The sequence below is a fragment of the Cydia fagiglandana genome, chromosome 12 (genome assembly GCF_963556715.1).
Source record: "Cydia fagiglandana chromosome 12, ilCydFagi1.1, whole genome shotgun sequence".
Classification (NCBI taxonomy): domain Eukaryota; kingdom Metazoa; phylum Arthropoda; class Insecta; order Lepidoptera; family Tortricidae; genus Cydia; species Cydia fagiglandana.
In genome coordinates, this window is record NC_085943.1 from 5,510,355 (window position 1) to 5,582,443 (window position 72,089).

At 38.5% G+C, this 72,089-nt stretch overlaps 1 protein-coding gene across 1 annotated transcript; it reads right to left on the minus strand.

The window, feature by feature from the left end:
• Positions 1 to 4,584: 4,584 nt before the first annotated feature.
• LOC134669478 (G-patch domain and KOW motifs-containing protein) lies at positions 4,585 to 12,387 on the minus strand. Its single transcript, XM_063527061.1, has 6 exons — positions 12,150 to 12,387; positions 11,458 to 11,746; positions 10,091 to 10,182; positions 8,818 to 8,995; positions 7,783 to 7,915; positions 4,585 to 5,041 (listed from the first exon to the last, which is right to left on the minus strand). Exons 1-6 carry the CDS (start codon positions 12,266 to 12,268, stop codon positions 4,611 to 4,613), a joined length of 1,242 nt encoding a protein of 413 aa, XP_063383131.1. The 5' UTR covers positions 12,269 to 12,387; the 3' UTR covers positions 4,585 to 4,610.
• Positions 12,388 to 72,089: the final 59,702 nt, after the last annotated feature.

Here is a 72,089-nt window from a genome sequence, read left to right on the forward strand (position 1 = left end):
CAGAGGTGTTCAACGATAAATTAGGTCAGAGCTATACGAAACTATGGCTCGCTTAACGAGCGAACCTAAGCGATATGTGGCGAAGTTGAGGCAAAGCGTAGCTTCTAGGTTAAACACGGTGTAACAAATAAACTATGATGTCTTCGTGCGTCGGTTTTGGGCCCACAATTAAAACCTATATCTTATTAAAGTTGATGTTTCTCCCTCATTTGAAACGCAGAGTTTCTATGGAATGTTAATAAAAATGGATTAGTATTAAGCTTCTGATAAGAATGGAATCTGAACTGGTTGAAGCTAATCCGTTTGATCAATATTTGTGAAAGGGAATTGTGTCACAGCGGTGAAATTATCAACTACAAAATTATTTTAAGAGTCACACGAACATATAAACACAAAAACTGACGCGATAAAATCGAAGTTAATGCTCTCATTTAATGACATTCTGAAATAACATTTGGGAGCGGCTTTTTAGTGATGGCTAGGTGACTCTTAATGGTATCCAAAATAACAATTATGCTTTAATTTTCATCTTGCGTCTTTAAATTCATTTATTGTCAATCGCTTTTAGAGCTATTATCTATTCGGGACTAGTCCTGGGTGGAGGCCCTAGTAAGTACCTTTAAAAGTGTCCGGGGTTTATCCGGGCCATTTGTGGGTCATTCCGTGTATTCTAACCTTTTTTTTTTAGAAATAATAATTTTACTTAGGTAAGTATGTAAAATTCCTAAGATTTTTTAATTTTTTGTCCCGCGTGGGCAACATGCTAGAGTTAGACCAAGACAAGTCTGCAACGATTTTGATAGCACACGCAATCCAAGTGTTATTTTAAACGTCAAATTTCAATGTCATGTTGACAATTGAGTGCTATCAAAATCATTGCAGACTTCTCGTGGTCTAACTCTAGGAGGTGGCATCGCAATATTTATTGCCATGGCAACCCTTTGCATCAGCATATCTATCGCCATGGCAGCATGAAAACTCTTTCTACCATCATGATTGCCACGGCAACGGTACAAATGATGCAATTAAAAAAAAACGAAATTATTAACAAAAAAAATTAAGACATGCGCTGTGGCCTCCCAAAGACGCAAGTACAAGTGTTTTTAATTATATGTATATTCAGGTCTAATATTTATCAATTAATGTTTTTTTTCTCGTCTATTTTTAAAGTTACTTATGTATTTACTATTTATGAACACTTACACCCAACATATGTATTTATTTAAAATCAAGCTCAATTTTACATATAATAAAAGCGCACATAAGGCCATGATAATTTTTTTAATTCAACTTCCAAAGTACATCTTAATTATTAAGTTTTATAGAAGGGTAGGGCATTGCAATATATACATAATATATTTCTAAGTTAGGATCAGTTATTTGCCGCTTTTAATATAATTATACAGTATCCTAGTATTGTTAATTAATAATTATATGATATGATAATGTAGAAAAAACAGTAAATCCATGTCCAAACTACTTATGTGTTATGGAAGAGAGATTTAAGATAAAAAAAATGGAGCTTGACTACAATTAATATAAATTGTGTCTTATTCAAAAATGTTGAAATTTGTGAATATGTCATTGTGACGAAAAATATCTATTTTTGGTGTAAGACAGTATGTAGGTACCTTATTAACCAAGCCGATCTGTGTTGTAAAATTTGAATGTTCAATGTGATAATATGACTGTAACCTTTACTTACTCCCGGTGTTTCTACCCAGATCTCTTCTAAAATAAAGTGACTTTGTAAAATAAATGGTTTCATTTTTGCAAACTTACGAAAGCGACTGCCATCTGACCCCCCAAGCGACTCCAGCGGTTAAATAAAAAAGCTTCAGAATAAGGATACTGATTTTATTTTGAAGACTAGTTAGCACACAGAATTTAACACATTCAGGGCCAAGAACCCGAATGTCGGGTACACTGTTCGTAGCGACTACGCGCTACATACGGCGAAACCGTGGCTACGCGCTACGAGCGTAACCCGTAGCACTTAGTGGCAATGAATGTGTTAAGTAGGTATGGCTCATGTTTTCATTATCTTTCTGCGGTTATTATGTTATGTTAACATTTTTTTACTCTAAATCCATTTGTATTATGTTATTTGTTTTACAATGAGGCAAAGTTGTTGTTTAACCGCTCGTGCCTTCGAGCAACACCGGCTTCCGACTCAGTGTGTAAGATATTTATGGGCCTCTAACGAAAACTTGTCCAACTAAAGATAAGTTACGGGTTAAGTTATTTCACTTTAAAAGTTACGGGGCATTAAAAATGTAAACTCCCTTATTAAGTCGGTCGGCTGACGGGAATTAGGTCAGTCTATTGACCTGACCCCGCGCTAAAGATGTTTTAGATAAGGTAAACATGTAAATATAACTTTACTTCATAACTTACTAGCGACGCGCCCCGCCTTCGCACGGGTTAACAAATTATACACCTTCTTCAAGAATCATTCTATTGATGGTTGAAAATCCGTTTAGTAGTTTTTGAGTTTATCGCGAACATACAAGCAATCACATAGACAGACAGATGCGGCGGAGTCTTTGTTTTATTTAGGTTGAGATTTTGTAGAGAAATATGGTAAGAATAGAGTGCTCACTCCATACATCAATTTTGGTACCAAAAAGACCGCATTGTCAGTATCGCTACTTGATAAATGCTATGCATTGCTACATGATCGACACAGGCGCCTATTATTAGGAAGGCGGAAAAGCGTGCAGAATGGAGAGCCTTGTTGTAAAAAATAACGACCCTATGTGGTGGACCCTCAGTCATGAGAAATTGAGGAAGAAGAAGGACTTGATACTAGAATTCTCTAGTATCACGACTCACGAAAATTGTACTATAAACCAATTTACAACTAATATTAAAAGCAGAATAAGTTGAAAATATAATCAACAACAATTTTCATGTTTTGAATTGTACTAAAACGCCTAAAACTGGTGTATGGAGTGAGCATTTTTTTCCTCTATGCTGTGGGAAAAATATTACACCAGATGGCGCGCGAGGGTAGAACCCTTAGAAACCTGAAGAAGAGAGATGGCTACGCAACTTGCAAAAGTACGTGGAATTACCGTGAGATGGCGTCTTGAGCGGTATTCCAAAGAGTAAAATAAGGGAGCGTGCAACTATAGATGGCAGCACAGGAGCCCTGATATTCATTGGCGCGCAGCATTAAGTTTCCGTTTTTTATTTAAGCCACTAGATGGCAGACCTACTATGCGAAACAGCCAGCGTAAAGTGTAGGCAAAAAGAATAGATAGTATAGAGGGGTCCTGTCATTGTCAATTTTGTAGTCACGGTACATTTACTACCATCTATCAACACACGATTAAAACTTAAAATAAAATTGAAAATGTATAAATTAATCAAAATACGTTTATGGATAAATGATTTTTAATTTTTATTGTTCCATACTGACCCATGTTCTTTCACTGATATGTGTTAAATTGTTAAATATCAAAAGGTGTCCTCAACGCCATCTAGCCGAGCATAGGCCAAAGGTATAAATTATAATGGCGTCATCTATTCGAGAATGACTTATTCTTGATATCCGAGGCACGTTTTTTTCTTAGACTTTATTTATCTTATACGGAGTTATATATATCTCTGGTGTAGGGGACAGGATCGGTTTGCCATACAATTTGTTTCTACTGACAAAGTTGGCTTGCCAGAGTATCCTCCTAAGGCCCAGCCAAACAATAAATCCAAAATTTGCCATTGAAATCTGAACCTATAGTGTAGGAAATAGAGTTGATTTTGCGTTGTTGGAAAATTTTACTAAACAAAGCAAAAGCGACTCTGTTCCAATTGAATAGGATTTAAATTACATCGAACTGAAGAGGAACTGTATATAGGACCTTGGGCCTTAGGGGGGTGTATACATGCAAGACTAGTTTTATTTCTCACTAATGGGGAATAGGTATTACGCCAAACTATATGAAGGGGGCGCCACTAGCACAAACAGTAATCAGACCGCCTTGATAGATCAATATCATATTTATTCGTAACAAATAATCTGTGAAAACTTGTAAAATATAAACCGGGCAAGTGCGAGTCGGACTCGCGCACGAAGGGTCCCGTACCATAAAGCAAAAAAAAAAAACGGAAAAAAATGCAAAAAGGAAACGGTCACCCATCCAAATACTGACCACGCCCGACGTTGCTTAACTTTGGTCAAAAATCACGTTTGCTGTATGGGAGCCCCACTTAAATCTTTATTTTATTCTGTTTTTAGTATTTGTTGTTATAGCGGCAACAGAAATACATCATCTGTGAAAATTTCAACTGTCTAGCTATCACGGTTCGTGAGATACAGCCTGGTGACAGACAGACGGACGGACGGACGGACAGTGAAGTCTTAGTAATAGGGTCCCGTTTTACCCTTTGTGTACGGAACCCTAAAAAATTATGGTGATATATAATAATTAGGTAAGTTACTCCGGCGGCAGTAATTATATTATTAATTAAACTGCTTTAATAACTGGAAGCAGTTGTGAGCCAAAACCGCCCATACGATAGATGGAAATACCACAAGGCAAGCGTATCTAGTTAACTAGAGGGTTATAGAAAAATACTGAATATGTAAAATCATGATTTATTTAACCTTACTTCCTATGTTTCCTATAATTTGGCGAACGATCTCTATCCCGCTTCTTCTTCTTACCCTTTCTTTTCTTATCTATGTCTCTCTTCTCCGTCTTCCGTCTCTCTCTATATTCATCAGAATCGCTTGAGTCAGAACTGTAACGTTTTTCCTTCTTTTTCGTTCTTTCAGCTGAGCTTATAGAAGAATTACTGCTACACCTTTTCTTATGTTTTTTTCTATGCCTATCATTACTTCGGCTTCGATGCCTTTCCGGTTTGTGTCTTCCATTTGAGTCTTCCTTGTCTCTTCGACTTGTATCTTTTCTAGACCTATCGCTATCTCTCTCCTTTTCTCTGTGACTGGACGAAGCCTCTCGGTCCTCCTTATCCCTTTTATCGCGGTTTGTCTTTTGATTTTCGTTTTTCTTGTATTCTTCATAGGAATCCGCATCTGAAAAGGACGAAATGGATTTTAAGCTAATGCTAACATACATACACATTATAATTAATATACATTATAATTAATGTAGGTCCCTTTAATCTTTTATCTCATATGGTGCGATTTAGAATGCACTAATAAACCCTTGGCAATGTGCATAACTGTCACCGCCTGACCTAATAGTTATTTGCCAAGTTTAGTAATTACTAAAGCAGAGACGCTTCCCATGTACATTTTCGTACATTGACCCGCCTGTTGACATCTCTATTATTGCTCATGATGCCGGTCAATGACACTGTGCGAGCTTGACTTGACAGCAATATAATAATGCGAGTGCAATAGCGGTCTCAATAGACGGGTTAATGTACGAAAATCTATATGGAAAGCTCTTCTTTATTCAAATGTTTAATGATAAGACGCCGGCTTTACGGGCAATAAGAATGAAGCCAATTCAATTCGAGCCAATCGTGCAGACTAACGCCACAACGCGATTGGTTAATGAGTTCGCATCACGAGCGTGATTGGTCGCAACTAGTTGCGTTAGACTTCAGGATTGGCTGGAATTCGTGAGTGACACCGCTGAACTAACACCATTCTTTGTGCCCGTAAGGCCCGTCTTAAATATATGTTAATGTATAATTATTGAAATGTACCTTACAGGCCCCTGTGTGGCCGGTTTATATATAAACAAAACTGTATTTCGTCTGTTAAGTCGTCTGTCACTGGATCTGTGAACAGAAACCAGAATCGGCTACAATTACCTTTGCTGTGAATGACAGAGAAAGCTACATGTTATTCCCTTGTCAAACTCAGCAGGATGATGATAAAAAACCGGGCAAGTGCGAGTCGGACTCGCGCACCAAAGGTTCCGTACCATAATGCAAAAAAACGGAAAAAATGCAAAAATAAAAACGGTCACCCATCCAAGTACTGACCACGCCCGACGTTGCTTAACTTTGGTCAAAAATCACGTTTGCTGTATGGGAGCCCCACTTAAATCTTTATGATTTTATTCTGTTTTTAGTATTTGTTGTTATAGCGGCAACAGAAATACATCATCTGTGAAAATTTCAACTGTCTAGCTATCACGGTTCGTGAGATACAGCCTGGTGACAGACAGACGGACGGACGGACGGACGGACAGCGAAGTCTTAGTAATAGGGTCCCGTTTTACCTTTTGGGTACGGAACCCTAAAAAGTGTTCAGCAAAAAATAATATGTTAGAGTCAGACCAAGGTAACTAAACAGGTTCACATAATACAGATGCAGATGATTGTATGTATATTGGATTCTTTTTCCTAAATTAGTTACGTCCTTAAATGACAATATTCAAGTAGTTAAGCATTTGACGACCAGTCTGGCCTAGTGGGTAGTGACCCTGCCTGCGAAGCCGATGGTCCTGGGTTCGAATCCCAGTAAGGGCATTTATTTGTGTGATGAACACTAATATTTGTTCCTGAGTCATGGGTGTTTTCTATGTATATAAGTATGTATTTATCTATATAAGTATGTAGGTATATCGTCGCCTAGCACCCATAGTACAAGCTTTGCTTAGTTTGGGGCTAGGTTGATCTGTGTAAGACTTGGAGACGCCATGTCTAAAATTTTCGGTACAAAATAGTCTGCCGTTTTTTGCGGGGGAGGGGCTAGGTACGTCATGTCAGGTAAACGTCAGTCTAACATATGGTTGACATGTGGTTGACCATTGGCCGCCTATTTTCGACAGAGGGGAACGCCTGTTAATGGCGGCTCCATTGTTAATTACTCCGAGGTGTAAGATGTCCCCAATATTTATTTATTTATTTATTTATATTTATTTACTTATAGCTGTAGACTGCTTGTCATACTCCGACTTGGACACAAGCTGCATAATGAGCTCTCTGAGACTGACTTTCCCCTTCTTTATAGTGACGTCTACTAGTATGTCACAGATTCAAGACACATTGCAGGCTAGCATACACCGGGCCCTAGATAGAGCGGCTTGGAGAGCACTGGTGAGGAGTGTCTAAAACCACGTCCTTCACCCATGGGGATACGATAAAGAGACTATGATGATGATGATGATGCATTCCTGTTATCCCTATTTAGGGACATAGGGCTCCCAGAAGAATCCTCCATGTGTCGCGATTTTGAGCGGCTACTTCCAGTTCTTTCCAGCCGAGTCCAGTTGAGCCAGTCTGCTTCTCAACTGATCGCCTCCTTGTGGAGACGATCAGTTGAGAAGGAGGTTGATAATAGGAGAGTGCATGGCGGAGAGAGGAGGAGAGGACTGATAAGTGGGAGGAGGAGATTGGAGGCCTCATACTTATGTACGAGGTCTCCCCGACCGTCTGCTGCTAGCCGACTGCTAGCGGAGACCCTGCTTGGCCAGATGGCTGTCCGGCCTACGTGTCCGATCCAACGCCATTTCCTTTCAAGGATTTCCCGTCCTATGGGTTTCTACTCAGTCATCTGCCTATAGAAAGAGGCTATCATCATCATCTCAGCCATAAGACGTCCACTGCTGAACATAGGCCTCCCCCTTGGACCTCCACTCGTACCGGTTGGAACTTGGACATGTGCACCATGAACTCGCTGAGACTGACTCTCTCCTTTATGGCAATATTGGCAATGTCTACTAGCAAGTCAGGGAATAAAGCGACATTGCAGGCTAGCACCAGGCCCAAGATAGAGCAGCTTGGAGCACTGGTGAGGAGCGTCCCAAGTCGTCACGTCCCTCAGGCATAAGGATACGATAAAGAGACTATACTCACTTATAACTTTAGACTGCTTGTCATACTCCGACTTGGAAACAGGCTGCATCATGAACTCGCTAAGACTGACAGTCTCCTTCTTGATGGTGATGTCTACCATCACACGACCGTTGTCTTCGTCCAGGCTTACCACCTGAAACATATAGATAGCAATAGTATTAACACATACATACATAAATCATGCCTATTCCCCGGAGGGGTAGGCAGAGACCACGGATTTCCACTTGCTACGATCCTGACATACCTCTTTCGCTTCCTTCACTTTCATAACATTCCTCATACACGCTCACCGGTTTAGAGTGCTCTTGACCTGGCCTCTCTTCAGGATTTCCCCAATATGATCAGAGAAAGTCCGCCGAGGTCTTCCCCTTCCACCTCCCACTTCTCCCTTATACACAAATCTTATTAGTATTAACACAAATTCGAAAAAGTCGTCGGAAGTCACCTTTGAAGGGGCCCACTGATTACTAGTTGGCCAGACAATATTAGCCTGTTAGTTGTTCGGACCTGTAACCTTTTGCGTTTAACTGATATCTTCCGGCGAACTGGTAAACTGTGGGCCTCTTTAGTGGCAGGAGCTTGTAAAATCACCTTTGTTTTAAGTGGTAATATCAAACTGGAGCTACAGTTAACTAAAACTCCATCCGTTCGACCCCAATTTTGGGGTTTGCCATAAGCCGCGCGTGGCGCTGTCGCGTTTTGTTAGAAAGTGAGTCTTCTGTACCTAGTACTATTATTTATTGTGCCATAGCTCTTATGTCAGCAAAGCTTATGAACTATTAGGTTCTATAGACTATGCTATTTTTCTACCATATAACAGGGGCCCGTTTCTCAAAAGCTTGTTACTTGTAATACAAGTGGAAGTCCCTTTCTAACAAAAGCTGTCAAAAAGTGACATCCGCTTGCATTACAAGTTACAAGCTTTTGAGAAACGGGCCCCACCCAGGTCGTAAGTTTGTTTACCATTGATGCAGTAAAAAAAATACAAGGTTTACAAACTATAATTAAATTTAAATGGTATAAATAATTTCATACCTTTCCGTATAAGCCGCTGTATTTCCCCGTAGTAATCTTAACAAAGGCGTTTTTCACTATAGACAGTTCTTCATCTTTCTTGTCTTTGGACACATTCTTTTTCTGATTCTCCTTGATGACTTTATCAGCTCCTAGACCCAGGCCTTTCGGTCTCAGTTCTGGCTGCTTGTGTTTTTGTCTGGAATATTACATTTTAAAAACAATTAATAAATTTCCTCTCATGCTAAAGACAAGCACAAATAAACTGGCCCATCATACCTAATTTCCCGAAATGATTATAGTGACATCTTTTTAGGGTTCCGTACCCAAAGGGTAAAAACGGGATCCTATTACTAAGGCTCCACTGTCCATCTGTCTGTCACTAGGCTGTAACTCATGAACCGTGATAACTAGACAGTTGAAATTTTCACAGATGATGTATTTCTGTTGCCGCTATAACGACAAATACTAAAAACAGAATAAAATAAAGATTTAAACGGGGCTTCCATACAACGAACGTGATTTTAGACCGAAGTTAAGCAACGTCGGGCGGGGTCAGTACTTGGATGGGTGACCGTTTTTTTTTTGCCTTTTTTTGCATTATGGTACGGAACCCTTCGTGCGCGAGTCCGAGTCGCACTTGCCCGGGTTTTTATTTAATTTTGACACAGTGCCAAGCCACATGCAACCAACCCTTAGAATGTTGTAAATTCACAGCAGTACTATAATTATTATAAGACCAGTCCCAGTCTTTGTAATTTACTTACATCAGTAAAACAACTACTTAAATCACAGTAGTTACTTAAATCATTAATCATAATGATAGCTATTTTTGAGTGTCTACTCAAACAGAATCTCATGATATACCATTACCATTACATGACTCTAGAATTCAACACTGTGAAAGTAAAACCACATCCGAGCTTTTTTAAAAAGTCCACAGAAAGCACTTTGGTGCAATGCTTTTTAGGGTTCCATACCCAAAGGGTAAAAACGGGACCCTATTACTAAGACTCTGCTGTCCGTCTGTCTGTCACCAGGCTGTATCTACCGTGATAGCTAGACAGTTGAAATTTTCACAGATGATGTATTTCTGTTGCCGATATAACAGCAAATACTAAAAACAAAGTAAAATAAATATTTAAGTGGGGCTCCCATACAACATACGTGATTTTTTTGCCGGTTTTTGCGTAATGGTATGGAACCCTTTGTGCGTGAGTCCGACTCGCACTTGGCCGGTTTTTTATCTCTTAGTTCATAAAACTAAAAATAGAAACAAAGTTAAAATACTTACTGTTGATCTTTGCTTGCAGTCCAACCCATGCCTCTTAGCATTGCCATACCAAATTCTTGAATAGGGACAGCATCATAATCTTCCAATGTTGACTGAAAAAATTATATATTGCTTTTATTAAATTTAATTTTAAACACAACAAAATAATTCTAGACACAGCCCATAAATTTCGCCCTTCATAAACTTTAAAATCTGCGTTTTGTAAAATTCTTGTATATATACCTATATATTTCGAGGATCTCAGAAATGGCTCGAACAACTTCAATGAAATTTGCTATATGGGGGTTTTCGGAGGCGAAAAATCGATCTAGCTAGATTTTATCTCTGGGAAAACGCGCAATTTTGAGTTTTTATACCTTTTCCGAGGAAATCTCAGTCTCCCAAATATTTATTTAAACTTTATTGCACAAAATATATAAAACAATGTACAAATGGCGGACTTAATGCCAAATGGCATTCTCTACCAGTCAACCATAGGGCCAAACAGAGATCGTCTTAATTCTATATTCTTCTGCACTGATGCACACGATCTGTTTCTTCTACAGAAAAGATGTGTCCGAATTTTAGTAAATATTCGAAGGAGAGAAACAACAAGGCCACACTTTATAAAACATAACCTCCTGACACTGCCTTCCCTCTACATTTTGGAAGCAATCATGTTCGTTAGGAAACATTATAATTTATTCGTGCAAAAGAATCAGATTTGTAATAATTATAATTCAAGGACAGGGTATCAGTTAGCGTTGCCAAAAGCGAACCTTGTTATTTTCAAAAAAAGTCCATATTACCGATGTGCCCAAATTTATAATAAAATACCCCCAAATATATTAAAACAAAATAACAATACTAGGTTCAAAAATATAATAATGAAAATTTTAATACAGAAATGTTATTACTCAGTTGACGAGTTTTATAAAGATAATATAAATGAATTTGATATCGCATATAATAATTGACCTTAGCCTGCATTGTTTTGTTATTTTGTTTTGTCTAAAATTTATAAAGAATTATTAATTAATTATATTGATTTATTGACATCTAAATGATGAATTTGGAGGAATTTTAATTTTTTTTTTCTAATGACTACAATTTTTACGATTTTCAATTGACTTTAAGAATTTTGTGTAATTATATAATAATCTAGCGTAATTTTAGTATGTACATACATCCTTGCTTTGCCCTTACAGGGCCCATGTGAAACTGCTTATAATATTGTGTAACACCTATATTACCATGGTCGCAATAAAGTATTATGAAAAAGTATTATGAAAAAATATTTATATTGTAGATAGGCCAATCTACAATATAAATATAGAATTAAGACAAACATGGTTATTTTTGAAATGTTGAATAAACCTTATATTTACCTCTTTTTGTCCATCTAAAACAGGTTGCGACGGCACAGCAACTGTCAAAGCTGGCCCTTCCACTTTCTTCTCCTGCTTCGCTTCATTGAGTAACTCTCGCACAGCCATCTGGTCTATTGTTTCATTCTCCGGCTGACTATCCTCTTTAACTCCATTATCTCCTGGTGCTGGCACCTCTTCTGCACCTTTCTCTACTTCTTCCGCTATCTGCTTCAGTCTTTCTGCTGTGATCAGTGTGTTTGGCTTCATTGTGATGACCAGGGGCGCCTTTTCTTCTAACACTTCACCTCTGGAATTGAGAAATATTAGTTAGTATCATATGTTGCACAAAATAGGCGGCAGTCCTCGAGTTGCAGAGGCCTGCCCATACTACAATACAATAGTGAGTATCATAGTATCATAAGTTGATATTTTTAAGCTGTTTTCATATTCTAGAGGTGAGTTTAAAATAAATATCACATGGGGTTGCGTTTTATAAGAACCACATCCTGTTAATATATTTTACTAATGTTAGTGACGTAATTTGAATTCATAATCATTTAAGTAAGCTTAAATACTGTTGAAAATGCAAATATCATATGAGTCTACATATCTTACAATGAGAAATATTTTTTTTGAAAGAAACTACTTTGAGGTAAAAGACTCGTTTAATCTAGGAATTATGCGTTAGAAGTGTATTTGCAAGTTCTTACCCAACAACTTTGATCGATTTCTCCTCTAAACATTCTATATACTCCTTTCTTTCGACAACCACAGGTTTCTCGACTTTTTTGGTTTTTGTGAAACCAAAAGATATTTTTTTACCCTCCATTGCGTTTTATACAATTAAAAACAGGATGAAGTTCAAAGCACACTATATACAATTCATTTCATTGTTATTTTATTCAAGTTTTGTTTCAAACTAAGAGGTTAGCATCAGTCTCACCATCTTGCTTGATAATAATGACATTGACATTAATGACATTGTCAATTTGGCACACTTGGCAGTTCGTATGACCCAATGCAGCCAATATTGCCAAATAATGTATGTTCTGATACACTCACCACAATAAAACGAAATTATGAGGGTGCCGTTTTCTCGGTTACGGAACCCTAAACATTAGACAATAATTAAAAGAACTGTTTTCTTAAATATAAAAATATTGGTTTGCAGTTCTACAGTTTATTTTGTTATAGTTTCTACAATGGAAGTAACAAAGAAAGCGCAGGAGTCCTATTACCGTGAGCACCGTTTGCAAATTGCGGGCCCCTTTCTCTGTCACTCTAACTACGGCTTAGTTGGAGTAAGACAGAAAGATGCCTACAGTTTGCAAACTGAATTTAACAGATGGGTTCATTGGGACATCTGTTCAATCTGTGAAAATGAGACCGAGAAAGAAATATTATGCTGACCGGACCACGGTTGCGGTCCCGTACGCCCGTCTGTTATAACTATTAAAGTTTGAATGAGTATGCTAGATGAGATTGACAATCAAATTGGCAATTCAATTTATGAACAAATTGACAATCAATCTTTTAACTGTCATATTAACTGTAATTTTAGTTTTATTATGTAATATTGTAGTCATAATGTGTTCTTTTATAATTTAGACGTAATAGACCATGGCCCCGACGGAAGACCAGCGCTAGCCTTTAGGCTAGCACCTGCTGAGTCGGGACCATTTCGTGACCGTGGTAGTATTACCTGTTGTTTTATCCATTAAGTTTTGTCACGAATAAAAACATTCTATTCTATTCTATTCTATTCAATTTTACTGTTTGTTTGGCTGGACTGCCTTTAAGAAAAGGTTGATTTAATTCTATTCTGACAGAAGAATTACGCAAACATTCCTAAATCAGGCCGTCACTAATTTCCTTTGGCAAGGATTTTGTTAAGTTACTAAATTGCACTTTAGATAGATAGAGCGAGTATTATATTCAGGGGCGTAGCTAGAGGATATGGCGCCCGGGGCAGACACCAAATTTGCGCCCCCCCCCCCCCCCCCAAACGAAATGAACTACAAGTTGCCTCCAGAAACTCGCGAACTAAATTGACAGGTCAATGTGCACAAATGATACCACAGTTTGGCCAGTGTTGTTCATATCGATATTTTCAAAAAAGTTTGAATTAGAGAATGTCGGTATTTCCAAAATTGTGCAATTTTATAGTACCTAATAGAGACAAGGATATTGAATAAACATATTGTAATTAAATAAATATTTTATTATATTTATTTTGTTTTATTTGTTAGGAAAACTTACAGCTAGAGTAACAATTAAGTTGTAGGTGATAACATAGAAAAGGCCGGCCCAGACGGGGAAATATTTCGTATAATGTGATTAATTTCTCATTTAATTCGAGTGGTGTGGACGCAAAAATTAAATCGCCTCGGTATCCCTATGGCTTCGATTGTGAAGACCAGTTCCTAAACTGGACGTTTAAGTTGACAATTAGGTCAAGATTTATAGATGGTCAAGCAAATCTTGTCAGTAGACAAAGGCGCGAAATTCAAATTTACTTTGAGACGACATCCCTTCGCGCCTTCATTTTTCAAATTTGCCGCCTTTTTCTACTGATCTGCTTGACCAAGTATAAATAATTATGGATCAATCTCATCTACCGGCCACATGTATAAAATTAAATCACCAATTTTAGATTTATGGCGACAACCGAGCTCTTGAAATAAATAACGGCAAATTGTTGCACAATAACATGACACTGAAATTTGTCAGTTTCTCATCCGCACCTCCTGATTTGATTGGTAACGACACAATCTTACAATCGAATTAACCACTTTTCTCGTCACATTCATATTAATCGAAATCGTTTGTGACCCCTTTATAATTATGACATGGGTAGGTAGTAAGTGCAATATTTTACTTATCGATATCATTTTATCGACTTATACCCGTGACTATTTTTTCTTTGCTATTCCTGGTATCATTTTATTTGTCAAACTCATGTCAATTTAGTTCGCGAGTTTATGGAGGCGACCTTAGCGAAACGAAAGGGTTATTTTTTTGCTTATTAAAGTTTACTTTTAATTTAGACAGATACAGTGTACCTATGTTTATTAGTACGTCGGTGGCTAACAAGCTTACGACCCACCTGATGGTAAGCGGTCACCGCATCCTATGGACTTTACACTCCAGGGGTGTTACATGCGCGTTGCCGACCATTTTAAAACTTATAAACTTCTTTTTTGGAGATCTCCTTAGACTTAAAGGTTCAATATCGCTTGTGAGTTTGGGATCGTAGACTATTCATAGGTACAGCGCGCCTTTGGACTGATTTGAAGGGTCCAAGGTGGCATCCAGGTGCTCCTGTCCAGAGGTGACATCAGTACCAGTGGCGGATTTCCCATAAGGCACAGTAGGCCCGGGCCTAGGGCGGAGAAATATTAGGGGCGGCAAATTGTGACCATAAATTCGCTGATGATAACAAAAAATAACTCAAAATTAGGCCAGGCAACGAATTCTCAAAAAAAGGTACCTATAGAGGGAAATGCTTGAAACACAATTTTTGACTTTGTACCTAACTTTATTTGGACTATCTAGGAGGTGAACATATCAAAAGTCCCCGGCCGTAGACCTTGAGCAGGGGGAAGAGAGAGGTTTGAAGGTCACATTTTTCAGTTTTTCGCTTATATCTCGGAAACTATGCGTTCTAACGAACGACATGATCATTATACAAAATGAATGTTGGTTAAATTTGCTACAAGCTATTTTTATGATATCTGGAGGGCCCTCCACACTTGTGCGTGAATCGCGGCGCGAAGCCGCGAACACGAGTGTGGCGTCGATTTCGCATATTGTTGACCTTCGCGCCTTGTTCCCCATTTATGGGGTTCCGTACCCCAAAAGGAAAAAAAGGAACCCTTATATATACTCGTGCGTCTGGCTGTCCGTCTGTCACAGCCTAATATTTTCTCCGAAACTGCTGGACCAATTAAGCTCAAATTTGGCACACATACGTAAGTTTGTGACCCAAAGATGAATGTGTAACGTAAATAAATGAATTTTAAAATGGATGTCATTTTTGGGGGGTAAATGAGAAAATTTAAAAATAAAGTTTTTGAAGCTATATTGTGTTACATATCAAATCAAAGAGCTCATTGTAAGAATCTCAAATATATTTTTTTATAATTTTAGGATAAATAGTTTAGCAGTTATTCAAGAAAATAGGCAAAAAAAATGTTTTTCTTGTTTCTTTTTTAGATTTTTTGAATGTTTTGTAGGTACATAAAAAGTCAATGTTATTGGTAAAACTGTCATTTAAAATGAAAAAGTATTTGCTTATTTTTTTCCTATGCTCATGTCACAAGGACGTATAGTTTCTGAGATATAATAAGCGAAAATGTGACCTTCAAACCAAACCCCCGCTCAAGGGGACTTTTCATATGTTCACCTTCTAACGAGTCCAAAAAATTTACTAATTTTATTGTAAGTAAAAAATGTGTCCAAAGCATTTCCCTCTATAATATATATTTTCGTTGCCTGATCTAAATGTAGTCAATATGATGGGTGCTGATGCTGAGAAAGGGGCGGCTACCAGGCTTGGGGCCTAGGGCGGCAAAGACTGCAAATCCGCCACTGATCAGTACTCAATATATGGGATCAGTCTACCCCAGAGTAAAGTATCGCCTCCCTTTATTGAGCACACCGAATTTTTTGGATACGAGCGCAGCCTCCCCAGCAAGGTGGCTACGAAATTATTGGACGTCACTGATGGAGATGTCAACACCGATCGAGGCTCCCAATACTCCCTGACATGGGAAGGGTTGTGCCTTGAAAAATGAGGTTTTCTTAGCGGTAAACGCGCAAAGTTGAGTCTTGGTGGGATTGAATTGAACTAAATTGTCCCTATACCACACCGAAACTCTGGATAGAATGCTCTCGATACCTGACACAGGTTTTTCACGACATTCTAGTATCACAGACCGAGTGATGTTGGCACGGCATGTGTTATACAGGTTGGTCCAAACCTTGACGTTCAAAATTTTTTTTTACATTGCTCATGCTGTGGGCTATTAGAAGGTATGTATGTTAGCCGACTTTTCGTAGTTTTCGAGTTATGATTTTTATTACTTTTAACTTTTGTTAAGAAATTCCGGGGTGAAGCAATTCATTTATTTAAAAAACTATTGAACTTTTTTAAATGTTTCTTTTTGTAACATAATCCTTGACAAACGGCGCTTTTCAAGGACTTTTGGTTATTTTAGAAACTGCACATAATTTGTCAGAGACGCCGGTCAAAGGAACTGAGGTGAAAAGCTTCCAAATTAGTAATTCATTAAAAAATCCTCTTTTGTTATTTCTACCATTATTTAACGGGGTCACTTCCCCATCGCTATTTCATGTTATCAGTGCAAATACCACGAACAATTATTAGAAGGCATAAAAGCAAAGCAAAGCTTCACCCCGGAATTTCTTAACAAAAGTTAAAAGTCTCGAAAACTACGAAAAATCGGCTAACATACTCGTATATGGGGTATATTCTGATAACCCACGACGAGGATTCTAAAAAAAATTTTTGGGCGTCAAGGTTTGGACCAGCCTGTATACAGGGTGGCTAAAAAATAGCTGCGTTTCCGTTGCCAGGGAGGTTTTGGGATTATACTGAGCAAGTTTTACTATGAGTCCAACGGTACCCCTAACCAAAGTCGCGTAAAAAAAAATTTGGCTGTTTCCTACATTTTGGCTGGTCCATTTTCTATGGGAGGGTAACTTTTTTTCGCTATTTCGGGGTTGGTCCCGTAGTAAAAGTTGCTCAGTATAATCCCAAAACCTCCCTGGCAACGGGAATGTAGTTATTTTTTAGCTATCCCTGTATAGTACTGTCGTCCGCAATTATCGATGAATGTCGTCGATAGGCAACATGTCACAGATATGCAGCAGCAGTAGCTATTGGAGCAGCCGGCCTAGCCAAGGTTACAATCGCTATCGGTTCGACAGCGAAAAGCATTATGTCTCTCTATCACTCTTCCTTATTATCAGTGTGACAGTTACAGTTGCGTTTCGATCGCTACAGAGCGTAAGCGATTGGCTACGCGGCCAGGTTCCGTCTACTACGGCTCATATGCGCCTGCCGGACAAAGGGCTAGCGATCCATTTGCATAGGTAGTCTCTTGGACAGTCCATAACATGGTAACTTCGACAGGAGACCCCTAACGGAAAATATGCGCTAACATGGGACACAACTCTGAAGCACTCGGCCCGCTCGCCTTATAAAACGAAAGCATAGCAACTCCCGCCGAATATCCCTCTGCTTGATAGAAGTTTCTGGCATAGAGTATTCGTACTGCGGGATGGTGGGTAGTAGGGCGCTACCGCCGTCTTTCAAAGTCGTGTTCGAGGCAAAAAGAGTACCTAAAAGATCGGCTTTCTCTTTTGCGCTGTGGGCCAGAATACCATCCGCATTTCACACTTCACAGTGGTGGTAAATACGACTGACAAAAGTTTCCCTGCTGCCTTTTGGCAAGGCGGAGAGGTAGTCTTTTGCCCATTTTGGCGCCCCCCCCTTGGACGGCGCCCGGGGCACGTGCCCCCTCCAACCCCCCCCTAGTTACGCCACTGATTATATTCTTTGGATAGAGCTGTCATATATATCGTGCTATGAATGCTATGTTCTCGATCTCGGTTCGTAGACCTAACGGCAGGCATGGCTCTCTCCGCGATTTCGTCGCTTTGCTACAGGTAGCTAAAAGTACATCCTTACCACACCAATTTTGGTGGCTAGCCATAAATCGCGCGTGGCGCTGTCGCCACCTAGCGGCCATATCTGTCCTGATCGTAACAGACGCGTTTTGTTAGAGAGTGAGTCTTAGTACTATTATTTATTCTAATGGCTACGGATATCGACTTTGCCACATTTCACTTTAAATTCTTACTGTACTTATTGCAGACGTAGATCGATGTTCTTCTAGATATAGAGATAAGCATTGCTCGGAATTAAAACTTTTAAGGTATGCTAGGGAAAGATTGGACTATATTTTGACGAAATTGATAAGTTTTCAGGCTGTTTGGCTTTAGGTCGTACCTATGTAAGTAATTTCAAATACAAACATTATACATACCTAATAAAATTGTTACTGAAGTAAAGCAAAAATATACTGGACCGCATCAAGTACCTAGTGTATAGTTCGTTTTTTTAGCATTAGAAATAAGGTAAACAATCATGATGTGTCTTTTAATTGAAAAACACATTTTAAAAATAAGTTACGGCAAATATGTATTAACGGCCTCCTAGCCTAGTCGGTAGTGACCTTGCCTACGAAGCAGGAGGTCCCGGGTTCGAATCCTGGTAAGGGCATTTATTTGTGTGTTTATCACGAATATTTGTTCCTGAGTTATGGATGTTTTCTATGCATTTAAGTATTTATATATATGTGTATATTATATATATCGTCGTCTAGTGCCCGCAACACAAGCCTTATTGAGCTTACTGTGGGACTAGGTCGATCTGTGTAAAATTGTCCTATAATATTTATTTATTATTATTTATTTATTTATTATATGTAGCAATTAATACATTGGGGTCTTGATCCCCGCTCCGGATCATTCCTGGTCCAGAGGTTATCTATTGCGATTCAACGCGGAAACGCAGCGAGCGTGGTGGGGACTTTTGCGCCTGGAATGACTCGGGGTGGGTTATTTGATTAATTTGGTTTTTTGTGTGTGTTTTTTTTAAATGATTGTTGGTGTTTTTGTATTTTATGCCTATTTGTATGGAATGTGTATTTATAGTTTTGTTGTGTATTAGTTTTAAGATAAGTGATGGAGGTTAGATTAAGTACCTAATATTGTTTTAGTTATTGTATTTTTTGGACTAGTTGTAGATATATGTACCTATTTATATATTAGTGGATAAGTGACATGTAATATTAATTTAATTGACATTAAAGATTCCAGTATTAATACAATCATATATATTCTTCTGCTTTCATAAGTAATAGTTTTTGATTTTTAAAAAGCGTTTTTCAATTAAAAGACATGTCAAGATCGCTTACCTTCTTGCAAGTTCTTTCTAATGCAAAAAAAATACGAACTATAAATGTAGTAAATGAAGTGATTTTTAATTTCATGAATTGGAATAAACTCTTCAATATAGCAACTTTCAAAAATCGACATTATCTATTAAGTAGGTACCTACCTACTAGTAACTAAAATAGATAGGACCAACTTGGACAAACTTAGGCGGTCACAATGGGAATGTATATATTCTCATTAAATTTGTCCCCGGCGGCTACAAGAAAAATTTAACGTTTAGTTTATTAGAATTCAGGTTTTGACCCGATCCAATCTTGCCCTAACATACCTCAAGTCTGTCTCTGGCCGCACGCCGTCGCCACGAACTAAAGGAAATGAAATATTTCCCCGACAATATATCGACATGTATTGGTCCAAGCCATCTTATTGTCTGGAGCCTGGGATTTATTTGCCATTGAATGGACTATAATTTTTTTTATTGCCCGCGTACCTTTTCTATAAGTAATGATTTTCCGACTATTTATTTTGGTCACAATACCGATTCGATTTTTGGGGATTTGTCCGGTCTTTGTGGTTTGTTCTATTGTGTCGCTTTTGAATTGATTCTTTGTGTCATTCGTTTTGTACGGCCGGCTGTTATTACAGCAGCGCACCTACGTATTAAATTAATATCTAACATATGTCTTCCCAGTTTTGACACAGAAGTAGGTAATAGTATTATGTCTTTGGTATTATGTTATGATATCTAAGATGAATTACGTACGGCATAATAGAATTAGAAAATTTACGTCAGTTAACGTTTCGTTAACCTCTCGTCTGTCTAATGATAAGGATCCTGACCAAAATTTTAAGCTCGCGGTTGTTTTAAGGATGACTCACGTTAGACCGGGTCAGAGCTTCCGGCGCTTACTTCTTCTATGACTGATGACAGGTGATCACGTGATGCTTTCCATAGAAAACGATGCGCCGGAAGTTCCGGGTTGGATATGGTCCGGCCTAACGTGAGTCATCCTTATGCGGCAAACGCGTTTAACGCGATGCGTTTGCCGTACACGGTACACCATTTTACATGATCAAACATCACACATGGTTTTGCGCGGTAAACGCAGCGGTATTAAGCGCAATGTAATTTTTCTTACATTCCGTTGGCCGCATGCTTTTAACGCTGCGTTTATCGCATAAAACAATCGCACACTTTAGTCATTTTTTTCTTTTTTCCGAGTTGTCTTTCAGATTTTCTGGAGATCTCTCCACATTGGTAAGCACATATGACGGATACATCTGTAAGTACGAGTCGTACGTATGTCCCTAGCTTATTTAAGCGCTTCTCTTTTATTTAAACTTACATCTATTGGACATAAAAACTGTTAACAAATAGTTTCCGGGATGTTTGAGCTAATAAACGATTAGAGCAATACCAATTTGTTTTCTTCAGACAGGGTTGTTTATTCCCATTGCTTACAGGGCATGTACAGTCAAGGAATTTAAATTCCGACCCATTTCGTACTTTGTCACAGTGACAATCAATATGAAAGCCGCTAGAGACCTCATACGGTTGTCACTGTGACAAAGTACGAAATGGGTCGGAATTTAAATTCCTTAAATGTACTTTAAATAAACTGAATAAAGTAGGGACACAACTGGCATACAAGCTTACATGTCAACATGTTAAGTACTTAGTAAGTTAGTAACAGCTAAACTGTGGAATGAACTGTCGCTCGCGGTATTTCCGGAGCGATACTTACTTCATTCAAATTCAAGAAAAGAGCGTACTTCCATCTTAAAAGTCAGCAACGCACTTGGTCTTCTTCTTCCTCGTTTCCTCATGACTGAGAGTCGCGACCACATCACCGCCGAGTTTCTTACCTCTTGGTCCCATATTGGGACACCCTCTTCATTTCGGGCAGAGGTGTAGGGTTAGAGCCGGTGTAGCTTTATTTGACGTTCATAAGCGCATTGTAATATTCTCTAGCCGCCCAGACGTCAAACCTTGCCAAGGAAATTTGAATTTTGATTTATTGAAACAAAGATTCAAATTAGAATGGCACATCAGACATCTTTTTATAGGTCTCTGGGCGGCTAGAGGATATGCCTACTTGAAAAATAAACTTTCTCTTCTTCTGTTCTTTATCTGTTCATGTTCCTTTATTATGTTCATGTGCCCATAGCAATTCCAGATCCGCTCGAGTTTGGTAAGTTCTTGTAATAACGCGTAGGAGAAAGGGTATCTTTATTGCCAGCCCGCGATAAATACGGACGGCATGCATCTCGCAAGGCCGGCCCGATGTGTGGAAATATATTTCCTTTTAGAATGTTAGCCGATATCCTGAAAACACAAGTACTTACGTAAAATGACATGTATCTTACCAAATAGTGAATAGAATCAGGCGTTACTTTGCGGAAATCCATATTAATTCAAACTAAAATATTACTTTGCTAATCCGCGAAAAGATAACGTGCTAGTCAATCAGCACCACCATTCTACCACCACCACCACTACCACCATTCCACCATTCCACCAACATTCTAGACCATTCTAGACAGGTCATTCCGTTGCCGGGCGTCAGACCGTCAACAACTCCTGAGGATGCCTCGTAGAGAGGCGAAACACGTGTGGAGTATTATTCTTTTGGTGGTGGTTTGTTATATTTATTTGCGTATTTATTTTTGCGGTGGGAGGGTGGGAATATTAATTGCATGTAAAAATACGCAAGTAAGTATAACGGGTTAGCACTGATTGACTAGCACGTTATCTTTTCGCGGATTAGCAAAGTAATATTTTAGTTTGAATGTATCTTACGTATACCATTCTTACCTATAGGTACGTACAGCCCGTACAGGCAGGAAAAATGATTAGGATTTATTTTCTTACTCAAACATATTTAAGAACAAACCTACAATACTACTCGTTTGCTTATCATGCCTCATTTTCTATATCATAAAACTCTCACAATCAGCGTGAGCGATCATCAAAGTAACATAACAAAATCAAGACATTAACAAATTGTCAATCATAATCGGCCTATATCATTATTTAAGAAAAATGCTTAGGCATAGCTTGTTTTTTTTTAAGCATTAGAAAATAACTAAGCGATCTTGACGTGTCTTTTAGTTAAAACGCTTTTTAAAAATCAGTAACTACATATTAGGTAGGTACCTACTTATGAAAGCGAAATAATGTAAGACACGTCAAGATTGTTTACCTTCTTGTTAATGCTAAAAAACGAACTATAGTACCACGCCAAAGTTTCATTTTAGATATTTGTTTGGCAAATACACGGTCACTGCCTCAACCAATCTCACAATATTAAAAATAAAAACCTGCAACACACGATGACAAGCGATTCCATTAGTATATTGACTTGAGAGACATCACAAGTGAACATTTTTATTGTAAATTTCTTAAAAAGATTTTTGTGCTCTTACAGCAAAATAAACAACAGTTTCTGTATTGACTAAATTAGATAAGGCATTATTCAGAAAATAGCTTATCTATTATCTAACTAAATTTAGAAACCAATTGTGACGTTACACAGCAAAAGGTACCTTATGGCGACTGGCGCTTACGTCGCATAGTACCGCTATAATATTGGAGCGGCGTTAATAATAGCGAAAGCGCCAACCGCCATAAGGTACCTTTACCCGTGAGATGTCACAATTAATTAGAAATTTCTAAGTTACATATTGATGTAATACTTAAGCGTAAATTTTAATTATGGACAGACTTACTTCTTTGTTTTAGATATAATAGATATACCTAAATATAGAACCTGCATAAGCGTCTATATTTTGTCCATACAAAAGGTAATATATCCTGTATCGATAGGCTTATGTAAATTATATTTTAGTATACACCTTAAAGTAGGTATATGATACTATAGTAAATACTATATAATATGATATTAGCTCTTCAAACTATGTCCATGCTGCGTATTTAAAACTAATGTTGTACAGTAAGGTAAACGTGCTAGTGCTCGACACAAGTTAATGCCCAATAGATGACACCTTGCTGTCACCTCTATTGAACATGACCTATGTTTCAAGATGACATGTACTGGAACCGCGTCGAGCAGGCCCCAATTTCACCACGGCTACAATTAACATCAACATCATCAACATCAACATTTATTCAGCAAATAGGCCACAAGGGCACTTTTACACGTCAACATTGAATTTACATAAAAGCAAAAATAATAACATCAACAATTTTACAAAATATTACTAACAATTCAATCTAACGTATTACAATTACTAAGAGATGTATATGGTCTCTTAATGTCGAATTACATACAAAATACAGATACAAAACACACAAAAAAAAATCTATAATATTTAGAGGTGTAAAAGTCTCTAGGTGTCAGAACTATAAGATTATAGTTTATCAAGTTATCCTTAGAGATGTATAAGGTCTCCAAGAGTAAATATCCTGTATAATTATACATTCATTAAGAGAAAAGAAACATACGAGAGCAGAATGAGGCGTCTCACTGAAATTAATTAATAAATAAAGTTACTAAGTATAATAGCTCGTGTTAGCTTAAACAGACCAGTCTCCACAAACAGCACCCGTTCACGAGTATGACGCGTATCTCAGCCATCGCCTCCCTCAACCTTCATTCGGGAAAGTGGCGACCCGATCAACGACGCCACCGTAAGCAAAGACTTTTAAGCGAGCATGACATGTTGAAGCTACCGGCCTTTATTAATATTAAAATAGAAATAACATGTAGCTGTAAGACACGGCATTTTGTGCTCATATGTTACATAAAAAGACAGTATAGCTTCACATAATTACTAGCCTAAGTTGACTTAGAGATGTAAAGGTCTCTAAGTGTCAGAAACATTAAAAATATAGGTATTTACAATCAAAAATAAAAATCAAATAAATAAATATGTACTTAGAGATGTATAAGGTCTCCAAGTGTCCAAAACTAAAATTAGATTAAACAATATAATCAAGCGAGAACATCATTGTCTCATGTGTCAATTCTACTGGACACTAGCATATTTAATTCACAATGTAAAAAAAACAATATTTATTTAATTCTTATTATACTAATGAAATCAAGCTACTGGCTTAAAGGCATATCTATCGTTTATGAAATCATTTACAGTGTAGTACGCCTTACTTAACAAGGAGCGCTTAATGTGAGACTTAAATTTGTAAAGTGGTAAATTCACTACATCAGTGGGGACTTTGTTATAAAAACGTGTACAGTTCCCGACGAAAGACGTACTAACCTTACGGAGGCGGTGGGCGGGCACAGCAAGCTTATGCTTGTTTCTAGTGTTATAGTTATGGATATCACTGTTAACCTTGAATTCGTGGATGTTTTTCCGAACATACATAATATTCTCCAGTATGTATTGAGATGCAACGGTAAGAATGTTAACTTCTTTGAATTTCTCTCTTAGGGATACTCGAGCGCCCAGTCCATAGATGGAACGTACAGCTCGTTTTTGTAGCACAAATATTGTCTGAATATCTGCCGCTTTTCCCCACAACAGAATTCCATAAGACATAACACTATGGAAGTAACTAAAGTATACCAGCCTGGCCGTCTCTACGTTTGTTAGCTGTTTGATTCTCCTCACTGCATAGGCTGCCGAACTAAGTTTTCCGGTTAGAGTGCCTATATGTGCATGCCATTGCAGTTTGGAGTCTAGAGTGACTCCCAGGAAAACAGTTCGATCCTCAAATTCCAGCGTATCACCTTTTATTTTAATCTTGCTGTTATTTACCTGCTTGACGTTAGGTAGCGTAAACTTGATGCATTTGGTTTTCTTGGCGTTCAAAAGCAAATTGTTTGCCGTAAACCAGTTTACTATGGTAGATAGCGCGTCATTAATGGTGTCGAAGCTATTTTCCTTTCTGTCCACTTTAAATATAAGGGAAGTGTCATCTGCAAATAACACTATATCATGTCTATCTTGCACAACTTTTGGTAAGTCATTAATGTATACCAAAAACAGGAAGGGACCAAGAATTGAATCTTGAGGCACTCCGAGGGCTACCGGGGACCCCGCCGATTGAGCTCCATTAATAACTACTCGCTGAGTTCTATCCGAAAGGTACGATGAGACCAGGTCAAGGGCACTAGCTTTTATCCCATAGCGGCTTAATTTTCTCTTTAAATTTTCGTGATCAACGCAATCAAATGCCTTTGACAGATCACAGAAAATTCCAACAGCATCTTGAGCTTTTTCCCAAGCATCAAAGATGTGTTTTAGAAGTACCGCACCGGCGTCAGTAGTTGATCGACCTTTGGTGAAACCAAATTGATTGCTATCAAGCAGTTTGTTTCTGTTGAAATGTGCCAATAGTTGATTCAGAATAAGTTTCTCGAACACTTTGCTTAATGCCGGTAGTATTGAAATCGGTCTAAAGTTCGTGGGATCTGTTCTCGTTCCTGATTTAAACAGAGGGATAATTTTGCTATGTTTCATAATATCTGGAAAAATTCCAGCATCAATGCATCTGTTGAAAATCTCAGCTAAGTATGGTGTAATTGACTCAATAATGGAATCTAATACTTTGACAGACAGGCCCCAAAGATCTTCTGTTTTCTTTAAATTTAAAGACCTAAAAGTCTTAAGAACTATATTCGGAGAGACATACGAAAATTTGAAGATTTCTGTACATTCTGCCACATTTGTCTTCAAAATTTCTTCAGCGACGTCTGGAGATGAATTAAGGGATCTTGTTGTTTCTACCGGGATATTAGAGAAAAACCGCTCAAAATGATCTGCCACTTCACGGTCGGAACTTACTAAAGTGTCAGCAATTCGTAGGTTGTAGTGAGGATCCTTCAGTTTACGTTTTCCAGTTTCATTGCTGATAACTTGCCATACAGTTTTGACTTTATCGCTGGAATTTAGGATCTTTTTCGACAAATAATCGGCTTTAGCGGCGACACACAACATCTTAAAAGATTTAGAATAATTCTTGACGTACTCCAGAAATTCCGGTCTTTTATCAGTTGCCTTTAAATCATATAAGTCGTAGAGCCGGCGTCTTTTCTCGTGAATATCCGGTGTAGCCCAGTCATTAAACTTAGTCTTGGCCTTGCTTTGCATCTTTTTCTGAATGAAACAGGCATCAAATTCCTTTTTAATACAATTAAACAACTCGGAACTCAAACAGTCAGGGTTTTCCTGGGTACATGAAAGACAACATAATTGTTTAGTAATATTACGATTGAATAAACCTAGGCGACTTTCGGAAATCGGCCTGCACAAAGTGTCTTGAGGAATTTCTTCAGTTTTCCCGTTGAAAGAAGCTTTTAGTCCACAGTGGTCAGAACTTAGGTTGTTAATAACAGATTTACTAATCGCGTCATTATTACTAAAGATGTTATCTATACATGTAGCACTGGTTGCTGTGACGCGAGTAGGCTCACAAAATAAATTGACTAAATTGAAGGATTTAAAAGTATTTAGTAACCTTCCACATAATGGCGAATTTTCTAGCAAATTAATATTGAAATCACCACATACAATTATATTTTTATGACTTCCAAAAACACTACTAAGTACTTCATCTATGACTGCTTCGAATAAGTTATAGTCTGCGGATGGGGGCCTGTACACGCATATAATTATAAATTGTTCCAATTCAACCAACACAAGAAAGTTCTATAAGGCGTTCCACAGACATGTCAACAATGTCTTTACGCTCTTTACTTTTTAAATTATGTTTTACCATTATCAATGACCCGCCGCGATTGCAAGATCTCCTAAAAAATGAACTTACTATACTATGATTATTGAAATTAAACATAAATTCATGACCTTTAAGCCAGTGCTCAGTTCAGAATCAGAATCAGAATCAGAATATTTATTGGTAAAAGCAGTTTTACATAGTTATACAGAGAATGTCAATATTCGAGCACTGTATTAACAAATCAATTTCGTGTTCCTTACAGGTAAATCCTTGGATATTTTGATGAACTAAGTTCAATAAATTGGTTTTACCAAACATACTAGCATCACAGTGATCAATAGGAACGGAGCCGGCTGGTGCACACGTTGTCGTAGCGATTAGTTTAAATTCAAATCACCAGGCGGCTCCATCTCAATCCCTACGCTACCAAGGCGTAAAATACTACGCGACTTAAGGCTATTAGACGCCGTGCTAGCCACGACGGGGTCTTCAATATTATATGCTAATAGGTTAGCACACTCTACTAGACATCTTCTCGGTAGGTAGGTCCTCTTATGGGGCATAACAAAATCTTCTATAAATTTATTCGTATCAAAATACGAAATCGTACTACTGTACAATGAAAGGTTATACAATAAAGAATTGTAATGAAATACCCTCTTATTGACCTTGCTCGACATTCTATAAGGGAGCGCACAGATAATTATTTTAGCAACCTCTCCCCGGTCAATCGCCGACAGCGTAGCGGATAATTTTAAGATATCTCGCTTAGTACAGTCTAAACTATTCCCTAATAAAACTACAAGTGTCGAGTCGCGGTCAAACTCGCCCGCAGAAATACATTCGATCAAACGATCGACAGAGGCTCCCGGGTGACAGTGGTTGACGACGCCCTGCGACAAGCGCTGCGCCAGCAGCACGCCCAGGCCGGCGCCCACCTCGTCCGAGTACAGCACGGTGCGGCGGCGGCGGTGAGGCCGCCCCAGACCCGGGGCGGGGCGGCGCTGGTGCTGGCGAGGGAAGGCCAGGCGGCGGGGGTGCCGGCGAGGGGAGGCCAGGCGGCGATGGAGTTGGCGAGACAGGGCTCGGCGGGGATGGCGCAGACTCGACGTAGGTGAGCAGCGATAAAGCCAGCTTGACAAGGCTTGGCGGTGAAGGGGCCGGCTCGACGAGGCACGGCAGCGATGGAGTCGGCTCGGCGAAGCCCGGCCCCGATGGAACCTGCTCGACGAGGCTCGGCGGTGACAATGGCGGCAAGGGCGGCGGGTCTCCGAGGCCGGGGGCGGGCTCGGTGTGGCCGCGCAGCTCGGGCGCGCGGGCGGCGCGCGACGCGAACAGGGCGCGCAGCGCGGGCGAGTCCGGCGCGGCGGGGCGGGGCGGGGGCCGCGGCGAGTCCATACGCAGAGTGTAGCCGCTCCCCGGTTCTAGAACATTGTTCATAAATGCTATGTATTCCTGTAACGCTTTACTTGACAGTTCGTCTCTATTATTTAAGTTTTTCAACTTTAATTCTAATTTTTCTAGTTCATCGGAGCGATGATTCAATTCTTCTACTGTCCGGTCTAGTTGGTATTGGCAGTTTAGAAGTTCATCGCTTAAGGCGACACTGTTACATTTGGATTGTATTTTTTTGAATATTGAATTATGGCGTTTTAGCAAAAGTTTAGATTTCTTTATGAATCTACTAAGTTTTAAATATTTTTTTATTTTTTTGGATCCTTTCAATGCGACTCTAATATCACTACTGCCTTCAATGTGCACAGAACTTTTTAAATTTACTGTTTCTACCGTCGGGGAGAACCCTATGCTATCATCGACTGAATCTACATCAAAGCTATTAATTTCAGCAAAAATACTTAAATTATTGTCTCGCAGTGCGGAGTGGCCGGAACAATACTTGCAGCTATGTTTTGATTCAGACTCCTCCAGCTGCTGTTCTAAGTCCTGGATGCGTTGTAATGCCTGCTCATGTATCTCCTGACAACTCTTGAACTGATCAACGGCAGCTTGAAGTTCATCCCGCTGGCCCTGGATGTCTTCGAACTCAATATCCTGGTTAGCGAGCTGAGACTTGAGGGTTGTGTTTATTCTAACAACTTGCTCAAATTGCTCTGCACTCTCTTCCTGTTCTTGAAGGAGTCTTTTGTTCAATTCATCAGCTGTTTTCAGTTCTTTCTGTAATTGCTGCATTTTAGCAACCAGGACATCTCTGCGTGTAGTCATCTTAGTAGTTTGTGCTGTAAACATATTGGTAGTGTATGACATCTGAGCAAAGTAGATGAATGAATTTCAATGCTTGTAGCAGAATATACTGATTTAAAAAAAAAAATGTAAACTACAACTGACTAGATTTGTAAGTGATAAACTTCTTTGATTTTATACAATAAACTTTATAATTCGCTGTTTTGTAAGTTAACTGCTTACCGCAGGGTATGATTTTATTGTTTTTGAGGTGATTTAAGAATGAATTAAGATATTATGGTATGTTAAAATCCTGTTATGTTTTAAACAAAGTTCTCCTCAAAACGTATGAAGGTAGCAAAAGAAAGTATAACAATTAGAAATCCTGGAGAAATAAACTAAAAACTAGGCTTATAAATTATGAAAACAATACTCATCTGTAAATATCTTCGGTGAAATACAGGCAAATACGGTGTAATTTTTAAATGTGGAACGTTACATCGTTGACAGTTTCCATGTTTTTTGCCGTCAATATATTTCTTCTTATGTTAATGTAACACTTTAGATAATGATATAGCACTGTAATTGCGACGTGAAGGTTCTATTTATCACCATAACTTGTTAATTATTTCATTATAATAATTATAATTACTTATTTAAATACACAGAGCTAATTTGACGTTTGTTCCCGGCCAGTGTTGCCAGTGAACTCCTTTGTCAGTGACATACTTAATATGTCGAGCGACAGGTGACATATTACAATTTTATAAAATATTTTCTATAGAAATACTTACAGACATGACAGGCATTTCGCTACGATTGTATGTATTACAATTATGTTGTGAAACAAGAATTATTTTTTCTAGTCGACATATTTGTAGAATTGTCGGTGAATCTTGACAGGAAATGAGTTATATGTCGGAATTTCGTTACAATTGTAGTGTTTCTTGTGACAATCGTCATAAACTTAGCAAGAGAAATATCTGTTTTTTCCGATATAATAAGGTTTTTTTTTAATAATACAATGATGGTGGCAATCGGGAATACGGCCCGCCCGATGGTAAGCGGTAACCGTAGCCCATGGATGCCTGTGACGTCAGCAACAGTGATGTTTTACAATTGTCGCATATGTCAATCTGCCATTGTTAAAAATTTCTACGCAGTTTTACGAACCTTAGCTACAGGTTTTACATTCAGCTTTTCTTCATTCAATCACAAATATCTGGGAGACCGAGCTTTGCTCGGTAAACATATAAAAACTCAAAAATGCGCGTTTTTCGGAGATCTAGCTAGATCGATTTATCGCCCTCAAAAAACCCCATATACTCGTAGCTAATTTCATTGAAATCGTTAAGAGCCGTTTTCGAGATCCCTGAAATATATAAGATCGTAAGATCAGGCATATCGTGAAATTCCTAGGCATATCGTGAAACGTGAAAATCTTTGACTCGTTCCCTGAGTCGACGGAGCCCCGCTACGCGGGACTTCTATTTCTGGGCAGTTTGCCCTTCGGGCATCTGAAGCAACCTAATGTGACTATCGTCAAAACATTACACAGGAACATTACGATCTGCGTGAGCTTACGATCGGCCGCCGACATATATACAAATAAATAAACAAGAATTGCTCGTTTAAAGGTGTTATAATATATAGAAGCGGCAAAGATCCAAAAGAACCCTACCAATTTATGCGGAGTTTCTGAACCCAGCCAACTGTCGCTTGAAATCTAGGAATGCCCCTTACAGTATCTTCAAGGGCCTTGTCGGTAGTTGTTTCAACCTGAAGCGTGAGTGGTCACAGTCGTGGAACTCATTGATGGCGGGAAAGCTGGGCTCCGGAATCACCCCAGGTGCCATAATCAAAGGATCTGACCTCCCAAGACGGCACTGGTGCAACCTCAACAGACTTCGCACTGGCCATGGTCGTTGTGCTTACTACAAACACCGCTGTGGATGGGTGGAATCCCCGGCTTGCATTTGTGGCGCGACTGTACAGACAATCCAGCATATTATAGAGGATTGCCCCATAACGCGCTATGCCAACGGACCTCCTGAAGACCTGATCGTCCTTAGCGACGAGGCCACCAAGTGGCTGATTGGACTTAATCTGTGTTTATAACTGTTGTTTTCTGTTTATCATACCATGCCATACGATTAAATAAATAAATAATATGTAGAAATAAGTAATGTGATTATCTGTAAACCGCTAAGTATTTCTTACACGCGGTTTATCCATTACCAAAGGAACCAAACGGATCCCATTATTTTACGTGGAACAAAAATAGTGAACGAGTAACTTGAGTATTTAAATTGAGTTGTACCGAAAAGTTAAGGGTAATATCACACGTGCGGTTGTGCTGAATCTGTTGAATATTGGGCATAAGTTGTGCATTAACTTTGGAAGTTTGTTTTATTTTATACTCATGGACATATATATTACTTCGTAAGGACGCGGCTAACGAGCACTAAAAAGGGGGCCGCTACATGGGTGTGATATTTGCATTTATCACACCCCGGCGCTCAGTCGTGTGGCGAATTGCGCAGTAGAAAGTTGTCACGCAGCATAACACAAAAATGCCTTATTGCGTTGTAAAAGGGTGCAAAAACCATTATAGGAAGTATAAGAAAAAAAATGGGACCTCATATCATCGGTAAGTAATTTCCAATTAGGTTTATTTATTGCTTAAAACCAATTTTAAACGATAATTTTATTTCATTCTCACGCGCAACTGATGTTCGCTCGTACGTCATAGCGCTAATGCATTAACCTTGTAAGGACGTCATTTCTCTTTGGAAGTTATTATGAAGTAGAAATGCATAATGCGTGATTTGTATAGGTAAATTTACTTAAATATGATTAGTTGATTACCTACCGGATATAATTACCGAAATTAAAGTACCTATTGTCTGACTTACAGAGTTTGTTCCCGTTTCTTTTACATAATTATTAAAAACATTCAAAATAACAAGATCAAGTATTTGTTATTGTTTTATTCGTTGACTTAGGTACCTAGTATATTAATTCTTGTCAGGTATAAGTTTTTAATTAACTGTAGGTAAAACTCAAAAAAATTTAACAGGTGAGCGCTAGGAACAAAGCGCGCATTTTCAAACACCGATTAATTCACATCGCTGTATTTATTACTTTCCATTACCTACTTATATTTTTGCATCATGTTTGTGGACAGGTGGCACGCTCTCGTTTCGGAGGCCAAGATTCTCTTTGGATCACTGAGCCAAAATAGTTAGTTAGTTTGTATTGCTGTATAGATTCCTTCTTTTTTACTCTACCTGTTTTGCAAACAAGAAACTGACAGAAATAGTTGTTCGCCGCATTTTACCCGCGAAAGCTCGGGAGGTACTTATCGAACTGTACTGCTGTAGCTAGTAGCTCGGCCAACTTGTCGACCTTGACAGAGCCGGCTTAAGGCTCCTCTTCACGTTGGGCCAACGCCAACGCCAACGAGGGACGCAGCCATGCGGTAGAATGAGATAGCAATATCACTTGCTCCTTCTAACGCATAAATGCGTCTCTCGTTGGCGTTGGCGTTGGCCCAACGTGAAGAGGAGCCTTTACACAGGGCGGCACACCGCACGGCGCGAATGTTTAAAATATTGCATTGCCGCCTGAGACGATAATGACATCACGAAATAACGTAGAAGAACGGAAACTTAGAAGGATAAGTTCGCCCATTTTAATACAATAAATATCGTTTTGATTAACCATAAACTTATTCGACGCTCCTCTGATATAAACCGCGAATAAACTTAACAAGCCTTGTACGCCCGTACAAAGTTATCGCGAGAGTCGAGCTCACGTAGTTGTACGCAGTGTGTAACAGATGGCGCTTTTTTGCTGACATGAAGCTCGCAACAGGCAATTCGTATGCATGCGCTCATCCATAGTTTATATCTATGTTTATACTAGGGAAAAAGTGGAATATAGATTTACACCTATCCTACCTTATTTCGATGAGCTTTTACTTTTGCATTTTAAAATTAGTTTCCAAGTAAACTATATTTATTGAATTTTGGCTACGGAGCCCTGAAAATCCGATGCTTTCTTGTCAAGCTAACAATTAGCGCCATTAGTAATAGTTTTACGAAAGTACCTACCTACTGTAAAAAATAAGTGTTATAATAATGATTTTGCAATTTAGGGAAAATTACGCCTAAGTCGCTATGGTGATTAGTTTGGTTTCCTCACAGTTTCCCTCACTGCCACATCAACTGGTAAATATCAAATGATATTTAGTATTTAGTATACGTAAGTTCGGAGAAACTTATTGATAAGTACGTAGGAGTAGGCTTTGGAAATCAATAAGGCCTAGTTCATGTGTGTTGTGTTTTGCTTTCAATTGAAAATTTATGTTCGTGGGCAAATTAAGCATTCATACTTTGATATCATTATCAATATGAATTACATTAAACATTAGACATAAATATGCATTAATATATATACATTAGATCCAAAGCATAATTTGGTTATATACTCAAAACATTAACAAAGCAACTGCTTACATTTAAACAATCATTTAATATTGTACCTTATTATGATAAAATAAGGTAAATAATTGAAACAGTTTTCAAACGTATTTTAAGTTATTTTAATTTAATTACGTCACCTAAATATTAACATAGTATTATTAGTATCGGAGTAAATAATGCATTGCATTAATGTTGATTTGATTGAAGCTATACAGGAATTACAGAGGACTATTCGGATTTCTAACTTTATTACCTACTTATTTTCACATCTATTGATTTGATATCAGGGCAGGCGTGTCTCACTCCGCAATTTCGTCGCTTTGCTACAGGTAGCTAAAAGTACATCCGTTCGGCCCCAATTTTGGGGTTTGCCATAAGCCGCGCGTGGCGCTGTCGCCACCTAGCGGCCATATCTGTGCTGATCGTAACAGACGGTCAGACGCGTTTTGTTAGAGAGTGAGTCTTCTGTATTAGTACTATTATTTATTCTGTGATCAGGGGTAGTGATGAGCTGTTGAGGGGAATTTCTATACATTTTTAATTTTCCGGTAACTCGCCCGGCTAGATTCGTCACTCAAGAAAATACTATTTGTTCGTGTGTTAATATATTTGAATTCCTTACATTTCAATATTTTTTTAAAATATGTTTAGTTACTTTAATAAAGTATATTCTCAATGTTACTGGGAATTTCCCATATTGCTTGGAAATTTCCTAATGTTACCACAAAAATTACCGAGCTAAATCAAGTCAAAACTGCTCAATTCAAATCTCGAATCATTATAAGATCAAGATGAAATTTCAAATGTTCTAATAGGGTTCACCATTGCCTATCGATTACGATGAGTGGCGAAGGACTAATCCTCTTGTTAAATCCGTGTGATAATTGGTAGATTAGGCTGCTAATATTTAACTACATATCACTTATCTTGAATCGTTGACGACCGGTCTGGTCTAGTGGGTAATGACCCTGCCTGCGAAGCCGATGGTCCTGGGTTCGAATCCCGGTAAGGGCATTTATTTGTGTGATGAACAGAGATATTTGTTCCTGCGTCATGGGTGTTTTCTATGTATACAAGTATGTATTTATCTATATAAGTATGTTGTACAAGCTATGCTTAGTTTGGGGCTAGGTCGATCTGTGTAAGATGTCCCCAATATTTATTTATTTATTTATTTATTAATCACACCAAATGTACCTATAATGTAATCAAATCAAATACTATAGGTAAATATAACTAAGTTAACCTCCTCTCGAGTCGTCTGCTCGTTTGCCTCCCGTTTCATAAAAAAAACCTACAGAAAAATCAATATAACCTTTTTCAGAATATAAATAGTAATTCTAACTGCCGTATTCGAACTTCAAGATATTCACAAGAGACGACACGTACTAGATCCATTCTAGATACGTTATAGTTTAGATATCAACTAGTTCTCTCTTGCAGCGCAATTCGGGCAACCAATGTCACTTTTACGTTAGATAGCGTAAGATATCTATTAGATGTGAATTGGATCTCTAAGTCATATCCTGTGGAAATCGTTCAAGAGTATCTCCAGAATCACGCAAATGTCAAATTTGACAGGTTAGATCTTAAACATATCGCTATCGTATCTTGGTGATGTCTAAAAGATATCTAATAGATGTCTATTTCAAAATACGGACCCTAAGTTATCTTGTATAGTGTCTGGATATAAGAACGTCACGAAATAAGATTATTTAGTTTATCTTGTAAATATCTTATTTGGTGTTCGCAAAGTAATCTTTCGACTTCTAAACCCAACATTTGGGGACTTCGAAGCACGTACCTGTTGTCATCATTAGGCTTTTAAAAGTTTACCTATGAGGCCAATTCTGATTTAAAAAAAATATGGGTTTGATCTTAAATATTGACATGACTTTGATTATTACTCGCAGTGCATTTCACACGCACCAATAAACGCGTACGAAATGTTTTAAAGTTGTAACAGACGGGCGTACCGGACCGTGACCTTGGTCCGATCGGCATATCTATTTCTCGCTCTTTTTTATAGCTGCGTCCTCAAGAGACGTACGGTGGACGACCAACTCGATCGAACCATCGAACCATACAAACCAGAGTGTGAAACGTGTCTCTGTAGATTTTACCTTCCCAAGTTACCGGGAAGTTAACTAAGTTTCCACTAACATACCAAAAATGAAGATTTTATCTAGGTCGTATCAAAACAAGTTTTTTTTTTAACTAGAATCAGCCGATTCCAATTCCAATATACGCAACTTTTCATGTAGTTAATCTAAAGTTGTGTAGATTAAAATGGTGTTTAATGTAAGTTACCAAATAGGCAATTTAATGTTGGATTTGCTAGACAACTTCGAAGTTTCATTATAGGAGATTTTATTATGTTTGACATTTTCAAGTTAGGGTGATATTTTATGTAAGAACGTGTGGTTGATAATTGAAAAGAAAATAAATAATTCCTATGAGATATCAAGTAGGTAGGTACACTTTTAAAGTCAAGAATTGCTGGACTTTTTCGCTCCATCGAAGACTGCCAACGGGAATCGCTCTAGCCAAAATTTATGCGTTAAATAATCCGTAATTGGCACCGTTACCATAGTAGGTTGCAATTTGGACAATTTACATGTTAAGCTCAGAATAAATTTTTAAAGTGGAAAAAGTACTGTCTTGGTTGAGACTTGAACTCACGACATCTGACCGACGGACGGATCGTTCGCAGACGTTTCTGCTTCTTAATAATTTACATGTTTTTAGGGTTCCGTACCCAAAGGGTAAAACGGGACCCTATTACTAAGAGTTCGCTGTCCGTCCGTCCGTCCGTCCGTCCGTCTGTCACCAGGCTGTAACTCACGAACCGTGATAGCTAGACAGTTGAAATTTTCACAGATGATGTATTTCTGTTGCCGCTATAACAACAAATACTAAACACAGAATAAAATAAAGATTTAAATGGGGCTCCCATACAACAAACGTGATTTTTGACCGAAGTTAAGCAACGTCGGGCGGGGTCAGTACTTGGATGGGTGACCGTTTTTTTTTGTTTTTTTTCTTGCATTATGGTACGGAACCCTTCGCGCGAGTCCGACTCGCACTTGCCGGGTTTTTTATTTATATAATATTTTTTTTCCGCCAATACACCTAGGATTCACCAGACTTATTCAATTAGGAAACTCTGGTAGTTGCTCCGTCAGCAATATCTCCAAACTTACTATGGCAGGCGTATAGACTACTTCCAGTAGACACCGTATTTAGAACGTTTAGAAGCATGTAGCAACTTCCGGATGTCTTACAGTTACATGTGCGCTCTTATAATTGTGTTGTAAGGGTTGCACTCCGGGAGTGCCGACAGAAGAGAAAACTCAATGACTACAAGTTGCCTCCAGAATCTCGCGAACTAAATTGACAGGTCAATGTGCACAAATGATACCACAGTTTGGCCAGTGCTGTGCATATCGATATTTTCCAAAAAGTTTGAATTAGAGAATATCGCGAGAAGACGCTAAGGGCGCTACTGTTGCGCGGTCAGTTAATTTGGTATTTCGAAAATTGTGCAATTTTATAGTAATAGAGACAAGGATATTATTGTCTTCTGTTGTCTGGACGCCCTAGGTACCGCTGGAGAGACGAAGTGCAGAAAGACCTTAGCGAACTCGGCGCCGTCGACTGGACAGAAACGGCTTTGGACAGAGTCGCTATGCTACTCTGTCCAAAGCCGTTTCTGTCCAGTCTTTGGTGTCGGAGGCCAAGATCCACTTCGGGTCGTTGCGCTACAGCAGTAAGTAATTACGTATCTCCAAAATGTTTTTTGTAATTTCACAAGGCTTATAGCTGAGGCTTGCAAAATAAACTTACTTACACACTGTCTATTAGCCAGTTATCTGCGGACAGGAATATCTCCAAATTGTGTTCTGGGCGTTGTCCAGGCGATTAACAAGTTGCTGCAAGCTGTTTAATTTTACAAGGCTTGTAGCTAAGGCTGGAAAAATTAAACACACACACACCGACTTTTGGCCAGTTGTCTACGAATACCTCCAAATTGTGATCTGGCAGCTGTCCAAGCGATTAACAAATTGCTGCAGCCTGTTTCACAAGGCTTATAACTGAGTCTGATTAAAAATAACATACACCGTCTATTGCCCAGTTGTCTGCGGACAGGAATATCTCCAAATTGTGTTCTGGCAGGGGTCCAGCCGATTAACAAATTGCTGTAGTCTGTTTCATTTCACAAGGCTTAAACCTGAGGCTTGAAAAAATAAACACACACCGTCTATTAGCCAGTTGTCTGCGGACAGGAATATCTCCAAATTGTGTTCTGGCAGGGGTCCAGGCGATTAACAAGTTGGTGCAAGCTGTTTAATTTCGTGCCTGGACGCGCACCTCCCGTTGTCGCTTAATGAATGTTTTTGTTGCGTCATTTGTCAACTTAATTGTGCTTAATTAATTATGTTTAAGTGTAAGGTCAAAGGTCAAGTGATGATATACCTAGGAAACTCAACTACATAATATTTTTAGCCTTTCGTAGATCATATTGAATCAGGGCCCGATTCGGATTTTGAATTTTGAGTTGATTTGATTTGATTTGATTTGATTTGATTTGATTTGATTTCACCAAGATACGATAACGATATGTTTAAGATCTAACCTGACAAATTTGACATTTGCGCGATTCTGGAGATACTCTTGAACGATTTCCACAGGATATGACTTAGAGATCCAATTCACATCTAATAGATATCTTACTCTATCTAACGTAAAAGTGACATTGGTTGCCCGAATTGCGCTGCAAAAGAGAACTAGTTGATATCTAAACTATAACGTATCTAGAATGGATCTAGTACGTATCGTCTCTGGTGAATATCTTGTTCGAATACGGCAGTATGTTTTACTATGAAACTCAGCACGAAATCGCGATAAAATAAGCAGTGGTCAACGAGGCTGCGGAGTGTTATGGTCGGCAACGCGCATGTAATTCCTCTGGAGTTGCAGGAGTACATAGGCTACGAAGACTTCTTAGTAAGAAGTCTCTTACCATCAGGCGGGCCGTATGTGTGTTTACCACAGACGTAGTACAATAAAATAGTTTTAAAGTTTCCATGTTAGGCTCATGGCATTAGAATTAGTCTTGTAAAAAATCAAAGTTCTATAGAGTCAGTCTAAGCTAACACTGCAGCAATTTAGCAATCACAAAGCGTGGATAAAATAAATCAAATATATATTTTCATACAAATTTGATGATGAACAATTGAAGATGAACTGATGCCGTCCGCGGTATTTAGGGCGCCTGTACACGGTGCCGCCTCCGCGCCGACACCGCACCGCCGCCGCACCTCCGCGCTATGTACACGAGACGCGTAAAGCCCGCCTCCGCGTCGACACCGCTCCGCCTCCACGCCGACACTGCGCCGTACCTTGTACACGAGCCCGTGCGGCGGCAGTGCAGTGTCGGTGCGGAGGCGGCACCGTGTACACGCGCCCTTACGGACCGGTACGTACGATTTTCAAACCTTCAGGAAAAGAACGTACTCTTATCTTAAACGCCGGCAACTCACTAACAACTTGATATTGTTGGTGCCATATAAAAAAAAATCTAATGATGGCACTTCCACAGCATGTCGTTTGCCAAAACGTACTTAATTAGCTTGAACTGGGCTAAAATCGAAGTTCGCAAATAGCAGGCATTTTTCTCTGTCACTCTAATTACGCCAATATGGAGTGAAATTATAGAGTGAAAGAGAAAGATCCCCGCAATTTGCGAATTTTGGTATTCGCGGTAGCCCCTCTGATTGTAGCTTAAAATATGGTACCTAATGAACCCACAGACAAAACATCCTCCAGACTGAGCATAGTCGCGCTACCCCCTCTGCCACGCATACGGTAATTTTACTCCATGTTCGAGTCGAAAGAGTCTTTGTGTGACGTCCGTGTCTTTGAACGGACCAATCACGGCACGGGACTTTGCTCACCTCGTCCCGCGCACCCCCGTATTTTTGGCATCATCGGTTGCATGAAATAATTGCTCTAAACTCGATCTAGAGGATTACTAGTCTATGAATGTACCTATGTGACGAAATTACTTCTAATAATAACAAAGTTTACTTTTAGATTCCGTCCTGTTTAGAAGTAATTTTGTTGAAAATTGTTTAATTTACCAGCGCTTTGATAAAGTCCATTACGAAAATTTCTGTATTACACGAATTAATTCAAAAGCTTATTGATGTAACTTGTTCTTAATTTTGTAGGTAAAATAGGGAAAATTTTGTACGCGGATATATTTAGAATCTTTTGGTCTATTATGCCTAAAATAGTAGGGGTCGCTACTACAGTTCGTTTTTTTTAGCATTAGAAATAAGGTAAACAATCTTGATGTGTCTTTTAATTGAAAAACACATTTTAAAAATAAGTTACGGCAAATATGTAACAATTATGAATCTAATACGATCATTTATATTCTTCTGCTTTCATAAGTAATCGTTTTTAATTTTTAAAAAGCGTTTTTCAATTAAAAGACATGTTAAGATCGCTTACCTTCTTGCAAGTTCTTTCTAATGCTAAAAAAAACGAACTATAACACAAACAGTAGGTACCTAAACAAACCTCCTAACAAATAATCTGTGGAAAACTTGTCAAAAAACTGTTTACGGTTTAGTATGTATAATTATGTTAATCTATGGTACTTACGTTTACAGTATGAGCTAGTGCTGCACACTGGTGGCAGAATATTGGAATATTATTATGGTTGTAGAAGTAATATTACCTATTGAATTATATAGTTCTTACTTTTCTAACTATTCATTACCATTCGCTATGTGCACGACTGGTGCTGCCCTCATTTTGGCGGAATTTCTACGTTAAATCTTATGGAGTAAAATTAGTTCAAGCGGCTGCCGCTAGTACTAATGTCGGACATTCCATAAGATTACCTGTGTTTGTGACGATCAGCGCCACCGACTTCGCACGTTCCCAATAGAAAGCAGTTTAACTAATTTCAACTGAAGACCTGAACTGAAGATTTATTTACACAATTTAATTTCTGAGTCTCATTTTAATATGAATGCAATAAGAAACTGAATAAGAAACATCACTTTTCTTCTTAATTTCCTTTGAACATTCAATTTGCACGACGATTACACTTACATCTTTTCAGTGAAATATCTCGCTTAGCTCGGACAAAGCCATGGAAAAATTGTGTTGTTTCAAAACGTCAATTTATTCGGATAACACAGAGAATAATTAAAAATACAGAAATACCCTGACAATACATGTTTGATGAACTCTTGAACGTTAATTAGAGAATATTCACGGTATGTTTCGGCCCGATTCGAGCTTTAAGACTTTAATTAATCTAGAAACGATATGGATTAGATATGTCAGTGTTAAATGTGAAGTTTCTTCAAACAAAAACGTCACTTTTGACACTGACACATCTAATCTACCGGTCGTGGCCTGTAATATGAGCAAAAAACTTAACTGTAGGTATTAAGCTGTACTCCTCATACTGGCCAATATTTGTTCAGCAACTTTTAAAAATAACTTGTGGTTTGATTTTTAATACACTTTAAAGTTTATTCTAAAACGCAATGTATTGCGAATTTTGCTATGTTTAAGGCGTGACAAGCAACGTCAATCACAATGATATGGCGTGGCGATGGCGTCCATTGAATGTAATATTTATTTTGTATGAAAAATAGGGACTCTAAATACTTCATACTTTTTTAAAAGTTGTCGAACAAAAGTGTCATCGTTTGAGGAGTACAATCTATGTTTTAATTATTTGCTCGTGTTACAGGCCACACCAGGTATATCGTTTCTAGATATATTAATTGACGTATCTTAAAGCTCGAATCGGGCAGTAAGTCTACCTACTTCAAATAGATAATCCCTTCATTTGAAAGATCGCGGTACGGAAGAGTATCAGGAAGCCCTGCATTATTGTACAGTCAGCAGCAGAAGTTGCTAAGCGGGCGAGGTGTTCAAAATTATCTTGATGCGACTTTATTAGAATAAGAGTGCGTCAATTTTGAACACCTCGCCCGCTTAGCAACTTCTGCTGCTGACTGTACATAGTAATAATATGAAAAGGCATAACGACCTAACTAAGTTGCTGCACAATAGGGATTTGCACAAAAGTAGCACCCGTATAAAATATGGCTGTGGTCATAGCACATATATTAATAACAGTATCGTTAAGGTGCATTTACACTGCAGTTAACTTCTGTAGAGCAACACGATAACATTAGGTAATTTACGTAGTTACTGTTGGACAGTATTGGTCCACAGATGTTCCAAAAAAAGTTGCGGTGTGGATACATCTTTGATAACATCGTCTATATTGCCCACCTGTTCATTAACTTTATTGTAAACATAAAGAAAAATCGTACGTAGGGGTTTTGCTATTAGAATATAATATAACATAATATGTACATGACAACAAACTGAGTTAATCCTACTTTAGGAACTGTGACAAAGTTTGATTTAAATATCACTCCCTTAGTCTGTAGCTTATAATATTTTGAAACTTATCTTCTTCTTCCTCGTGTTATCCCGGCATTCTGCCACGGCTCATGGGAGCCTGGGGTCCGCTTGACAACTAATCCCATGATTTGACGTAGGCACTAGTTTTACGAAAGCGACTGCCATCTGACCTTCCAACCCAGAGGGTAAACTAGGCCTTATTGGGATTAGTCCGGTTTCCTCACGATGTTTTCCTTCACCGAAAAGCGACTGGCAAATATCAAATGATATTTCGTACATAAGTTCCGAAAAACTCATTGGTACGAGCCGGGGTTTGAACCCGCGACCTCCAGATTGCAAGTCGCACGCTCTTACCGCTAGGCCACCAGCGCTTCTTTTTGAAACTTATATTGAAATTTATTTATACTATAAATAAAATCATGCAAGCAATTTATGCGAATGAACATGTAAAGTAGCAAGATTTTATAAGAAGCAGAAAAACCTACTTAAGTACTTCTTCGTCTTACCTACTAGTAATTTTGATAAAAACAAAGAAAGAAATAAACAAACATAATAAAACTTACTAGTAAAATAAATTATGGGAACTCTCCTGACTAGGTCCATACGGTCGAAACTGCGGGAGGTAGCTAGTTCATTTCTAAACAAAAATAGTTATTTACGATACAAGTGCGGAAAAGAGAAAATTCGAAACGAGTGGCGATAAATTAAAATACGACCGAAGGGAGTGTTTTAAATCGACACGAGTTACGAATTACCTATTCGCATGTGTATCATACAATGTTTTACAGTACATATAGCCCCTTAAACTTTTGATATACCTACGCACGGAAAGTGCTCTTTCCCGCACTAGTGCGGCAAAGTAGGACCATATGTACTGTAAATATTATTATCCTTTCATGCTGGGCACATCGCGGGAACTTATGGCAGCCGCACTAGGCCAGTGGTTGAATTTACCACACTTTAATTTTTTTAAAGTTTTTGGCCGAAATTTACAAGTTTACCTTCCCTACTGTGACCATTCGGATACTATAATGCAGTGAAGCTAATTAAAACTAGATTGTGAACTGTAATGCAGGACGTCCGTCCGTCCGGCTGATATGCGTTCTACGAATTCCGTCGGACGACAGAATACGTAAAACAGTTTAGCAGTACCTCTCGGACTAAAATGGAATTTCATTTTAATTACATTTGCTCGCAAATATTGTTATTCCACGCATGCAGGCGGCGTAGCACGGTGGCGTTTTTATCCCTTGTCACCATACCTGTCACTTTCTAACAAGTATGTAAGTGCGAAAGGGACGCGCATAGTGATAGTCGATAAAAATAGAACCGTGCTGCGCCCGCAGGTTTTCATTTTGATATTTCTTCTTCTCTCATCAGCTTCTATTGATGCTGACCTTGAAATTAAGGATGACTCACGTTAGACCGGGCCGTGTCCGGGCCGGAGCTTCCGGAGCTTCTTTTCTTATGGAAAGCATCACGTGATTACCTGTCATCTGTCATAGAAAAGTAAGCGCCGGAAGCTCCGGCCCGGACACGGCCCGGTCGTACCGGTCTTACGTGAGTCATCCTTTAGTCAAAAAAATATTATAGTTCGACTAATTAAAGATTATCGGGACCCGGTATGTCCTTAAACTACGTCCAAGGCCACCGGTGGACGGGCAGCAGCGTCCCTGAAATTCGGTGTACTCGACTGCGAACGCCAACCCGCCTGCCTGCCAAGCGTGGCGATTATGGCATTCACCCCCCAAAGGGGGAGGCCTATGTTCAGCAGTGGACGTCTTATGGCTGAGATGTTGATGATGATGATGAAGATGAATTAAGGTTTTTTTGATATTCAATCCCAGGTTGGAAAAGGAGGTTGAAATTGCGTCCAAAACTAAGTACCGACTTCAAGCCCATTTTTTATACAACGATCTTTAAAAGAGCTGGCGTGATCAAACTCCCGGGTAGAAGCTTTCTGTTCTCTCGGAAAATAACTTTGTAAACTGCATTTTTCGGTTCCGCAAGTAGTTTGTTCTAGTTAAGTTTTAAATTTGGTTTGAGAATACTTTTTAGTAGATGGGCCGAAGTTTCACCGTAAGTTACTTTATAAAAATGTAGGTTAGCTGACTAATGTATTAGGGCAGTTATAAAAATAATTCTAGGTATATATTAACTATACTATATACCTACCTAGAAACTGTAACTGTAAGTATATACTGTGAGTGCCTATAGTTCGTTTTTTTTTATCATTAGAAATAAGATAAACAATCTTGATGTGTCTTTTAATTGAAGAACACATTTTAAAAATAAGTTACGGCACATATGTAACAATTATGAATCTAATACGATCATTTATATTCTTCTGCTTTCATAAGTAATAGTTACTGATTTTTAAAAAGCGCCAAGATCGCTTATATTCTTTCCAGTTCTTTCTAATGCTAAAAAAACGAAATATAGCGTGGTACTCGCATGTGATGCGGAGGGAGGTACGAAGAAAGAAAAATCGAGGAAAAGGTGGATGGACTGTGGGCAGTGTTGGATTTGCAGTCTTTGCCGCCCTAGGCCCCAGGCTGTGTAGCTGCCCCTTTCTCAGCACCCACCAACCCACCATATTGACTATGTAGGTACATTTTGAGTTATTTGTTGTTGTCCTACTTGGCTTTAAGGAAAATTCGCCACTGACTGTGTGTGAGAGTGAGAGTATGAAACAACACAAGTTAATGATGAGATGACGGGCGATAGAGAGGTATGGAAGAAAAAGATATGCTGCGCCGACCCCAAGTGATTGGGACAAGGGCAAGCAAATGATGATGTAGGTCTTCAATTGTTAATGCTTATGGCAATATTGTTTTTATCGTTGTTATAAATGTCATGTACATCAAAAACTATATTTATTTATAAATAGCTAGCTAGCTGAATACTGGTATTACTTAAATAGAGACCCTGTTTTTACAGACGTCTTTTTATCATGTAAAGTGTAGGTAAAAGTTATAAATTATTACAACGATTATACTTTTAAATCCTTGATAAATGAGAGACACCGGACGAGCAAAGCAAACGTGCACGTGCCATGCGGAACTGGTGTAGTTTACTTACATTGCAACCCAGCCAGGAGAAAATATTGGTTCCTGAAAATATAAATATTTGTTCCTATGTTAAAGACCGGGTCAGGACCAGGCCGGAGCTTCTGACGCTTCGTTATCTATGGAAAACACCACCACAGATCAGCCGTCGTAAAAAATGACATGGCGGACGCCTCGGCACGGACTCGGCCTGGTGTAGCGTGAGTCACCCTATATGAATGTTTTCTATGTACCTATGTATGTATGTAGGTATTTATTGTCGTCTATGTATGTATGTAGGTATTAGCGTGGGTTCTCGTCAAAGTCGTATTAAAACCAAGATTACAATCGTAACAAAATGTTCAATCACAATCGGCCTCTAATGCTTTTCGTATTTATGGTAACATTCCATTTCTAACCGCAGCTGCACTACCGGTACTGAACGCGTCGCTGTCATTGTCAATTTCCATAGTAAAATTGACAGTAGTGCAGCTGTCGTTGGAAATGGAATGTTACCCTAAAGCCTCGTGCCGCCCGCACATCGCTATTAAGGAAGTTTTAATTTACTTTTATTGGCAATTGGGTTGAAATTCGTTTGTTCGAATATTTTACGGGACGAATGAAAAGATACTTTATTTGGTTTAATGAAGGTTGATATTTCATCGAAATTGAGTGTACCTCTTGATATACATTGGGCGGCACGAACTCAGATAGCAGTGTAATCCCTGCACGAAACTTCCTCGTACAAATTTATGGGCCCAGGTCAGACAGTTGGCAGTGAGAAACTTTAAAAAAATCTATCTACGTGCGCTGTTTGTAATCCACCGCTTGATTGCCTTACCGTTCCGGGTTTATTGCTAATGGAAACAGGCTCCTGCAGTTGGATTGCAGTTTGTTCCAGTACACACAGGTAAACGAGCGGACCGGAGTTTAACGCAAGGTATGGAGGAACGCCATGATTGCTGCAAAAAAAGTAAAAATACCTCTATCCTCCTAAAATCCAATGCAATTTTGGTGCTTTTGAATTTGGAACTTTCTTTTATTTCTATAAGAGTTCAAAATTCGCATTGAATTTGTACTTGTACAAGTACACGGGGACTTACGAGGCTATATAAGGCCCTGAACAAGGTGAGCCCATGATAGACAGTGACCACGAAACGAAAAGAAAATATGTACCGGGATGACGAAACGTCACGACCGTGACTACTTTCACCTATTATTTAAGCTTCGATAAGAGTTGTCTATCAAAGACAATCATCTTGGATAGATCACTTGGTCAAGAGATTAGAAAAACGCCGACATACTTATAGGATAGAGCAATGCATGACTGGTTGTTGTAGAAATCGTATGGTAAGGCATATTCGTGACTCTAAAGTCCCTATCGCGATTTCATATAAGCTTTAACAGTCTAATTACCCCATTCCGGTGAAAGTATAAGCGTACTATTATTACATATATTTATATCGCCGTCTATTCTATGTGTTTATGTGTCGCACTGTGTGTGCATGTGTGTGTCTGTCCTCAAAGCACGTTTTCGCGTAATTCAAAAACCTACGCAGCTAAAAGATTTTAATAAAATTCCTTGCCAACCTATCTGCGTACCAAGAGCGTAATATCATACTGGAAATGTTAGTTTTTACTTTTAAATAATGATTGAAGAACTTATAAGTTTGACATAACATATTTTTTAAGCCGACCTTCGCGTCGTCACGGCACGGTTTAACGCAACTCCAAAGTTTTACTGCATAGGGTAAACCCTCCAGTGAATGAACACCCCCCAGTGAATGAACAAAATCACGTTTTTTGTCTAAAATAAGAAATGTAGCAGTTTCTTCCACTTGTCATATTTTTTTTCTTATTAACAATTCTATTTCCTATGCAATGACAACCCGTAATAAATTTATTTTCGACCAGTTAGGATGTGACTGGCGTTTGAAGTTTACGTGTTTCTGGATTTGAAGTTTTGTATGGAAATATTAGATCCCAGATAAGAACAGTGTACGTTTGGAGCAACATATGAAGTGCTTATTTAATCTTTACCAGTACAAAGTTTAGTTATTTGATTAGATTATGAGTTGAACCTTCTATTTATGTACACTTTGTCGGCATATTATGCGATTAAGTCTTTATTTTTTATAGTTCCATTATTGGCTCATCAAATGTTCTGAAACCAGTAAATGAACAGTGTGTTCATTTACTGGTGTCGCGTAGATTTAATTTTTTTCCCAAATGTATATGTAAACGCAATCGTATTGAGCTTGTTTTTTGTGATTCTGCATAGAAAACGATTCCGATTCATTTAGCCAGTATTGGAACAAACCAAATTTCTATAGTCCATTTACTAGATTTGTCATGCCTATGTATGAACAATACAAAATTTGGCTTGTTCATTTATTGGATTTCTACTAATTCTATGTATGAACAGTGTAACCACGAACAATGCCGTGACAAGTTTATTATTTTAAGCATTATTTGGTGAGCATGACCCCTTTTCATCAAATTATGCACGTTGGTTCTTGTTTTAATGGTTGATTTTATTTTTTTCCTTTTAATATGTAACGGGTTTCTATGTTATTGGTGAATAACCATCATTTTATTACATTCTAATCGATTTGAAGTCAATATGGAGGGATAAAAAGATATAAACGCTATCGCTATACCTATTAAAATAGAGCCGGAAACGATGTTTGTGATAAAAATGATTTTATTGTGCTAATTAAAAGAGTTAAATAATGTTCATTCACTGGGTTTTTCGGTGTTCATTCACTAGTTTTTATGTTCATTCATTGGGTTTTTGGGTATTTTTTGGTAAATTCTGGTATAACTCAAAAAATATGAAAGTAATTAAAAATCGCAGAAATTACTTTCTTATTTATTAAATGAGGATTGATTAAATTGCAGTTAATTATACCAATTATTAATGTATGCTGAGCAATGATTTTTCAAACTTGGATAATTGCTTAAGTGTTCATTCACTGGTGGTCTTACCCTATAACATATTTTTTAAGCCGACCTTCGCGTCGTCACGGCACGGTTTAACGCAACTCCAAAGTTTTACTGCATATAACATATTTTTTAAGCCGACCTTCGCGTCGTCACGGCACGGTTTAACGCAACTCTAGAGTTTAACTGCTAATGGAAACAAACACTGCAGTCTGCAGTAAAGAATTGCAGTTTCCGGCTTAAACAAACGGACTTTGGCGCAATTTTAAAAGTAAGAACGAAATAAGCTTCAGTAAAATAGTGTCGCTAGAAAATACAGCAATTTGTTTGTAACGTTCTCTGAAGGAGCTTAAGATTCTTCTTTGACTAAATTTATGGGAGTCTATTGAATCCTCTTGATAAACTGTGTGGTATGATATTTATCAAGATCTAATAAATAGATTAGAAATTTCTTCTCATTCAACCGCTAAATTAGCCAGAATATGAATATTGCGAGATAATGGAATCTAAAATGTAGTAATAAGATTCTACACTATTAAAATAATAAAAACCGGGCGCCTACATAATAAGATGATATCCAATTTTACTTCCGGCGGACCACTGCAGATGCTCGGCCCACGCAAAAACCGACAGCTAAGATATCGCGAGGCCATATCTTATTATGTCTAATCGCAAAAACTCTTTTAACGCGTCACGATATTTTTTTGGGACTTTTCCCATAACTTCTTTTTATTACCTTCAGTAGGTAATTACATTTCCGAAGTACAGTCGCCATCAGATATATCGGAGCGGCCAAGGTGTTCACAATATCTGAACGCGCACTCTAATGCCTTGACAATAGAGGCGTGTTCAGATATTTGTGAACGCCTTGGCTGCTCCGATATATCTGATGGCGACTGTACACACATACGTATCTTATTCAAGAAATAGTTTCCATTGCTGTTAGCTTTTTCCTTATTAGGTAAGTAAAAAAGTAAGTTTCCAAATTGAAAGGCCAGCTCCCAAGTTGTCCCAGAGGACTTAAATCTACCATTCGAAGGGGAAAAGCAAGAAACTACTTACTGTCAAGAGCAATGAAAATGGGTTATATTTTACGGAAATTTACAATCACCGTAACGTTTTTCAATCGCACTTGAGTGTAGCTAAATTACCCATTTGAGCGATAACACTTGACTGCTTGACATCATTGACGTGAACTTATTTTGTTACCTTCGACGGAAATAAGTATACAAACAATTCATTTTACCAAATTTTACTTTACTTTCTTTTCTTTAGACATAGACATAGGCATAGAACAATTTTATTCAACATCATATGAAGTGACAGAGTTAACAAATAGTATAACATATTTTTACAGATAAATCTTAAATTTAGACTTAAAAACTAAGAAATTGAGTTGCACATCTAAGGGAGAAATATTCATAAGTGTTAAATAGGAGCTTGCCTCAGCATAATGTTGCAGTGCAAACCCTTGATACATTATCCTTTGCTTCTGTTAGTCGGAAACTAAATGGCTCTTTCACGTCTTGTTATATTGTTACCACTGTATACGCATTCAAAGAAAAAACAAAGTTATATGAATAAACTTAATAAACTTCTCACGTAACGATTCTCACACGTTCGTAATTATGTTGATCTTAAACAAAATTTCCATTTGAAAACAAAAATAAAGTAAAAGGCATAATAGGTATTACAGACAAGCGCACAAACCGAATTAAAAAACTGAGTGATCTTTTTTGTTAGAAATGCATAAAGCATCAACCATCGTATTGTCAAAATATGCTTCATTTTTTACATTCATGAGTGCGATTTCATCAAAAATCTACAGTTGAGCTATGAGACTCCTAAAACTGGTTAATTCTACTGCTATTGGCTCTATTCAAAAGTTTGCAGACCACTGGCCTTTACGTCACAAATAATTGGATAGGTATGCCCTATTTCCATAAAACAGTTTTACCATCTCAAAGTGACCGAATCGCTTTATATCCTAACGGAAAAGTAGAGTCCCGAGTACTAAAAGAGGTTATTATTATACGTAATAGAGGGTCCTGCCTAACGGTGCGGAAGGATAGATTAAACGTATTAGTATACACGGCGCGTTATGTCCTATATATATCGTACTCGGAAGGGTTATTTCACGTTATTCAGAGCACGTGACGGGAACTATTTTGTTTGAGAGCCCCTGAATATGAAGGTGAGATGAAAAGGCACGTTTTTCATACCCACGTCTGAGAGTAATATATGAAATAATTAGTGGAGGTAGAATAGCGTTTTTGCCTTTGACGCAACTTTAATGTTACCTAGAATTAATGATGATAAAATGATTCGCTTAGTTTACGTATTTATCTTTTTTGTGTTACGGGAGGTAAGTGTACATTTTTGTGTAAACAAATTATTAAAGTTTTCTGTCAATTTGAATAGACCTCCTAGCAATACTTATGATACCTGAAAAGGCGACGTTCCACCCCAGACGACGCGTCAGCAATGTAAATTATTACAAGACCCAAATCTAGGTCCTTTCTTAGCCCTTTAATACCCACTTACTTATTCATGGCTTTATCCAAACTCGTAGGCATTTTAGTATCTAAGTATGAAGGAAACGTGACACTTATAACCATTCAAATTAGTGTCACGTCACGTTTTACAATAACATTGTTAATTTTTTTCATCTTTCGACAGGGATATTTTTAGCTATTGAAAGTTAATGCCCCACGTTGGGCGCCAATTTAATGCTTTGAGATTTTTTTTTGATAGATCGTAGTTTTTAATTATTCTTTTTATATTACGGAAGCGTTAGCTATCTCCAACTTCATAATTCAGACATTCCGTAAAATTTCGCATCGTGACCAAGTTTATCCATGGCTTTATCCGAAGTCTTAGGCATTTTAGTATCTAAGTACGAAGGCGACATGACACTTATAACCATTCAAATTAGTATCACGTCACGTTTTACAATAACATTGTTAATTTTTTTTCAACCTTCGACAGCGATTTTCTAGCTATTGAAGGTTAATGCCCCACGTTGGGCGCCAATTTAACGCTTTGAGATTTTTTTTATAGATTGTAGTTTTTAATTATTCTTTTTATATTACGGAAGCGTTAGCTATCTCCAACTTTATAATTCAGACATTCCGTTAAATTTCGCATCGTGACCAAGTATCTAAATGAGAGTGTTAATCCTATTCCATCCAATCCGCCGCGAAGCATCATCGGTATTAATTTATTCTGTTCACGCTTCTGACCGTACCATTCATATGTCTTACAGAGCGCTGGCAAATAAAAGCTTTACCAACTTTACAATGATCCCGAGTGTTTTAAGAAGTCAGCGTATTTATAGACCAACTAACACTGGTTATCGTCTTGTTTGTCAGAATACCTCCCTTAGTACAGATGATCCGATTTAAATTTTAAAAGCATATCCATTGCAGCTGCCCAGTAAGAGGACGAATTGGTGATTTGCACAGCATTGTTGATTGCTGCACCGTAATATTACTATTCTTTTTACAAAACTTAAATTAAACTTTTAACTAACAAACTGTGCTAAAAATATTGCAAATAAAGCTAATAAATTTCGTATTCACTATTCAATGGTCGTCGAGACTTAAAATTAAGTTAAAGTGGTTTATAGAAATTTTTAATGAGAAAATACAATTCACCTGCTGGTAAGCCGGCTCTGGAGCATATGAACTCAGGGGTGTTCAAAGACCTATACATTACCGCCGTAGACTGGTAAGACGTACAAAATCGGGCTGATTTCGCCGCGGTTTGAAGACAATATTTCGTATAACTTCGTACCGCCGGCGACACGAGCACGCTCGATGAAAAATTCTATGGCGGTTTAAAGGTTAAAGATTGTATTAGGACGTTCTAGGAAGGTACATCGGCCGGTCAGGTACGTGATGCAATTTTTTACACTTTTCATATAGCTAAGAAGCCTATACTTATTTGGCAAGATAACGTTTGATAACTCAGCTTTTAATTTCATCGGCGTAATCAGGTACAGATATTTTAAATCTACTTACTTGTTAATTGGAAAAACCACCAAAATAATGCGCCAGTTTTTGGATTTATATACCTATTCAATTTTATTACAATTCCCAGTAACATTACACAAATTAAGTTTATTAAATTGTCCATAAAGTAATGAGCTTACATTTATCCCGCAGTAATTAATTAAGGTCGAATAAAAGGTTAGTAACCAGATACACGTTTTACCCCAATTTATTCAATTGTGAGTTTTGGGTTTCATTTACAAATTGAATTTGTAAAATATTTTGACCGTCTGACCTCACCCTTAGTGTAAAATTACTTGTTTTTATCAAGCAGACTTATTTTGCATAAAATACTTGGTTTCACGCTGGCACTGTGAACATCAAAAGTAGTACAGGGCCTACCGCGAACAACGTTCGACGTGTTACCTCTCTGTTGCCCTTGTAAATTCGTAAGTAAGTGTGACAGGGAGACAACACGTTGAACGTGGTTCGCGGTAGGCCCTCAGATCCGACTACGCGTAAAAGTAGGTGCCTAACTTTAATGACCGAAGCGTTAGCGTAGGTCTCCGTTTTAACTTGGGCCAAATACTTTCGTATGTCCGGATGTTCTCCTCTACAGGTCGCAATTCTCAACGGATTCTCGTGAAATTTTGTGACCAGATTCTATAATTAAATAGATTTTACAGTACATATGGTCCTATTTTTCCGCACTAGTGCGTAAAATAGCACTTTTCGTGCGATGTCAAAAGTTTAAAGGGCCATATGTACTGTAAAACGTTGTACGATACGCGTGCGAATAGGTAATTCGCAACTCGTGTCGATTTAAAACACTCCCTTCGGTCGTGTTTTAATTTATGGCCACTCGTTTCAAATTTCCTCTTTTTCGCACTTGTATCGTAAACAACTATTTTTGTTGATCCAGTTTTTGGAAATTTTTCAAAATGCGGAAATAAGCATAAAGTAGGTATTTAAGCACCAATATACTCTATTGTGCTTACGACCATTCTGAATTTACTGTGATAACGACTCAATGAACTATGTATTTTTCACTTTAACTATGAGCTTATTGCGAGATCTACAGCTTACAGAGCCACTAGTCTAAATAATAGCTTCAAAAATATATATTATGTCTCCATTATGACGTAATGGATACTTTTGAAAGCGAATTATAGAAATAAGTATGTCTTATAATTATGTCTATTTGGAAAAGTATTCCAGGGTGGCACATAATTTTGGCGCGATATTTCATCCGCTATTATCAGTGATCGCGGATTTCTTTGCAACAAGGGGTAAATCATGTCTTTTTCTAATGAAATGTTTTTAGTAGGTAATTGTATTTCAAAAATAGGTATTAAGACAGCGTTTTTGTGAAAAATTCAATCCATATTGCGGGCTTACTCCCGTACATACAAAATAATCTCCCACGGCGTTGCAACCAAATCCCCGATCACTGGCTATTATTCATGAAGACTGCACTACTGAAATAGACGTTGCCAATCAAACTTAAATAAACATCTCATGCGATAAAACTACCACTAAAGTCATAACGTTTGTAACAGCCACTAGCGAACACTTTGAATTGTTAACCGTACTCTCATGCAACAAATTCGAAATTCAAACTAGTTTTTCAATGGCTCTTAAGTCTGTTATTCGGGGTTAGACAGAATTGACTAGTAGGGAAACAAAGTTAAAAATCTACCAACCAATCTGTCGTCACCGCTAGGGAGTTCAGTCCAAAGTTATATTTAATACGATCACAGTAAATACTATTGGTTTGTCCAGTTGTATAATCCAATAACGTACGTAGAATTATATTTGCGAGTTCTTTCTATTCCTAAGTAATAAATGATTCAGAGCTCTGTTTGTTTTTTTGAAATTTAGTGGTATTGTAGATTTTAGACGACCGGTCTGGTCTAGTGTGTAGTGAACCCTGCCTATGAAGCCGATGGTCCTGGGTTCGAATCCCGGTAAGGGCATTTATTAGTGTGATTAGTGTAGATATTTGTTCCTGAGTCACGGATGATTTCTATGTGTTTAAGTATTTGTATATTATATATATCGTTATCTGAGTATCCACAACACAAGCCTTCTTGAGCTTACTGTGGGGCTTAGTCAAATTGTGTAAGAATATCTCCACAATATTTATTTATTGCAAATATTACCTACATATTTGGAATATTTTGTAACTTTTTATAATTAATGACTTCCAGATGCTCGAATATCAAATATAGACTATTTAGTAATAGTAATTTGTTTAATTACTTTATACAAATCCAATCATATCACGAGCAGACACTTAAACAAGTCTAATAGGTACACCCCAAAAACCCGGCGCCAACCCCAGATACAATTTCAAGGGGATATATTTCTGGTGGATTCAAGGTCAAGAGTATTTCTGAAACTCGACGGGGAACGCTCTGAGGCAGAAAATTTCCTAATATAGCGCCGAGTCTCGGAACCTTTGTGGAAACCGAATTATAATCAAATCGAATTCTTGGCTAAGCAATTTATCTAGATGAAATGAATACCGGTGTTAGAGAAATGCTTCGAATAGTCGCTTAATTTTCCCTATAAGGAAGTGGAATCAATCAATCCTTAAAATATTATTGTCTTGATGACAATTCAAAAATGATTAAAAGGAATATTTAATTTGAAGACTAAATTTACCCTTTACGGCATAAAGTCACAACTATATAGATTGGGTTCATCTTCAGCTTCAAAGCTTAACCAATTTTTATCCACCAGATAAACATGTCTGCGTAATAAGGTATAGCGATATTTAGGTACCGTAAGAATAATTCTATCTTGACGGCCCCAGAATCCAAACTTATATATTGGGAATTCACCAATAAGTAAGTAACACGCTGTATGAAACCATTTTTTTACACGACTGCCCAAACAAAAAGAGTGTATTGTGTTCAGCGTTCATGTTTGTATGTATGTGAGTTTCTTTATTCCACCATAACTTCTGAATGCCTTAACCGATTTAGATGTATGATATGTCATTAGAATCCTTACGTCATCCCGGGTGACATAGGCTATATGACGTCATTATAAAACCAATATGGCGGACGTAATACACAATATTGCGTGACGTTTAGAAAAAAAAATCTTGCAAACCTATCGAGTGGGGTCTCAAAATGAAGAGCTTTGAAAGGCGATTTAAAATATATATGCAACATACGCGCTTAAATCTTATTTTGGTTAAATAAGGATTTACAAAATGTGCTAAGAAAAATAAATTCTTCTATCTTATTTAGTGAGCTATCAAATAAAAGGGTATTTACCGCTGATCATAAAAATATATACAAATCATCCATATGACTTGTATAGGTATATTTTTAGAAAGTAATTTTAGGAACTAAATCGCCCTATTGAAATCTAAACGTGTGAACTTCGATTTAAGCGATAGGGTTTGAATAATACTAAAAGAGTCGGGCATAGCACGACATACGTGGCGCGCTGCACGTGGTCCTCATACTCAAAGCAGCCCGACGTACGTGGCGCGCTGTATGCGTTCCAAAACCGGGCGCCTTCGGCGCCCTCATACTGAAAGAGTCGGGCGTAGCCTGACGTAGGTCACACGCTGTAGGTACGCTTACCAAAGCCGGGCGCCTTCGGCGCCCTCATACTCAAAACGTCGGGCTTAGCCCGACGTATATGGCGCGCTGTACGCGTTCCAAAGTCGAGGCGCCCTCATACTAAGAGAGTTGGGCGTAGCCCGATGTACGTGACACGCTGTACCCTTACCATATCCGGGCGCCTTCGGCGCCCTCATACTTAAAGCGTGGGGCTTAGCCCGACGTATGTGGCGCGATGCACGCGTTCCAAAGTCGGGCGCCTTCGGCGCCCTCGTACAAAAAGAGTCGGGAATAGCCAGTGTCTAAATGCGAAGCCCGTAGATCGAACTCCGTGTAAAGCCGAAGGCCCGGAGCGTCCGACAGGTACGCGCTTTCTACAATTTCCCCTAGTATCATAATTGAGAAGTCGCAATTCCAGGCAAGGCTGAAGACCGAGCTGCGGGAGGTTAGTATTCGCGGAACTTGGTCAGATATTTGAAGAAATTGCAGGAATTGCTAGAATCCCTAGCCCTTCACCTTACGCGGAGGTCGGTCTTCAACTTATGTATTTTAACACATGTACCTACAGTGGTTTTGTGTTTCACCGCTAACGTCCCGCAGCTTAGCCTTCAGCCTCGCGTAGAAACTCGCTTCTCTTGGACGCTTTGGGTGTTCGGCCCTACGCAGAGCTCGGCATTCAGCTATCTAGTCTATTAGGGCTACCTACTTTTATTTGGAAGTTCATCATTTGAATGTAGGTAGGTAGGTAGGTAACTAACACTTAAAGATATTAGCGTCGAATAGGCCCTTTTACATGCAGTCTGTCATTATTGATCTTTGAATTGGTGCTATTTTGCCAAAGGCCATGTGTGCGTCGTCGTGCTGAAGTTGCGACGAAGATAATTGGGTCAAAAACTTTTTTAGTGACAGTTAAAATTATGAGTCTTGGACCTTCAAACCCTCATGGCCATTATAATTCAAAATTCCACTTCTTTTTAAGAAGTTAAGAAGCTATATTTAATATCAAATATCAAATGTCCCAAATTGTGAACATATTATTCACAGAAGAGACGCCCGTAATTAGTGTGTCCCTGCCTTTAGAAGGTCCCAGTCCTAGGAGCTAATACCTATCCACATAAAAAGAACTTTGTGGACAAACTAAATGGCCGGGGGAAATCTTATATAAATGGTAGTTTTACTTAGTTTTTTCACTAAAATGTTTAAAATAAAATAAATTAATTAAAAAATTAAAAACACGACTGCTGCATTTTAAATCGAACTGAAAGCTAAAAATAATGTTAATATGCTAGTCACATAATTTTATGAATCTAAATTGGAATGTAAATATACACTCACGGTCATTCACAGTAAGTACAAAGGGCTATGTACATTAATGACCGTGACTGTAGGTACGTGTACATTTATTTTTAATTGCAGTCGGGGGAGCTTTTGATTGAGATGCACTTAGGTACATCAAGGTCCCCCGACTGTAATTGAAATTAAATGTACACGTACCTACAGTCACGGACATAAATGTGCATAGCTCTTTGTATTTACTGTTGTGGCGTGTTAACACCTAGCTTAAACAGCTTACCTAAGCCTGGCAACACCACCCCCTACACGCCATCTTGTCGAATCTAGCTAGCACCGGCGTACACGCCGCTCTGTAATTTTTAGTTACATTAAATACTTTATTATGTAAAACGTGCAAAGCCATCTATTATACGACGTATACCAAGTGACTGCATCTCATTTCAAATCCCTCGTCATCCCTGCCCGGTGACGGGAAATTGGTGACTCCGAAGAAAGAACGCCGACTTCTTCAAACGTCCGCGTCCATACGTGAATCAAAGTTCGTATCGAAGACGTCGATCTATCAACAAAGAAGATCTACAAAGCGCAGCCTGGATGGAGTTAAAGAAAAAAAGTGCATCAAGAAAATCAAAGGCGTGATCATAACCTTGCATAACCTTGGCACTTGTTGAAGCTCGTCCATAAAGGTGCCCACAGACGGACGGATTGTCTTACAAGCACTCACTGTCAACTCGCCGTCAATCGCCGAGATCGCATCATTCTCATCGGCCAGTGCGGATCGCCCTACGAAACGTCATACGTCAAACTTGACATACGTCATCCAGCGACTTCCCGCCCGCCAGTGTCAGCGATGTCACGCAAGTAAAACCTAAACTTTTACTGTTTTCACGGAACTTTTCAGTGTTTTTCGTCCGATAATTTATTTCAAAGAACAAAAGTGTGTGTGCTACGCTATATACAGTGCCTAAATAATAACAAACTAACCAATAGCTACATATACAAATTTAAATACGTCCCGGTTTTGGATACTTACTAACTGTTTGGTGTGTGCGGTGCTGATTAATTAACAATACTAACTGGACATTTATTGCTCCTGTTGCTGCCTGTCAATATACAATTTGCTAGATTTAACCCTGATTTTGCCACTGATTTTCATACTGTTTTGGAAACATTTTCATTTCTGAATTTATGTGCATTTTTATTGTCTTGTTTTGCCTGTGTGTTTCGTTCTGATTGTGTGTGTGTAACATTTGGTTGTGGTATCAAACTTAAAAATGTCTCTTGAGGAGTTGCGGACTGAGTTGGAGGCCCTAAAGGTGCAAAATGCGGCTCTACAAGCCCAGCAGAACCAGCCTTCAACATCTGACACACCTACATCCGACACCACGGCACCAACAAAAGGCATATGCGGTGTTACAGTCAAACTGCCTCCGTTCTGGGCCGACCGACCAGCGGTATGGTTCGCCCAGGCAGAGGCACAATTTCATTTGGCAGGAATTAAGGCAGACATGACTAAATTCAGTCATGTCATCAGCATAATTGACCAACGACTAACCGGAGAGATTGAAGACATTATCATGAGCCCGCCGGAACATGATAAGTATAAAATATTAAAAGAAGAACTGATCCGGCGGCTCTCTGTGTCGGAGCAGCAGCGGGTCGAGCGACTGTTAAGCAGCGAGGAGCTCGGAACCCGCAAGCCGTCCGCTTTCCTCCGCCTACCCGGTGAGATGTTAGTCTCGGCGCCGGACGAAAGTAGACTCGACGATCCCGCTGATTTCGTCGTCCAGCTGCGACGCAAAATGTCGTCTTTTCGCCCAGCTCCAGTTTCTCGCCACTCGACTCGTCCCATCTTTATCTCTAAAAATTTGCCTACAGCAACACACGTGTTCCTTCGTGACGACACCGTACGACGCCCATTGCAACCTCCTTATACAGGTCCTTTCGCCGTAGTGAGGCGTTCCACGGACGGGAAAACCCTGACCCTGGACATTAAGAACAAAGAGGTTGTAGTGAGCGTCGATCGTGTTAAACCAGCTTTCGTGGACTCAGATGAGACCCATAGTTCTGATACACCTGCTCCAGCGGCTCTGCAGCCTCAGGACGTACCTCAGGCGCAGCCGGCTGAGCCCGCTCCTCCTATTACTATACCTGCGGATACCACAAGCAATTCACGACCTTACACCACACGGTCAGGTCGTAACGTTAGGTTTAAGGACAGCGACGAATACTGTTATTTTTAAATTGTAATTTTACTAATGTCATTGTTTGTTATCTTTCTCCGTGGGGGGGTGGTGTGGCGTGTTAACACCTAGCTTAAACAGCTTACCTAAGCCTGGCAACACCACCCCCTACACGCCATCTTGTCGAATCTAGCTAGCACCGGCGTACACGCCGCTCTGTAATTTTTAGTTACATTAAATACTTTATTATGTAAAACGTGCAAAGCCATCTATTATACGACGTATACCAAGTGACTGCATCTCATTTCAAATCCCTCGTCATCCCTGCCCGGTGACGGGAAACTGTGAATGACTGTGAGTGTATATTTACATTCCAATTTAGATTCATAAAATTATGTGACTAACATATTAACATTATTTTTAGCTTTTCAGTTCGATTTAAAATGCAGCAGTCGTGTTTTTAATTTTTTAATTAATTTATTTTTTTATCAAGCAGATACAGTCTGGCAAAAAAGAGTAGAAATTAAAAAGTGGCAACACTGTAGTGTCGTCCCTTTCAAACCAATTTATATAACAAAACGGGACGACACTACAGTGTTGCCACTTTTTAATTTCTACTCTTTTTCCCAGACTGAGTCTTCTGCGAGCGATTCATAGTTTCGATACTTCCTTTTTATGTTTAAAGCTTTTATTAATTTGCCATATTTGTTAATTACGTTGTTCGCTTACTAGCTTTTTGTTGCCGACTGTCCAAGGATGCAATTTGTTTCACGAATATAAGAACGCTTGTCTCTTGGCGGCTATATGTAATACGGCTGCGGCTACTATTCCAATAACTTAGCTAGCTGTGGAGAGAGTTTGATCTGAGGCCCTACAGCAAAATCGAAAGCCGTAAATCTGTTGTCTATCGCTTTTGCATATTAGATTTTTTAGAATTTTCTATCTTTTCGGTATTAGCAAAGAGAATAGAGTGCATAAATTATGTAGCCACTGTAAATTTACTGTCATCTTTTGACAGATGATAAAACTGTTAGAACGCCATTTGACTTTGATCCTTATTCTTTCACTGATACTGCGCCAATCCGCGTCGTGTCCAAGATCACCGCCTTCTGCATCTGACGCTTAATCCAACCACCTAGCGAGAGTCTCTCAAGATGTTTGTCGAGACTCTTCGCTATTAGACCATTCGCTGAAACAACATTTATTTTATTAATATAGCATATAAGTAGTTTTCTTAAGTAGTAAAGCGGACCCTGGCGCTAGGCCGGGAAAACGCTAGGTCGAAGAAGAAGCATATAAGTAGTTTTCCTGACACTAGGTACGAGTAAGTACTAGGAATACTGGCAGCTACGCTGCTATGTGTTACTAGCAGCTATTCCCAGCCCCAAACAAAACGAAGTGAAGTGGCCGCCCGCAGTCATGAATAAATGTACGAATTCGCATTTCGTGTGCGCTGCGCTCGCTAGACAAATACGCCGTTATGAAAGACTAATGTGAAAAATCTCTGGGTGCTTAGCCAACGTGCCAATTGTTAACGCTCCGTGGCTGTCCGTGGCGTAGCGTAGTTCATCTCTCTCTATCACTCTTCCATATTGCGACAAGTGAGTTTCGTTCGCTACGAAGCGTTAACGACTGGCATGTTGGCTACGTATCCTGTAGGGATAGCATGGTTGCATTAAAGGTGATATTAGGATGGCAACTTTAAGACACACGAGTGGCGTCACGGAAAACTTTCTGTAAGATTCTGAATAAGAAAAACCCAAAAATGATTACGTCTTCCCAGAAGAGTAAACGCTTTAAAAAAAAAATCATATTTTTACAAAATATAATTGGTATCCTGTTACTGTTTTAAAACCGCTTCTTGTATTATCAATATTATCTTGAATTAAGAAGAATTTACATAAAATATCCTCCTACTTTTAGTGTCAAGGGAACTATTATACAACTCCCACATTTTTACTGAGCACATTCTAACTTGGATTCTCCAAGGCCCTGTTTTAACATTCTGTTTTCCATATTCGAGTATCTCCAGTCCTTAGGGTGTTAAAAAGTATTCGTGTACAGATAAATAGCGCTGTTCTTGTTTTGAGTCTTGCATTGAATGTTACAAGGTGAATAAGCTGTTTTGAGGTTATTCTGTGAGCACAAAAAACATTTTTCTAATAGCCTGTTATAGTGTCTCACTGCTGGGAAAATGCCTCTTGATTTCCACGACTCCCGTTGTTGAGCTTTTTCTGGCCAGTTATTGATGAAGGTGTCTATGTCGTCCCGCCATCTCCGTCTGGGCCTGCCACGTCCGTGTTTATTTTGCGGCATCCACTTGGTGGCTACATACTAGCCTAATTATCCGGATGCATGCGGCAGACGTGCCCTGCCGAGTACCACTTCAGCCTGGCAGTCTTCTTCCCACGTCAGCTTAAATTAAACCACGCTCATTGATTTATGGTAACATTCCATTTTTAACCGCAATTGCACTACCGGTACTGAACGCGTCGCTGTCATTGTCGATTTCCATAGTAAAATGAACAGTAATGCAGCTGTCGTTGGAAATGGACTGTCACCTTTAGGGATATTGATATCTACACTGCCATATCTGACCATTCGCTGCCGTTCGCTCCGGTTCATTCTGCCGTTCGTTCGCGTTAAGGATGCAGTAAAATCATCATTGTAGTTAACGCCTGTAACGAATAAAATCGTTCTTTATAAATGAGGTTCACAAGTGACCAGTTGAAGGTATACTTTCTAATCAAATTTCAGAGGCTACTGCTGTTTTCGTTTCTGATACCGGAATGAATTTCCTTTTTTAGAAAAATCTCTCTAAATCACGAGTATTTTCCTGTTAATTCATTAGTATTTTTAAACTCTAATTCACGCTTAAAAATTAAGAATTGCACTAAATAGAGACGACTAGAGAAAGAGGGGGGAGGCCTTTGCCCAGCTGTGGGACACAGTGGGCTCTGAATAAATATAAATTCACACAGCGTTAATCAGTTTATCCAATAAAACTTATGGTAACATCTCCATACGGTATCAATGCAAATAAATAAAAGTAAAAAGGTACTAAAATGTAGACTGTTGACTCCACGGACAAAATTCTCCAAAAAACCTATTGGAATAGCCCTGATACACCTTATATAGAAGTTCGTAAATCTATTGACTCCCTTGTGTGCTTTGTAAAAGAGATGCGATAGTCAATAGAAAGCAGTATGCAAACGTAACAGCGATATTCAACTATTTTTACGTCGGCAGTTGGATACTGGATAGGTTTTCTTTGACCATCGAAATCTGATCTTCGAAACATACTTAATTATTTCTACCTGGCAAAGCAAGTACATATGAACAAGTTTGTTACTTAAAAGGGAAGTATAGCTGACAATAGGTACTTTTTCATACAATTTCCATTTCGGGAGAAAACGTTTTCCACTAACTAAAACTTACCATTATCATTTTGATTTTGATGTATATCGCTCCTGCATAATATATTCTAGGGTTACAGGTATCCTTCTTCTTAAAAAAAACTTTTTTTGCACTGCAAATTTTGAAAAAAAGGAAAACCTATAACCCCAGTAACATACTAAAAAATCATGGAGAATGGAAAATATTTAGAAGTCGTCTTTTTGTATGGACGATCACGTGCTATACTTTCCTCTTATTAAGTAAATAGGTACCTACTAATTTAATTTATTTACGGAAATATGTTTATTCACGTGTATTACCAAAATTAATTTTTAATAAGGAATATCTGCGTCATGTTGTCCTGTCTAGGGTTGCCAGATCGAAAGGCGCTATTATCGGGAAAAAATATAAATTTTTCGGGATTTTGGGACTTAAGTCGGGAAAAAGTAATTGTATTAAAAACAACGATATTTTACATTATTGGCACTACGTTAGATGCTCTGCCTATTGGCGTTTTCATATAAAAATAGTATAATTTTTTTGAGATCTTGAATAGTCTCTCGCTCATCGCTCGACGCGGGTCGCTCGCTCGCACGACGATAGTTCGGAATTTGAAATTATTGTTTTATAACGTGAAGCTGTTTTTCGGAACAATTTTCACTTTATGGAGAATCGGGAACACGTGCTAAAAATCGGAAGAATCCCGCCAAATCCTGACCATCTGGCAACTCTAGTCCCGTCATAATCTTCCAAGACAGAATTACGTACAAAATTTGGCAATTTTCCTCTCCTAACATTTATTATATAATAAGGGTCATGATACTCATGATCACATTATACCTAATCCTCACGGGACAGAAATCTGACCCGACCCTTAGGTTCTGTAAGTTAAATGTACAATTCATGACACAAATAGGAAGTAATATTGTGATATGGGTATTTTTCGCAGAAAATGTGCATTTTCTCTCGAAAAGCAGGGTTTGGTGGCGTCGAACCTTAAAGAGCGTACTCTACGACCGGCAACGCACTTATAACCCTCTGGTGTTGCCATGGGCGACGGTTAACGATTACCATTAGGCGATTCGCCGGCTCGTTTGCTCCTATATAAATCTTCTTCATCTTCTACAGCGTTATCCCGGCCTTTGCCAGGGTCCGCTTTCCTACTTGCTTTCCTCCACTATGCGCGATCCTGGGCGACGTCTCGTGTGAGCCCGTTCACGCTCATATCTGCTTCCACAACATGAAGCCAGCGCTTTTTTGGTCTGCCTTGGGGTCGGGGCTATGTTAAGGCATATGTTTCCTACGAAGTCAGCTGGCCTGCGACAAACGTGGCCTAACCACCGGTTTTCTCCTATATAATCTTCTTCTTCATCGTTACACTCTTGACAGAGTGGTCATGGCCATTATATAGACTTTTGAGCGACTTGTTTAACGACACGTCGCCATTCCCCCCGTAGAGCTGCTTTCCGTGAGCATTCGCTTACTGTGGCCGACACACTGGCTTTGATTTGGTCGGTTCATCTCATTGGCGTCCTTCCTCTAGCCCTGTCACCTCCCACTCTTCCTTGCACAACTAGGCATTCTATGGATGTTCCATCTCGCTGAGACACGTGTGCAAAGAAGTTGAGGATTCGAGTTTTGACCGTAGAAAGCAACCGTTTTTAATGCCTAGCTCCTCAACAACTGATGCGTTGGTCCGGAACTCAGTCCATGATATATAATTCGCGCTCCTATATAATGCGCGTTAAAAATATAACTTATCGTACTGAACGTTGCTGGCTGTGATAAAATACGGCTTGAGCCGAGTCTTCAGAGAGTGCAGTTTATCTATAGGTGACGTGAGGCTTAAGCCGGCCATGCATAACGCCGGGATTACACGGCCTTAAAGAACACTGTTCCCATTCTTAGCATCGTACACTCGAGAGCAACGAAACCGGGTTTTAAACAATCTGACTTGTTTTCTTATGTAGAATGTCTGTTTTTGTATTGGGTAACCGTGCCTGTAAATGGTTAAAGCTATCAAGGATTGAATTAAGAGACTGAGGATAAAATCAAAATAATAACACACAAAACTATATTCAAGAATACGAAAATAAAAAGACTTGATGCCATATGACATATACAGGGTGATTTCGGGGTCGTGGAGCAAGAGAGCCAGACATCATACAGAATCCAAAGATGAGCCTAATGATGTTGTTAATTATTGTTTATCACCAATAATGATGATTATTTTCCAGATGACAAGTAGGAAAAAACATTTTTGCATACAATTTGGTGACCCTACTCAATGTGACGTCTTGTCGCTTTCCATACAGCGTATGTCAAAAGTCATAGGGTGACCATAATTACTTAGTATAATATTAAATTTACTTGAAAAATAAGAATAATTAAAGTAATTATCTTTTAATCAAATACTACCATATTGTAACAACATTTTTTTAAAGCCTCATAGGCATTAATATATTTCGTTTCTAATATAAAGGCCATCTAGCGTTGAGCGTTGGTAATACTGTTTTTTAATACTTGCATTGATCAACAGAGGGCGTGAGTAGCTCGCTATTGGATTTTTCTTCAATAAAATGTTTACTCTTATTAATTTACAGAAATTAAAATCTTATTAAATATTTTACAACTTTCTTCTTTCCTTTTTGGAAATTATTATTAAGTATCTTTTCTTATTGAAACGAGTTTTGGAAGCTGTATTTACATCGTGCGCGCAACGAAACGCGGCGCAGCAGTGGAAGTATCTTCAGTTTGATCTGTCAGCTGTCATTTTCAATTCGGATGAGATGGTGTAGTTCGATTCGTTTTCTTCAAAGGCCAGTGAGCCACATTGTTTTTAAATCGCGGCTTAAACCGCTTAATCGTAAGTATTTTTCTTGATCTACGTATCAAATTGTTCGAGACGTGTTCAGTGCTTATTGTTTTATTACTTATTTTCAGGGAGAATATTATGTTCCTCGTACCATAACCTCTGAAGGCCCCATGCATCGACATGAAAGCACGGACTTACAAGCCGGCTTCTTTTCTGCATTGGGTAAGTTGCTCAACCGTTCTGGCGAATTTTAACTCTCGTCGAGGATCGGCCAAGCCACTCATACTTATTGTTTTTTAAATTATTTCCAGGGCCTTTAGGCAGGGCTTTCAAGAATGGGTATTTCAAGCTGAGGTATTTCAAGAGAGGTCTTTCAAGATGAGGTTTTCGTTTACCCCTTCAGTACCCTAGTTAGTCAAGGGCGTCGGCATGGGTGAGGTTGGGCTCCAGGCCGCGCTGAGCTGGTCCTTCCTTGGCGACTTAACTAGCATGGACGTTCGGAGGCGGCGGCTGCGGCACCGGGGTGGTTGAGCTCACCACCACGAATCTGCAGGGCTCGTTTCTCATTCCTTATCTAACTGGAGGTCAGACGGTTTTTATTATTTTATAAAGGCGCCCAATATTTAAATATTTTTACCCTTAGTTACCAAGGTCTTCCAGCCTATTGAAACACAGACTCACCCCCTGTGCTCTAAAATTAATACCTATTTATTTAAGTTACGACTGAGCTAGTTATTATTATAATATTACTACTTAAATTTCTTGTCGGAATGGTAAATATACTTGTTAATACCAATTTCTTTATTATTTTATTTTTATACCACTATAGGGCTTCCCGAACCGTTACAGTGGCAGCCCTACGTGTGGCTCTAGTGTGTTCAAGCTGGAAGACCATTATTCTTTTTATTATTTCCTTTGTTAGTTAACGCGGTTAAGTACCATGTGATGTGTATAAAGGAGGTTATAAAGCAATAGCCATCCTTGTATTCTTACAATTACTTATTAATTTACCTTAGTGTTGCGGTACTGTGTAATTAAATCTAATTATTTTATTTGTACTTTTGAGGGTGTTATATGAATCTTAAGTTTGTAGTCATGATTGTCATGAAGGTAGTAAGTTAAATAATTTCAAGTAGAATGTTATGAACAGGTGTTACAAGTATTTCTGTACCTATTTTAGTGTACATTTATCCTCATTGGTATGGTTGGCAAAATAATTGTTAAAATATTAGTTAAAAATAATTAATTAATTTAGAATGTTTTGTTGTAGGAGGTTTCTTGTGTATTAAAAGTACAGTCAGTTGGAATTATTTACCCTTGCTTAGTGAGTTACCAAATATAATTATTCAGTTTTATTTTTTTTAATTGCTTAAAGCGCTGACCATACCTATTTTATTCCTTTACCGAAGTGAAGTGTAAGCAAGTTATACCTAAATTTTCTTTCAAATAGTACCGCAAACTTATCTATTCTTTTTATACTTAATAGTTGACAATGAATTTGTCTTTTTGATGTGAACGAGGTACAGTCAACAGTTTATTTTTTTTATAATGTTGTACTAAATTTATTACTGTTTGTTCCGGAAGGTGGTTAATTTAATATTAAATAATATTACTTGCTATAGATGTGTAGGAGAATAATTAAGTACAGTCAGTCACATATTTGGTGCTGTTTTTACCTTAAATATATTATTACTAACTTAATGATAGTGAATTGCGGTATTGTAAATGGTAAGCACAAGATATTCATATTAAATATGTAGTACTTTTGGAACCTTAAAACAGTAAGTTAAACATGTGAAGAGCATACAGGGTGATTCTAAAAAAAAAATTTGACATCCATTTAAGTTTTGAATAACTGGTTGACCTCTTAGTTCTTTAATCGTTTAACTTAGTCCAACGTGCGCATTTAACAATATCCGGGTTCATTTCTTTGAGGTTTGTCTTTATTGTTGAATCTTAATGTAAGGGTTTTGTCCGGGAGTTATTTTAATTACCTACTTTTCCTTATCCATTATCTCGACTTTAATCGAGTTTTTCCTTATTGTTGTTACTTTGGATGGAGTAAATATTTACTTATTAGTTAACTATCGGTGATTGCGCGTTTTTTTTTGTTGATGTTCGGTAGGAGTTTTTTTTTATGGTTGCGTGCAGGAGTTTTGTTTACGTATTACTTTCTTCCGATCGTGTCTGAGCAAACGTAACTCAGGCACGTGGTTTGGTTGTTTTTGGTGGGCGAAGAGGACGATTTAAAGACTCTTCGCGTGTTTTACCGGGGTGCTGGCGCTTTAAACCAGCATTCCAATCGGCACTGGCTGGTCGGGTTCTGGCGGATTTTAAACCGTCAAGCTCTTAATAGTAGTGCCATCTTCTTTGTTAACGCTTTGCGGTATGACTTAAATCATATGCGTGAACGTTAATGTTGATGTTAGGGGGTTGTTAAGTGGTACACGCCTTAAAGCGTTGTCCGCAAACATCGGATTTTTGTGTGTCAGACTGACAGACTTGCATTGCCTGAAATGGAGCCTGTACAGTCGATTTCCTTGTGTGTTTCGTGTTGTTTCGAACGTTACCGTCTGCCTGTCGTTTAGACACAGCTGGTCAACGTATCTTTGTTGTTGTGTTATTGTCTGATTACCGCGTTCAGACCTTGACGTCTGATAGTCACGGCCTGATATGCGCGTTGTATATATTTAAATTAGTTGTAGTACAGTCACCGATCTTAGTTATAATTAATTTCACTTGGCTATATGCCGTCTTCCGCTATATCACTTGGACGCATAACCCGCGGCCTGGGCCGTTCGTTATGTCACCAAGAAATATATGCGATGCGACGTTTCGTAGTAATGTAGCTTAGAGCTCGACTTGCAAACGTCGTGTTTATTATAAAGTAAGTATAGTTTAGTGCGTGGGTTCGATTTGGGTGGTTGTCTTTTTTATTAAGTTTATTATTTTGTGTTGGGTAACTGTTGTTTACATTCTGCGGATAGGTGTCTGGAGCTGGAGACCAGCTCAAAATTTTGCCTACGTCAAAATTTTATTCGGGGAGGGATGTACTGTAACAACATTTTTTTAAAGCCTCATAGGCATTAATATATTTCGTTTCTAATATAAAGGCCATCTAGCGTTGAGCGTTGGTAATACTGTTTTTTAATACTTGCATTGATCAACAGAGGGCGTGAGTAGCTCGCTATTGGATTTTTCTTCAATAAAATGTTTACTCTTATTAATTTACAGAAATTAAAATCTTATTAAATATTTTACAACTTTCTTCTTTCCTTTTTGGAAATTATTATTAAGTATCTTTTCTTATTGAAACGAGTTTTGGAAGCTGTATTTACATCGTGCGCGCAACGAAACGCGGCGCAGCAGTGGAAGTATCTTCAGTTTGATCTGTCAGCTGTCATTTTCAATTCGGATGAGATGGTGTAGTTCGATTCGTTTTCTTCAAAGGCCAGTGAGCCACATTGTTTTTAAATCGCGGCTTAAACCGCTTAATCTTAAGTATTTTTCTTGATCTACGTATCAAATTGTTCGAGACGTGTTCAGTGCTTATTGTTTTATTACTTATTTTCAGGGAGAATATTATGTTCCTCGTACCATAACCTCTGAAGGCCCCATGCATCGACATGAAAGCACGGACTTACAAGCCGGCTTCTTTTCTGCATTGGGTAAGTTGCTCAACCGTTCTGGCGAATTTTAACTCTCGTCGAGGATTGGCCAAGCCACTCATACTTATTGTTTTTTAAATTATTTCCAGGGCCTTTAGGCAGGGCTTTCAAGAATGGGTATTTCAAGCTGAGGTATTTCAAGAGAGGTCTTTCAAGATGAGGTTTTCGTTTACCCCTTCAGTACCCTAGTTAGTCAAGGGCGTCGGCATGGGCGAGGTTGGGCTCCAGGCCGCGCTGAGCTGGTGCTTCCTTGGCGACTTAACTAGCATGGACGTTCGGAGGCGGCGGCTGCGGCACCGGGGTGGTTGAGCTCACCACCACGAATCTGCAGGGCTCGTTTCTCATTCCTTATCTAACTGGAGGTCAGACGGTTTTTATTATTTTATAAAGGCGCCCAATATTTAAATATTTTTACCCTTAGTTACCAAGGTCTTCCAGCCTATTGAAACACAGACTCACCCCCTGTGCTCTAAAATTAATACCTATTTATTTAAGTTACGACTGAGCTAGTTATTATTATAATATTACTACTTAAATTTCTTGTCGGAATGGTAAATATACTTGTTAATACCAATTTCTTTATTATTTTATTTTTATACCACTATAGGGCTTCCCGAACCGTTACAATATGATAATGTGGATCATTGTCAGAGTCAGAAAAAGTGGTTCTGGATCACGACCCAGAAATCATTCTGTATTATTCTAGCAGCTGTTTTTCTGCAAAAGCCATCTGACATCCGATATTGCATAGTATAATGGATAGGAAAACGCTGTTACGCGTACTTAAGAAGCGTCTAGAGTCCATGAAAGATACACAAAACTCTATTAGGGACTTTTTTACAAAAAAATATAAGTACATTAAACTTTGAACAAACTCCAATTACTTGTGTAGTTGCAATCACTGTTGGGAAAGCTTATACAATAGTAAACACCAGTTTATAACTCTTTCCAAGCGAATCCCTTGAAACTATAACTCGTAATATTATATTACGTTTACATTTGTTCGACGTTGAGAGAACGGCAAACTCGGCAAAGTTCATATGAAACTTTTATTCCCAAGTTCTAAGCTACTATTACTTATTTTATAAGAGTTTTTTTAAAGGGAAAATACTGAAGCGAGGAATCAGGAAGGCTAGCCAAGATGTCAATCATACTTCGACACGCTAAACGAAAACTGACTGATACCTACGTAAAGTCGCGTGACTATTTTCTATAGATTATTTCAATTGACCCGGACCCGGGTATGTCCTGGACCCGGGTATGTCCTTAAACTACGTCCAAGACCACCGGTAGACGGGCAGCAGCGTCCCTCAAATTCGGTGTACTCGGCTGCGATCGCTAACCCGCCTGCCAAGCGTGGCGATTATGGCATCCACCCCTAGGGGAGGCCTATGTTCAGCAGTGGACGTCTTATGGCTGAGATGATGATGATGATGATTTCAATTGACGTTTTCTATCAACGATTGATTGATTCGGTAAAACTATACTTATAGTCTGTCATTTTAATTGGATCCATTCACAGACATATTTTATATCCTAAGCATTTCTCTAGCAACTAAAAATGACCCTATTAAAATCATGTATTTAATTTATTTATAGAATAAATCTTAAATAAAGTCTTAAAAGCAAAATAACATTAATCACGGACAAAATTATGAGTAAAATTTTTCGTTAATTTCAACCAATTAATATTAGGCAATAGCTCCCGAAAGTTAAATTTTCCTTTTAATCGTTTTTGATGTGTTGCCAAGATATTATATTTTCAAAAGATTGACCGACCTATTTTCCTTATACGTAAAAATTAAGTGACGCCACGGAACGTCTTCTATTCGAAGCATTTTTCTAGCACCAGTACCGATATGTGACGTTCCACGGCAAAAGGTACCTTATGGCGGCTGGCGCTTACGTCGCATAGAGCCCCAATAATTGGAGCGGCGTTAATAATAGCGTCAAGCGTCAACCGCCATAAAATACCTTTACCCGTGTGACGTCACATATTCATTTTATAAACTGCTAAGCCAAGAATTCGATTTGATCATAATTCGCTTTCCACGAATCTGCTGAAACTCGGCGTTATATTAGGAAATTTTCTGCCTCAGAGAGTTACCCGTTAGAGAGTTTCCGAAATATGTACACTAAATTTGACCTTGATTTTCCAAGACATAAGTATTTCCCCTTGGGAATGTTATGTATCTGAGGCACCGGGATTTGTCTTGTTTTCGCGGCAGAAGACATGGGAAGCCTACAAACTATCAAGTTTGTTAATAAAAATATATTAAGGCAAGAAAACCGTTTATAGTATTTTCGATCAGATTTTCTATCAAGCATACCTTTTTGACAGTGTGATCGTTTCAGCAATGTCACTGTAAAAATTTTGCACGTTTTATAATACCACAAATCTGCCTGAATGAATCTCACCTTATTTGTTTAAAGTAAAGCATACCTACTCACTGATTTAGTCGTTTATGGCACGGCTTAACTGTGAAATGAACTGTCGCCGTGGTATTTCCGGACCGATACAATCTTAAAATTTTCAAGAAAAGAGCGGGCTCCCGTCTTTAGGCCGGCGATACACTGGCAATCCCTTTAGTATTGCAGGTCCTTTTCGGCTACCACCAGTTTTGACATTGACATATTATATAGCTCGCGTCTACGTAAATTACTTTCTATACATCTCGCTTGCACTAATATGCGAGTACGAGCGAGATACATACTGCCGTATTTAAACTTCAAGATATTCACAAGAGACGACACGTACTACGTAAAAATTAAGTGACGCCACGGAACGTCTTCTATTCGAAGCATTTTTCTAACACCAGTACCGATATGTGACGTTCCACGGCAAAAGGTACCTTATGGCGGCTGGCGCTTACGTCGCATAGAGCCCCAATAATTGGAGCGGCGTTAATAATAGCGTCAAGCGTCAACCGCCATAAAATACCTTTACCC

Excerpts from the sequence above, each read along its gene's own strand:
- LOC134669478 (XM_063527061.1), bottom strand. The coding sequence starts at position 12,268 with ATGGAGGGTAAAAAAATATCTTTTGGTTTCACAAAAACCAAAAAAGTC. Across the intron at positions 11,747-12,149 it reads AAATCGATCAAAGTTGTTGG|AGGTGAAGTGTTAGAAGAAA; the intron begins GTAAGAACTTGC and ends TCTCAATTCCAG. Across the intron at positions 8,996-10,090 it reads ACTGCAAGCAAAGATCAACA|ACAAAAACACAAGCAGCCAG; the intron begins GTAAGTATTTTA and ends GTAATATTCCAG.